Below are 72089 nucleotides of genomic sequence, written 5' to 3'. Positions count from 1 at the left end.
TCCTTGGCATGGTTTTGGCCTAGATCTACTAACAATCTCCCAGACAATTCCTAGGTATGGCTTGTGAGTTAGTGCAGGCCAGGGACCATTGCCAATAGGCAACATGAAGGTGTCTGTCCTGTTCTAGAAGTTAACAGAGTTTAATATTATGGATGCAATCAGATTGTTCCAGATGGCTTGATGGCCCTGACACTGTTTAGTTTACTAATATAGACGTAACCTTTAGGTTTTTATACTCATCCACATGGACCTGTGACTCACATGTGCCAAACAAGCAGCTGTGGTGATTTAAGATGTTATTGCACCTGAGGTCTTTGTTACTGGCTCTTGCTGGAGGTTGCTGACCCCACTGTAGAGCTGCCAAAAGTAATGTGCTTCAAGTGTTTTAGACCAGTGAAAGTCAAGCAATGATGTGAGGTCTGTGCATATACTGAATGTGGGGAAAAGATGGGTGTAAGAAAATTCTTCCTCCTCTCATTACATCCATGCATTTACAAGGCTTTAGCTCAGGTCAGTGCTGTCACTGGAGCTGTCACTGTCTCATTCTTTAGCACAGAATGCTCTTAATCGTGAGTAACCTTTCGGAAAACACCCCTTTCTCAAAGCTGCTATTTGGTTTCCATGGACTGCACTGCAGTTCCTCCACTGCAGTTCCTTCAATCTGGTATTGCCCATGAGTTTTGCACCCTAAAATCTATATAGCAATGATATTTTCACCAGTAATCACACTTGCTTTTAGAGACAGATTAGCTCAAAACAGTTCAGGGTCTGCTCAGTTGTCCCAGGCAGATTTATTGTGAAAGGAGTCTTAAGGCTACATACACAAAACAATTTCATGGCACACACAGTCCTTTAGGTGCTTAAATCCAAAACTTAAATATCACAGAGATTAAAAACATAAAATAAATAAATAAATAAACTTTCCTCCTCTCAGCTGTTGTTTAGTGACAGAAGACATGAAGTCCTAGTGATGTGTCAGGTTCTGCTGATAAACCCCACAACATGCCTAGTTTTAAAATTTTAGTATCATTACCAGAAGATCTTCGGTCACCTAGGACTCTACAGTCTATCAGCTTTTAATAGATTTCTAAGTCAGTCCTGATTGTTCTGAATATTTTAGCTAATTTGGGATATTTATTTTGAATATATATTTTTTTAACTCTTATCTACTTCTGTAAAAGAGGAAAGATCAAAATGTCACAACTGTAGCTCCTCTTTCCTTGTAGTTCAGATGAGAGTTTTTCCCAGCTGACAAAGAAGACCCACTCTCTGTTTCTAGCTCTCTACTCACCATGTAAGCTTGTCCCTCCAATATTTTCCCCTCCCTGTCTCATTGCCATGCCCAGGTAAAGTTTTGGGGCAGGGTTTGCAGTCAGGGTGTGGTTCAGAATGAGCCATTCCTCTCTGAAAGCTGTGTTGCCCATACACTGATTACAGTTGGCCCATCTGGCTGGCAGAAAATCTGACGAGTCTCATGCATATGCTATGAAATAAATATTTTTAACCTGCACTTAATATCCCTTTCCCAGCCCTGATTTGTTCCAATGCACTGTCCTCCTACTATAGTTACAAAGGCTGGTGGTTTGCGGAGGTGGTTCTGTAGCTGGGAGAGACACCGCAGGGACAATGTGTATTCAGACACACTGTGCAAACAACTTGATATCAAAAGCCTTCTCCTCTGTGGGATAGATTCCCACTTTGAGATGCCTGATTTCCTAAGTTGTCTGACTACAACCCCACTGGGAGCAGGGATCCTAGCTGTGGCAAGGTGGATGTAAGACAGAGATCTGAACATTAAGGATATATTAATGTGGTTTAGAAAGGAGAAGAGAGAGGAATGAAGGATACACAGAGTGGGAAAGGACTTCCTGAAAAAGGAGGGATGCAATAAGATCAGCCTATGGAATCAGCTAGCTGTGCCCCCCAAATTGCAGGCCACCCAGGGTCACCTGGCCAAGCAGCAAGATTACACACAGGAAAGAGGGGGCTAGACCTGTGAAAATAAAAATAAATAAAAATCAAAAAGCCCAAACCACAGTATTCATTAGAACAATACTGGAAAAAAAATGTTTAATGAACAGGGGCATTGTCTAAGAGTCACTTACTGCACCTTTTGGCAGCCAGACCAGTGGCTTAACTGAAGCATAAAATATGGAGAAATCCCCCCCAACTTTATACCAGATAATTCCAGGGTCATATCAGAAGGGACATGAAAAGGACATAACCAACTTTGAATACACAGGATTGAAGAGCCAGCTGAAAAAAAAAGTTTCCCAAATTCTGTTCACATTACGGTTGGTGTGTATATTGCAGTGCTATGGGCACTCCTAGAAAGACAAGCACAAATGCATGAATGCCCTTTTTGTGTGCTTTTTTGTTTTGTCCCAGAGGGCACTTTCCCAGGCAAACTAGACTTCACAGCCTGGTCTTAGAAGACAAGCTCAGAGATAAAGTTAATTGAGCATAGGTTGTTTGTCTTGCTCAGTTTCCTTGCTTTCTTATAGCGCTTCTCTGGCTGGAGAAACACAGAGCAGTAAATGTAATTTAAAAGGCATCCTCAACATTTCCGACATCCTTAGCATCATAGCACATGCCATTCTTGTCCTCCAAAGTATGTGGGGAAAGTGTGGTCATCTCACACAGTGCACAAGGACAGCTGCTGTTTAGTGGTTCTGTTAATCACAAGTGCATTCTAATAACAAACAAATTCTACTACTTATTTTAAGCCAAGTTCATGTGTTTATTTTAAGAACAAAGGCCCAATTGCATAAAATATCGGTGTTGCTCTAGCCAAAAAAATTGTAGACATCTCATTCCTCCCTTCCCCAAAAGAAAAAAAGATGCCTTATCTGGTTGACTGCAAGAGCAACATTCTTAGATTAATCTTGAAAAGCCATCTAATGAGTAAGAGGAATGCATTACATCTAAACAAAAGATCACATTTATTGGCCTATCTTTTCCCAAAAACAGATTCTACATGTGCTGAAGATAAACAACAGCAGTAAAGCAGGGAGTCTACGAACATAAAATGTCATCTAGAGCAATTTTCTGTGACTTCCAATGGGAGTGGGGAACATGTGAGCTTCCTCCACTTACATTACTAAACAGTTTTGAGAGCTCAAGAAGCACTGAAGTCAGGCTTAATACATGTTTGTGTTGCATGATTGATCATGAATTCCACTGGAAGACTCTCCTGTGGCAGGGGCATTCATAAATAGACTTTCCTCTGGGGAATCTCTAGCATTAAATGACTATTAACTCACAGCCTTTCACTTTTTTTGGGGTGCTTACATGTCCAGACCTTCCCATGAAATTGAATGATTTGGAGTCAAAGGTACATCTGGAGATCATCTGATCCAACACCCTGCACAAAGTAGATCCAGATTTGAAGCTGAATTCAACTGTGAAGCCAGATGAAGCTGCTCAGGACCGTGTCTATTTGAGTTCTGAACATCTCCAAAGAATTTGATTCTAGAACATCTCTGGGACCCTGTGCTAGTTTTTGAACAGTCACAGGGTGATATTTTTTTCTTCATATAGATATTATCTATTGTTTGTTGTCTTTTCAGTCTGAGAAGAGCTTGACTGTTTCTTCTTTTTAACCACGGAAGAGGTTGCAGAAGACACCAATAATTTTTTCCTCTTAAGACTGAACAGACCCATCTCCGTCATGTTCATATGCTGTGTGCTGACCAGGTTGTTGGCCTCTGCTGGACACTGTGGTATGTTCATGACTCTCCTGCACTGGGGAGCCCTGAACTGGACATAGCAATCTGGATGTGGTCTCACAAATGCCAAATGGAGGAGAAGGATCTCTTCCCTGTCCCACTAGCTGCCACTGCTCAGTGTGCAGTTAGCCTTCTTGGGCAAGAGGCCATGCAGCTGACTCACGTTCAACTTTTTGTCCATTGGGAGAATAGGGGTAGGTAGATATAACATACAAATGTTGTGAGCCGGCAGTGTGCTCAGGTGGCCAAGAATGCCAATGGCATCCTGGCCTGCATCAGAAATAATGTGGCCAGCAGGACTAGGGCAGTGTTTGTCCACTTGTACACGGCACTGGTGAGGCTGCACCTCAAGTATGGTGTTCAGCTTTGGGACCTGCAGTACAAGAAGGACATTGAGTTGCTCAAGCATGTGCAGAGAAGAGCAACAAAGCTGGTGAAGGGACTAGAAAACAAGACAAGACACGTGAGGGAACTGGGGTTGTTCAGTCTGGAGAAGAGGAGGCTGAAGGGAGACCTCATTGCACGCTACAGCTACCTGAAAAGAGGTTGCAGCAAGGAGGGTGTTGGTCTCTTTTCTCATGTGAAAATTGATTGGATGTAAAGAAATCTCAGATTGTGCCAGGGGAAGTTCAGACTGGATGCTAGGAAGAAATTCTTCATGGAGGGAGGGTTCAGGCACTGGAACAGGCTGCCCAGGGAAGTGGCAGAGTCCCCGTCCCTGGAGGTATTTCAGAGATGAGTGGACATAGCACTAAGTGGCATAGTTTAGTGGTGTGACAAGGTAGGTCAGGTTGATGGTTGATGATCTCGAAGGTCTTTTCTGACCTATCTGATTCTATGATTCTGTTATTGTAAATGTATGTATGTATTATTGTACATTGCATATTACATATTTTATCTTATATATCCAAACCTTTATACTACCCACAAGAAAAAAAAATGTTTTTGAAAAAGTTCTGTTGCAGACTTATCCACAGTAGAGCAGATGAGCTATCTGCTAACTACATTATGGTGGACATCAGTAATCACTATGGGAGTACTTGACTTCAGAAATAGAGACTGGCTGCACACCACATATGGAGCAGAAGTGGAGACGGGGTGAAGGAGCAGCTGAGTTTAGCATCAGACTTTCCAGTATGTGCTGACTTTTTGGTATCAATCTTTATAGGCTATGCTTTTCTACTTTAAACAGTTTTTTAGTTGGAATTATTTTTTCTAATGGAAAAAAAAGTAATGTAATTTTATTAAATAAATCATCTTCTCCCTGTAATATCTACGAATTTGCATGCCTTGCTAAACATTAAACCAGATGAAATGGGGCTTGGTTACATACGGTTAAGTGGCACACTTTTTATGAACAGTAAATGAGATAACTATTTGTTATTTTTAAAACAAATGTTCACCCATAAAAAGAAACATCTCTATTAGACAGAAGGTGACTTCACAAAGGTGCATTATGTGGCAGCCAAAAATTGAAACGGGTGGCAGATTATTTCCAAAGTTAAAAGTTTATGGCAAAACCACGATATAAATTAACTGCTAGCAGCCGTTGAGTCCATTCCTTGGATCATTTATCTGTATGAGAGTGTTATATGTTTGATGCCTGGTATGTATGATGGTTTTGGGGTGGATTAGAGTGTTTCAGAGTGATTTAACACATGAAATCAACTCCAAGTTTCTAAAACAATAAACATAATGATGGGAGAGAGAAGTCAATACATGTATCTTGATTTCTTGTTGCCACTACAATGTGCCTATCTATGTCAAGGTCTTCAACACCATTAGAGTTATTAGATTATCTCCAAGTCATGAATTAGTTCTGTTCTGACAAATCTGCTGAAATGTAGAGAAGTATAATTCCCATTTTACTGCTGGGAAATTAACATATGAGAAAGTAAGATGACCAAATCATGCAGTGGATCCAAAGCTGGCCTAAGAATTGAACTTGGATCCAAAGCTGGCCTAAGAATTGAACTTTAATCCAGAACGTGAGCTATTAAAACTAGATCCTGCCTCTGTAATGTGTAATATGTTGTGAGGGTAATCAGTCATGGGGTATTTATTAAGATTTGCAGAAAGCAGAAAGATAGGGACATTCTCTAGAAAGCTTAAGAAGGAGGACCTGAAGGTCTGAATGACATACACATATGCATGGCTACAAAGAAGTCACCTGCTGCTGAGATCATCCCCCACTATTAAAATAAAAATGCTAATTTTTAAAACTAAAGTTTGTTTCTCAAAGGGTCTGAAAATTTCAGTTTGAATGTTTTGGAGAAGGAACTGGCAGATGCTGAATATGATCCAACTGGATCATATCACAAAACTATAAACCAAATTCATCAGGGTGTTTCAGCTAAAAGGAGAAAAAAAAAAGTCAAAATGTTTCACTGTGACATTTTACAAATACAACTTTCCGATTCTTTGTTTAAACAAGAATTGAAGCTTTGGATGATGAACTTTGTGGAACATCATTGGTGATGCTGCTGAACTAATGGGAGCTGAGTGGGAAGAGTTACCTCAGCTAGCTGCTGACAGTCATCTTGGGAAGACTTGGCTAGCTCAATGTGCTGAAATGAAGGGGATGACCTAAGAATTAAGGATTAACTTTAGGCTTAACTTTAGGCTGTTAACTTGACAGTAATGTACATTGTACATGTGCGTGTGTTTGCATGGATGTATGTGCATATAGACAGATGTGTCTGAGAGAGAGACAAGGTGGGGTTTGTACTGCTGTAATGCATTTGACTTCATAGCTTTGCATATGTGGGCTGTGTGTGAGGGATGTGCGTTCTTTTGAGTTTGGCTGGCTTTCTGTTCCGCAACATTCAAATAAACGGTTTTGCATAACTTTCTGTGTTGTAAGTTGTAAGCCAGTCATTACCATAGAGAAAAACAAAAGCTTATTAAAGAAACAAATGTAATAAAGACAGAGAAAGAGCATTATGGAGAGACAAATAGCCTGTTAACAATGTGAAATGCCTATTTGAAGTGTCACAGAAGACAAATGCCGTAGGTGTCTGTGTGACCTTTTTATTAATTAATGACTCTCTGATAGTATTCAAAGGTAGTGACCCAGAAATAATTTAAATTAGAAGCAGGAAAGCACAATTAACACGTACACTGAAACTCAGAGACAGTCATACCACCTCTCCACTTTTCTGCCTTTTTTACAGCAGTGTGTTACAGCCCCAGTGGGAGTGGGAGGTCTGTGGGAGTGCATGTGCACGCAAGAAACGGGGATTTTTCTGGCTAAATGCAGAAGCTTGATTCAGTTAGCATAGGGGTCTAATAGCTTTTTGCTACTGGTTTGGATCTTGACTGTCTTTCAGGTTGGCTACCAATTGAAAACTTAAGAATATTAAAGGCTTTAGAAATAAAATTAAAAAAAAAAAAAGGCATTTCAGGGTCATTTCTGAGTGCCATGGAGGGTGATTAGGACACTGATGACAAAGCTGTACATTAACAGATGGAGTGATTTCTGGAGGTTCCTGCATGAAAAAGCTTTCAAGCCTGCACAAAGAGCTACAGTTATCAGTGCTTTCAGGGCAATGATACACTTGAACAGAAGAGCACCCATATATCACTTTTTACAGAAGGTGGTCCTGAATAAAAACAAAATCAAGCTTTTCAGAAATAATGTCTTAATATCATAGCAAATACTGAAAAAGGTACTACTGCAAAATAATCAGTATGTGTATGCTCACTTTTTTCCTCTGTTTGGCTACAATTTTGGGATACATCTAACTGTGGCAAACGTAGTGCTATCAGGAGAAAAGTGTGGGGAAAAGAAAAATAAGTTATGAAGGCTAACTACTTGCTTTGCATCCTTAGCCAAAGCTGTACACAAAACAGAGCAGAATATAGCCTCTGTATATAACAGAGTAGAGTATAACCTCTGCTTTCAGCAAACACCTGGCAAAAAAAGTTTGGTGTAAGTATCTCATACAGCCTTTGTTATGTCCAGAAGTTGGTGGTGGAACTGCTGCTCTGTGTTTGATCCTCTCCCTCTGCCAATGCCCAGGCTAGCAGATGAGCTATCTCCAACCATTCTGAGAAGATCTATCAGTGCTGTTTATTCTCCTAACAGCTACCAAATCACAGTCAAAATGTGCTTTTGTGGTGTGTTCCTGCTTGCTGGGAAAGCCTTCATGGTTTGGTAAGGCAGGGATACTTCTGTCTAAACCGTCACGAATCACACTGAAGAGAGAATTCAGGATGCTTATAAAATGAATATGGTACTGGCAAAGATTACAGGATACAGCTGTAGGGAATGATAGTGTTGGCCACGAAGAATTTGTCATATGTTACCTATACTACCCACCTGATTTTGCAAACTTATACTCATGTAGGTATATAGCCAGCATTGTAGGAATAACTGACTGGTTATGGACACACATACCCAATATATGGCAAGCTTGCAGAGAAGTACTTTAAGGAGGGTAGGGCAGGCCTTGGCCCATCTAAACTGCAGAGTGATTCACATCAGTAAAAGAACAGCGAGGTCTTGCTTCTTCTGCAAGAGAATGCAAAAGAAAAAGTTTTCAACACTGTAGGTGAAAGCAGGTTTAAAATCCCCTCGCTCAAATATTCTGCTGTGCCTGGAACCCAGAAGTATAAAAGAGAAATTAAGGAGGATCTCTGCAGTAGGTGGTCCAGGTTGATACAAGTCAGTATCACAGGCACTGAAGGTCAAAGGAAATGATGCATTATACTAAAAAATAATATGAAATAGTTGGCAGGTAATACCCTGGAAACTGTGCAGATTCCCAGGGTGTTTGGGTGGTGGTGTATGGTTGAGAATAAACCTATTTTCTGGAGAGAAGACAATTCAAATACAAACATAGTTGAAGAGCTGTTATGATATCTTACTGTCAATCTAAAGACAGAAGTTTGAACCTCCTAGCAAACATGCCCTGACACCTACTTCCCCTTAACTCAGCCATGATAAGGTATCAGGTTGCACAAAGCAGAGATAGCAGATGGATGGACATGACATGATCACCTTGACCATTCTATTTAAATTCCTGTTATTGAAATATGCCTTAATCATACAAGTTCAACAGCATTCAAAATTTCTGTCAGTCTTCCAACAGGATTGATGCCTGCTAGACATAAAGGTTTTATCAGAAATATGCTGCTATCTATGCATATTTTGCTAGAGGCTGGCAAAACAGTGGTAGGCAAGCAATAGAAAGTATTCAGATTATTGGTTGCTTCTGAGCTGGATACTGGGTCCTGTGCCTCATGATTGGAGTCAGAACGATGATGCATTTACACACAGGGATATGGCAGAACTTCTATATTTTTGTATAATGATGCATTGGCATTATGAAGGAGGCTATTTCTCATAGATTATTTACCAAAGAGTAAGTATGGTGTTAAGTACCATAACATAATGCCACACCACTTTAGTCACAGAGAGTGATGAGATAACTCAGCCTGGAAAGGACCTTGTGATGTCTCTAGTGCAACTTCCCACTCAAATCAAGGACAGCCTTAAGCTCAGGGTGGGTTGCTTGTTTGCTTGGTCAGGTCTTGTAAACCTCCAAAATTTGCTTTTGTTCTGCAAGGCTCCAGTTTCCCTCAATGCCTTGGATCGATAATGAAATCAGAGAGAGGGTGGTGAGAGGAATAAGCGTATTTCCGTGTTTAAAGCATGGGACCAGAACCCAGGATTTTTGGCCCCAGCACACTTTCTTTGTGATATTAGGCAAAACTGGCTATCATTAGGTATACAGAGAGACTCTGGTTAGCATTGCACAGGCAACCTTCATTCTGGCCTGTCTTAAATTTGTTAGTGCTTAATTTTCCTGTCTGCATGGTTTTGCAAATATATATATATATATATATATTTGTGTAGATTTTTATAGATAACAATATAGTTTTTTGTCCTACAGGATCATAAAGTGCTTCTCAAATTATACTCATAATTAGCCAAAGCCTACAGCTGCTGAGGCCAATAGACATTTTGCCATTGATTTCATCTGGGCCAGGATTTGGCTGAGTAGCAACAGAATACAAGCAGTTCTGTACGTCCGTATGGCCTTTAATAAATTCTGCTTTCCCGTCTGAGTAATAAATCTGCCAGCAGAAGAGGAGTGCAAAATTTGGTGTCACTTACTGAATAACTCAATTTAAACTTTGTAAGGTATCAGTAGGCCATAATGACAATTGCTCTGCAATTATCAGTAGCATAAAATAGAGATGGAGATGGATAATGCACTATACGGTAAGCTTAGATGTGGGTATGTGTGTAGAATCTGTGTATACACAGCAAATGTATACATGTATTTTTAAATCACTTAATAAAAGACCAGCTCCAGTTAGTTGCATAACCTAAATTCTGGAACATTTTTGCTGTCCTACGTCTGTGAAAGTTTTTCATTTAGGAACACACACGTTTCTTGTCAATGTTATTTCTACAATCACTTAGTTAGAGCAGGGCATATTGTTCTCTGAAATTCTTGTTAAAATGTTTCACTTAATTAAACTTTTACAACCAGTTCTGCTCTATGTCTGATACTTGCTGTAAATTATAAAGAAAAGCCCCTCTGGCATTTATGAGAATTCAGATGAGGAAGACTATAGGAAAAAAGAAACAATGTCAGTGAGCCCCAGATAGTTGCTCATTCCCTGTTATCTCCCACACAATTCAAATTAATGAAATATATTATTTCTTATTAAATAAACGAGGTTGAAAAAGAGCCCAAAATGGAACTAATAATATTTCAAATGATTATATTGCTAAAGTTTCATAAGCGGAGTCAATTGCACCATTATTTGAATATTTGTGGTTTTGTCTACATTTCATGTAACTACATGGCAAAAAAAAAAAAAAAAAAAAAAGTAAAATTTGCTAGAACCTAAAAGAAAAAATTAGGAAAACCAAACAGGAATAGAAATTAAAGTTACATATAGTTGTACATGCTCGTGGGTCATACCTGTGCATGCCAGGCAAACACCCTCCTGCCCCACCCCCCGTCAAAACGTGGCAGCGGTTTCAGAGGGGTGCTTAAGATGACATCTCTGGTGTGGGGATTTTACAGCAGCTAAGTTCCAGCAAGATCTATTTTTTTGAGATCAATGTTCTGCTTCCAGGCCCTCCCCAAACCAACTGTGGAATGACTGCAAGATGGCTGTCACATCGATTACAGGGCTGAGAGCTCTAATCCAATTGGCGGCAATGCTGCTATGAGACTTGGAAGTCTCCTCTAACCCCTAACCACAGTTTAGTGTGCAAACTATTGTGTTTGCTCTTGGGAATCTTCACTCGTGCCAAAGAGAGCCTGTATTTATGCTATTTGACATATTTATTATTCAGTTAACCCATTCTTTATAAGTAAATCCTTCTTCAGAATTTATAATCCTCCCAAGAACTATGGATGATGGACAGAAATAAATAGCCATGAAGGGGAAAACAAAAGAAAACAGAACTTTAAATCTCTCCTCTCCCATAACTTTTCTATATTTTTTTCTATTGTCCTTTGTTTCACAGGGCCATTTGTCATGATGGAGGGAAGCAAGAATCAGACAGGATCTGAGAAATCTGGTTGTGCTTAAACATTTGTGAAATTCAGGGAAATGAGTTGTGTAATCTGACATCGAGTAAAGATCAGATGACCCATAGGCTTCAGTTTCCTTGTGAATGAAGGTGAAAAAGCTCTGCAGTCAACATCTTTATTTATTAATATACTCAAGAGAACACGTAAACAGGGATTTTTATATCTCCGGTTCCCCTGGGCAGGGTGATATACACAGATTAGTTTTATTTAGGATCAGAACTTTTTTTTTTTTTTTTTTTAAACTTGTGATGGCTGAAAGCTAAAGAGAAAACTGAATTACCTTATTTTCTAAGAGATGCTCACTCTGATGAAAGCTAGATAGTTGTGTATATACAACTGTGCTAGATTCATTCTGATTTGGGGGTTAATTTAGCATATGTGAGAACAATCATTAGTTGCAGACTAAGAATCATATTATGGTTTGTGTTGGAAGGGACCTTAAAGATCATCCAATTCCAACTCCTCCTGCCATGAGCAGGGACTTACTCAGGTGATAATATCTGGTAATAGGATGTCAAAGCTACATAGCCCAGCCTGCTCTGAGATCTTGCTAGATCAGCATGGACGTGCTGCAGAGCAGGGAGTGTTATTACTGCATAAACTCAGTGTGGGCACTAGGAACTCCTGTTTCCAGGACTTGAGCTACTAGCTTTGCATGACGCTGCTCTGTGCTGTAAATATGTATCTGCTGCCACAAAACTTACTCAGGTATTTGTAAACTAGTGATCCATTGCTTCCCATATGTAACCCCTTGTACCATGGGTTGAAACCAGGCTCTAAAAGGTCATGACTGCAAATAAATCAATGAGATAATTTCTGTTTTCCCATTAATGAACCAGCAAAAATCATATTCCAGACTGGATTGATTGTATTAAAACAAACATGTACACAGAATTTCTAGTCTTGTTTGTTAAAGAGTTTATTCTCAAAGAGATAACATTATTTCAGCCTAAGTAGGCCTTTTTCAAGGACTATCTATACAGTATTCCAATAGCTGAAAAGAAACCATTACAGTTCCACACATATTCCACCTCAAAGTAGTCCTATTTTGTGAGGAAATTCTTCAACTTTATTAAATTCTTTTTTAAACTTGGAATTCATTTAAATGAGGTCTAGGCTCCTGCCTAGGGGACTGAGGGGAAAACACTTCGATTCCCGTCATATTCAGCGATGTCAGTGGAACTTTGACAGTCACCTAAATACATGATAAGCAAAAGTTAGACAGCTTGATGTCAAAACAGAAGTATCATGGGGAAACAGGTAAGAAACCCATGTATTTCTGAATCATAAATTAGCCAGTAGGAAAAAAAATCTAAATTTCTTTGCAAAGCTTTCTGAAAACTGATATATGTGTAGATTTCTTTTTCTCAATAGAATGTTGTTGTTATCTGCAATTGTCCAGGACTCAGATTTCTATTCAATGATAATCTTTTCTGCTTTTTGATATTTTTTCTGGAATTCATTACTTTTTTTCTTATTTTTGTGTGCTCTCTTGCGCTCCTTTCCTCTTCTTTTTCTCCCAAACTCATCCATGAATGTAGTTCTAAGTTGGGAAATAAATGTGTTTCCAAGTTGTTCTTCACCTGGCTTATAAATGCGACCTTTATTTTAAACCTGTTTATTCTGTGTATTCTGCAGCTTTTGCAACTATTTACAATATGTATTGCACATTACTGGCTTGATCCAACATACAGTGAAATCAATGCAAAGACTTCCCGTTGACCTTGAAAATGGTTGGATTAAGCCCTATGGTCCAAGTGAAACTAGCTGTAATGAATGACACAAAAATGTAATAAAGAACTCATTTATTGGGTTATTAAGCTTATTAAAATAACCTACTGTAGATTATTCAGTTTTCAGTTACAAATTCAGATTCAAACAGTATCTACCTGAAGTTCCAGTATGCTGATTGCTGTTATTTTTAAATACATTGTGGTATAAACTTATCACTTCTCTTCTGCATGTCCATTCAGGTCTTCATGCGCTTCTGTATGTTTTCTACAATCTGCTGAATACTCAGCTGCTCAGTGGCAAGTTGTTCATCAATGAATGTTTGCATTTCTTCCCATTTCCTGGAGCCTTGTTCAATGCCTTGCTGAATTAGTGTGCGTGTTAATTCCACCTTTTTTCTGAGTGCCTCTCTGCTTTTCTGGGGCATTTGGTTAATGGACTCCCAATCAAATGGCACATCTATTCTAAGCTCTCCTTGACGAACAGCTATATATGGTTTTATGCTGTCAGCTGTTACTTGCTCAAGCCAACGAAGAAGCTCAGAGATATACTGCAGTAGTGCAGAGTACTTCTCTATAGTTAGATCAATTAACTTTTTGGCCTCACTGATTAGCTTTTCTTGAGAATCACTAAGCTGCTCATAGATCTCCTGGAGTTTTGCCTTGACTTGCTTGTTATATTCATTGATTTTCCTTTTAGCAGCTGCAGACCAGTATCGGATCTTTTCCTGAGCAGCAGATGAGAGTTCCATGACCTTCTGTTTTCCTTTCCCTTCAACATCAGCTATAAGCTCATAGTATTCCTGGCTGTATTTTTCCACCAGTTCTCTTACTTGGTCTGTCAGGCGTGTAAATGAATCAGCAAGATCTTCAATATACCTGGTGTGCCAATTCACTAGTGTGTCTATTAGATTCTTCAGCCATCCTAATACCTTGTCTTCTACTTCATAGTATTTCACTGACCATCCAAGTGTAGTTGGATCAAAATATTCCTCCCTCAATGCCCTTATATAGAGAAGCAGCTGGTGCAGCTTTTCTGAAAGCTCCTGGAATGTCTTCTGGCTAAAAACTTTCACCTGAGAAATGTATTTTTTAACATCTTCTGCCAAGGATCTAAGTTTCTGTGCATAGACTGAAGCCATTGCATCTTTGTACAGCTGTTGTGTTTGGGCTTTGATGTCCTCAAAATTTTTGGACTGCAAGCTTCTAACTATATCTTCTGCCTTCTGAAAAGTTTGTTGCACTATTTGTTTAAGTTGGTTAAGCTTTCCTGCAAAGTCAGCTTCCTGGAGAGTAGCAAACGTCTGCCTGATTTTTTCCTGCAAATGTTTCAGCATTTCTTTAATTTGATCAAGTACATTACGACCTCTAAGAATTGTTTCAGAAGCAGGAACTCTGACTTCCAGCTCATTAATAGCTGCAATCAAGGCATCAAAGTATTCCTGAAGTTTTGAAAGGCATATATCAGCAGTTTTTGCTGCCTTCTCTGTAGTCATAAGGTATAATTCTTCACCAGTGTACTTTTCAGAAAGCCCCGGAACCTGGAATTTTGTGGTCTTCAGGAACTCAATGACTGAATCAATTAGGTGTTTTATTTTCTTGTGATACTCTTCAATTATGTCAATTGTAGCATCCAAAAGCTTTGCTTTTAGTTTTTGATATTCAATCTGTCCAGCTTGATCTGCTGCTTTTTGATACAGCTGTTTAGCCTTCACCTTCATCTCCTGATATTTGCCAGAGGCCTCACTGGCAGCTGTGCGAAGCTGAGCATCTATTTGGTCTATTTGTTTTGCAGCAAATGCGTATGCTTTGTCAGCATTATTCTGCATTATATTCTTCATCTTCAAGGTGGCAGCACTAATATCCAGTCCCATATGCTCCTTATGGTACCGATTAATATATCTATAGACTGCATTTGTCATTTTAGGTACTTTGTCTTTTAGACCCAACAGCAAGTCTTTGGCAGCATCCTCTTTCCAGTTGAATTTCATTTGAATCAGGTGAGGATTCTTGAAGGATATCTCACTGCTTAATATGTCAATGTCCTTCTGAGGAGCAGACTGAAAATATAAGATGGGATAACCAAAAGATAGATTGTAAATAAAACAAATCCCACGTTATTTATAGTAAGTGTATTTCAATGTTTTCATTTTGCATAACTTTAAATTTAATATATATTAAGATATATACACTACAAATTTTTGTCTATGGTATGTTTGCTCCCATCTTGAAAGGTTATTTTGGAACAAATTATATTGTATCAAGTTACGCTATGCCTCTTTGCACAGGAGTACCACAACATAATTTAGTCTTTTTGTTTGTTTTTAAAATCAGACTGCAAATAAGATTTTTCTTTCCTTTCTATTAAATGCTATGAGGCCTCATAAAACCTGTCAATTACTTAGGAGATGACCCTTCCGCTCATTCTTGAAATTATTTAAAGTGAATTTAAACAACCTTTCCTTAATATGAAAACATTAGAGGATTTCATTTTGCAATCATTTAAATCAATGAAACAATGAGTGAAAGCTACTTAGAGTAATTAAAGATCCTCAAATCTATTTACATAAACACATTTTCCAGTTTTCAGTAATAAATAATGAATTATGAGTTGATGGTGATTCTTAAATTAGTTTATCATCTTGGAAGGTAAAATATTTTGTAATTGTGGTATGCCAATAATAGCATCTTTTGTTAGCAAATCTAAAAAGGTTTTTACTTCTCATAATGTATTGATGGATCCAAAAAGAAGACACATTACGTCTGACCACTTCCAGGGGCTTGATTCCTATAAGGGCAACTTTTGAAATAATTTTAAGTAGTCTGATAAGTATACACCAAGCCTGATCGTCTGGTTATCAAAAACTGTTTCTGTACTTCACTTTCAGCAGGTGTATTTTCTTGATCATGGCAGAGGGAAAAAAGCTGAAACAGTCTCTTCACATAGATGCTACTTTTAGAATTGGCAAGGCCAGTGTAGGAAATAAAAAACATAATTACTGATAATACACTTTTTCTTTGGACAAAGGGTGTTTAACTTATGTCTTAATATCAACATACACAAATTTTAAAAGGGAGCTTTTTCTTTGACCACCGCCAACCTTTTTGCTTGTTATTGGTCATATCAAGCTTACCCGAGTTCGGTAGTAAAATTTCTTCTTCAGAATGTCAGTTTCTACTTCAATGAGATAGCCTAAGGTCCCAGCAGAAGGTGTAGATACTGAAGAGGATATTGTGCTGTCAGTCGTTTGATAACGTACATGAATATCAGTAAATGTTGGGCTGATGACGTCTAGTGATGCAGTGTTGGCCACAACTCTACAACAAAGAATACACAGCTATAATGAACACAAGAAGACAGCACAGGCCCTAAGGAAGTACACAATGCAGTATGCCTAAATATAGCACTACCTATGATATTATATATATGTCCATGTGAACAATACCTTTGTCATCAAAAGAAGGTAGGGCTTTATTATCCAAATTTCTTAGGATTTAGCCTAATATATTCAAAACTTCATGTTACTACAATTTTCCTTTTTTTAGATACTATATTGAGCTCGGTTGAGAATTTTCATTGAATAATGACAACAAATCAAAACCTGTAGCTGCCCTGTTGTAAGCTTTCTAAAGACTTCTATAAGCTGACTTCAATTTTTTCCATCAACGTAAGTTCAGGCAGTATTTTGTATCTGCATTTGTACTTGCCTTCTCAGACTTCTGTCCCTTGGATATATCAGCACAACACTTGGAGATCAAAACAGGCAGTTAGAAGGCCAACTCTGTAATCCCTAGTACAAGTACTTGTGAATAAAAATTACTCTTTAATGACTTGTGCTGACAGAGGGTTCCAGTGAAAAAGCTTTGTTGATGGTCAGATCTAGAACCGCTCTGAATATGAAATGCTGGGTTTATATCTTAGCAATTATATGAAGTAGGGCTGCTCAGAAAATCTATGTTGGAAATACTGAGAGGGAATAGCATTTCAGCTATCTCAAGATAGAAAAAGTTACCACCAATAATGACAGATTAGTTACATAGGTTCTTACTAATTACAGCAAAGCACTCTGGGGCATTTGTGTTCAAAGCAAGAAGTACATCATTGGCACTTTTGTCTATTATAAATTAGATTGTCAGAACAAATCTTTACCCAAATCCCCGAAGACTGACATCTTGCTTGTAGTTTGCACTCAAGTCACGGTGAGAAAGGCTGCCAGTGGTCTTCATAACAAACATGTCTCCTTCATATTTGTAGTTTGAAACAGCTGTGAAACAGGTTTCAAAAGTATGTTTTACCAGAACAATACAAAATACATGTTGAGCTAGTCCACAACTAGGCCAGTTGTGGACTGTTTCCATTGTATGCAAAATTATACCTCAAGAAACTAAATGACTATAATGCCCCAAATAAAAAGATACAAAAATGCTTGTTCAACCAGAATATTTTAAAATTAAATTTTCCTCTATGTTTATAATAACAGGGGTATAAAATTTTGCATTCATGCAGACCAGAAATGGGGATTCTAGATTTTAATCTCTCGAGAGTTTTATAATTTTGTTCTTATGTATGCTTTTACTATTATTCTAAAGTCTAGAATTAAAAACTATATGGGATGCCTGAGCTTTCTGAGTTGAAATATTTTGAAAACCAAATATGTTTAATTCATAATGATTAATTATGAACATTAATGGTTATTTATGAAAATTAATGGTTAATTCTATGATTCTATAAGAAAAAAGGTAGGCATTTATATATCTGAACTGAATTACATAAAAAGTGAGCCCGCTTTCTCTCATTTAAGGGTATTATCTTAAGCAATGGGGAAACGTTATGATGTCCGCAATTTAAAGTAAGAAACCTCTATATGAAAAAAGAGATCTCTTCCATTTCTTTTCAGAGTGTGCCATTAGTTATACATATGACTTGTAATTAGCCTTCAAGGTGTCTGACTAAGACTGATAATAATTTATGAAAAAATGATGATGAAGACAAAAGGAGATGTATAATCTAATGTAATTGCTAAACAGAAAAACAGTATGGAGTGTTTACCCCAGAACTGTGGCACATAGAATTATAATGTCTTACCATTCAAGTCATATTCCAGGAACTGTAATGTTGAGCTGCAGGTAGAGTCGACAGACAGTTCAAAGGAGTCCTTTTTATTTGATAAGTCTGTTCTCCAGGTGACATTGTACAAAGGGGAAACAGCTTTCAAAGATCCAGTCAAGGCACCAAATGATGGAATGTAAATTCCAGCAGGCAAGGACACCTTGAGAGGGGGGACCTCAATTTTCTGTTCAGGAATTGTAATTGTAGGGAAATCAAAATCTGCAATCTTATTAGCTACTTCATCCAGATTTACATGGAAACTGCCAAGAGAAATACTCTTTGGAAGAGTGAATTGAGACACAGTTATTTGGTATTCAGGTACTGTCAGCTCAAAATATGGTATCTTGTATTCTTCTAATGTAATATAATTGGCTCCTACATCCACTTTGGGGAATCTTAGTCTTGGCAGTGTGGGTAAATTGACGTCAAATGGCATCGTGTTTAGTGTCTGTGGAATTTTTATGTTGCGCAAGTCAATGGTGTAGGCTGGGACCTGCAGAGTGGTGAAAGGAACTCTGAACTCTGGAGTGCTGAAGACAGGACTTGGAACCTTTAGATGTAACTCAGGAATATTGAATGTGAAGCCATCGGTTAGCTTATTCACAGGTATGGGGAAGAAGGTACCATCATCACTCTTTGTGTACACGAGGGATGCTGAAGCATTTAAGTATTGTTTTCTGTCAGCACTGGTAGTGACGTCCAGCTTCAGGATATCCCATAAGCTCTTCTCAGCAATGGGACACTTCATTTTTTTGAGGAAGTCCATGTATCCTCCCAAAGATCCAGAAATATCAAACTTTGCCTTTGATTTTTCATTTGATAATTGCATATCATGTCCCAAAGATAGTGACTGAATTTGGCTTTCACCCTTCCAGCCAACTTTCTGGTTCACAGTATTGATTTTCATTAGGACAACCTGATTAATTGAGGCTATGTCCAGGAAGGAATTTGGCTGAGTGGCTTGAATCTGAAGATCTGCTGACATGCTCCAAGGAGCCAGCTCAAAGGTTGCTTTGCATTTCTGAGACCCCGTTGTTGTGAAAAGAGGTGTATATCGTGCATAGTTTTTGCCATTGTGCTCCCAGACTGCATAAACACGTCGAGTAGATGCTTCAATTGCAAGTAGTTCTTTCATTTCACTGTTCCAGAGTCCATCTGCTTGGGAGTTGGCCTCAAGCTTGAGAGATGACCGGGCTCCATTAGCATTCAGATAAGTGTTTGCCTCGTGGACCAGAGTTCCAGAAAATGAATTTCCAGTGTAAATTACTCCATCAATATTCCCCTTTGTTGATGATTCTACTGATAGGTAAGATGTAAGGCTCTCCAAAGCAAATTTGTGAGCAACTCCTCCCTTAGCACTGGTGCCATATTTAGGAGTATTAAAATCATACATTACTTTTAGCCCAGAGGAAAGCGTGGGTTTAGACTTAGTATTTCCAGAAAGCTCTTGGCTGAAATTCACTTTTAATACTGGTGTGTTAATTTGTGCATTTGTTGTCAATGATGCTTCCATGTTCCTCCTTGTGAGACTAATAGTGCTGTCATGACCTCCTCCTAGAAATTTGTTATTACTCAGAGAGAGTGCTGTGGCCAGTTTCAACCCCCTTTTTCTTGTCAAGCTGGTTGAACCATCCAGCTTAAACTGTAGTGCATCAAAAACAGATGAAGATGAGATACTAAGTTGCCCAGCAATATCTGACTGATTAAACAGCCCAGCATTTGCAGTCAAAGTGATCACACTGGATTTAAATGAGAAGTCATAAGTAATATTTCCCATGGCAGGAATTAAGATGTGGTTTGATGGGCTATTGATTCTGAATCTAGGAAGCTTTAGAGTGCGTAGATCCTGTGGAACATGAAGGACTGGAAGTTCCAGAGAAGGTAATACTAATGTGTAAGATGGTACTGAAAAGCCAATAAATGGGACTGTGAATCCTGTTGTACTTATTTCTTTTGGGAGCATGTAACCAAAGGCTGGCATCTCAGCAGTAAAAGGAGAAACCTCAACATTCACAATTGGAATAGTGTATCCTGGAATCCTGAAGGTCCGTGGCAGTTTGTTCAGTGATGTCTGTATTTTGTATTTGTCAAATTTTGTTTTGGCTTCGTTATACGACTTTGTGAGAAAATCTAAAGCTGTGTTTCTTCCTCTTTCAAAATATTTGTTGAAGAAAGTGATGTATTTATTAAGTGCTTCATGCACTGTTGCTAAAGGAAGCGGGATTACATGCATGTCTTTGTTTTTCTCATACTGAGCATTCAAATTTAAATCAAATGATTGTCTTGTAGTCTTCAGTAAGTCCTTCAGGCCTACCCGTTCCCACAGTGAAAAATCTTTTAGCTGAGGAGTCTGGATTCCAGTATAGGGAACATTAAGCTGAGGAATGGTTAGAGGAATATTTAGGAAGTCTAGGTTGGCATCTCCACTCATTTCAACATGAGCTTCAATTCTGTCATCATTGTTGCCAGCGGACATATTATGGGAATACCTGTACTGATTGAACCTGCCAGTAGCTTGCCAGCTGACCTGCTGAACAGAAGAACTGAGTGAAAGACCATAGTTATTCAGGAAGTCAATTTTGCCAGTCAATTTCATTGGGAAGCTGATTTTCACATTTCCATCATTGTTTGTTAATACTCGAATTTCAAAAGGCTGAGCCAAGAAGAAAACCTCATTATTCACAGTCCCAGTAATCCGTCCATTGAGACGAGCATTGTGAGAGCCTGTTAATTCTACTTTCATTCCTCCAAGCTGTACTGTGCCTTTTACATTCAGAACGCTACGCCCCACACGCTGTGACTCAATTTCAGACTGAATCTGAAGCGTTGCATAGTTTAGGAAACCACATTCGTATCTCACAGCTTGGCTGACTTTCAGGTACTTATCATTTATTCTGTAGTCACCAAAGAATATAATAATGGGACCCTCAACCCTGAAAGTGGCATGTGAATCATGAGTGCCTTCATCAGAGAAATTAGGAGAAGCCCATTTCCAGTTTCCTTTAGCATTGGAGGTAAATGATATATGTCCTGCTTCCACCTCTGTTGTCATATTATTGACAAAATCAGCCTGGCTGGAGAAGGCAGCTTGTGGAATATTCAGTCTGTGGGAATATGCTGTTCCACTCTGTATCCAAATTTTTCTTTGCAGCTTGACCATTAATTTATTCTGAAGTCCTATGGAATTTTTTGTTGTATAGAAGTTTGCTCTGGTTTCAGCTTCACCTTCTACAGAAGTCCCTAAAAATACCACTTCATTGCTGTGATCAACTTTAAGGAACCTGTGGTTGACCTTCATGGAATTTTTAATGTTCAGCTGTTTCATCTCAGGGGCCAAGAGACGTGAATCTGCAATAACACTAAAAACTAGGAAATCTAATTTGGATGTTGTTTGAGCTGAAAGGGAGGTCACAAATTCTGGACTGTTTACAGATGTTGTAGTATTATGAACTTCAGCTTGCGTAGACAGTGTAAAGAATGGAGAGGTAACTCTGAAAGCACCAGACAACTTGCCAAATGTAGGGACAGTCACTGTATGTGGGATACGTGGAAGTTGGAACTCTGGTATCTTCAAGTCAGGAATCTGGAGCTCATTTAGATTTAGCTTTGGAACCAATAATTCCGGTATTTCAAACTGAGGCATTTGTAATTCTGGGAAAGAAATGTCAGAAAAAGGCATATCTCTCATCTTCAGATCTTTAAAATACAAATCAATTGCTGGCAGCTGAAAATCACCAGACATGAGTTGGTCTATTGTTCTCACAATCTGCAATTTAATCTCATTTAGGTCAATTGTATAAGATGGAACTTTAAAGCTATTTAGAACAGTAAACTCTGGAGTAGTAAATTTCATTGGGATTCTCATGTCCTTTAGTCTCTTAATATTTATCTCATAGGAGGGGATATGCAGATCAGTCAGTGGAACAACGAAGTCTGGTGTTCGAAATGTTGCTTCGCGAAGACTTCGGAGACTGAACTCAAAGGCAGGTATAGTGACTATAACAATTCTTATTTCAGGGACTTTAAATCCTGTTTCAACAAACTGGTTTAAATTTTCAGCCCAATTTTTTAGATCATACTCTTCAGCCAAAATAACAATTTTTTTAAAAGCTATGTTCCACTGTTCAGAAATGTATATGACAGCAGAATTGTAGAATTGGCTTATCTTCTGAAGATACCATTCAAATTCTTTGGAGATATCCATGTCAGAAATCCTCTCTCGCAGGTCTTCCAGATGCTCATTTACTTTGGCTTTCAGATTAGCAAATGTTGTTGAGTTTATGAGCTCCTTGAGCCAGTTAATTATGGCAGCAAGCTTGGTGTCCTTTAATTGTTCTATGTATTTTGAAATCACAGCACTAAAATCTTTCATATACTGTTTCAATGCTTCTGCTTTCTGTGGAAGTTCTAGATTTCTGAGTTCCTCATTTATTTTCTGTGTTACTTCTTGGATTTTCTCATTTGTTTCATCAATAAACTGGTTATAGTCAAAAGACTTGAGTTTTTTTATAACCATGTCAAGGAACTTGTTGACTTCCTTTATCATCATTGCATAATCAAAGGTTTGCACTTTCTTGACAGCATCATCAATAAAAGCAAGAATTTTATCAAAGTATGTCTTCACATCAATTTTTTTCAGGTAGACAGTCAGTTTCTGGACAGTTTCTTTTATTCTGTACTGGTTAAGCAGTTCTGTCATTCTGTCCATTAAAAAATACACCTGCTTATCAATTTCATATTTTACAATCAGTTTATGTATATGACCTCGGAAAGCACTGATCTTCTCGGACACTTCATAATCCTCCATCCAATTTAGAATAAAGTCTTTGATTTGTTCAAGAACTTCTTTCATTTTTTTAATTGGCAATAAACGCTTCAATTTTTCTAAAACTTGTTTAACATCAAACATTTTAATCTGCTGTTTCAATTTTTCTGCAATGCGTCTGACATCAATATTCTGAATCTGAATTTTGAGTTGTTCTAGGCTCTCCTGTATTCTAGCAGTGATCCTGTACTCATCATCTACATTTTTAATCCAAGCCATTGTGCTGCTTCCAATTTTGCTGGGATAATATTCTTGAAAAAAAAATTGTAATCTCTGAAGAGTGTCAACTACAGTCATTCTTATGTTATATTTGTTATCTAGAGCTGTTATTTTTTCAACTATTTGGTCAAGAAGCTGTGCAATAAGTGCTTTAATGTCAAACTGTTCAAAATTGTCTTTGATGTATTGCTCAATTTGTATCAGATAGACCTGAAGCTGGAGCAGTATTTCTTGAAGATTTTCCAGGGCTTTTTCCAACATAATTTGGAGATCATCAGATGTTATTCTGTAGTCCTTTGTGAAAGCAATCAGATTAGTTTTCATGGTGCTAACTCTGCCTTTCAGATCTAATTTCTCCACGTAATCATTAAGGTGCTGTGGGAGTTTATCCAAAGTTGCCTTGTATTGTCTCATATATTGATCTATGTCAATGTTTTTCAGGTAACTTTGTACAGCCTGCAGTGTGGTTAGCATGGCACCTCTGATTTGCTCAAAGTAGACTGGTAAGTGTTCCAAGAGTGGTAGGTTAATAACATGCATATCTTTATTTTTATCGTACTTCACAGAGCCAGAGATGCTGAATTCTTGAGGCTCTGACACACTGCCCCTGAGGCCTAATACATCAATGATGTTAACTTCTTCAGATGTGAATGGTAGTGTGATTGATGTATCCATCACAGAGAGATCTGCTAAAGCTCTTCCACTAAGTTCCACACCGGTCTTTTCTGCATCATTGTAAGCATTGAGATCTTGTGAATATACATTATTGTTCAGCTGACTTTTCAATTTCCAAGCACTGGACTGTTCTGATGGAGTAAAAAGCATATGAACTTTGTTATCAAGCTGAGTAGTGTATCTTCCTCTAGACTTGAAGCTGTGACTGGTAGATCCTCTGTAATCATGGGAGAAAGTGAAAGCAAGAGGCTCTGCTTTAAACAGGAATTTGCTGTAAAGGTCTCCTGTGTGTTCACCCATGGCAATCAGCTTTCCATTACCATTGGTATGGACATCAGCAGTGACAGTAAATGGGGCCATAGTGGAACGCAGAGCATTGCTGAACCGGAGAGATTTGGAATCACAGTTTGTGTTCATAGTAATTGAGGTAGCCAGTCCTGCTATATTGAGATTAACTCTGTGACTCACTGCTGCACCTTGAACATTTGCAACCATATCTGTTTTAAAGTTTGCAGCTAGATCAGCATATGTAATAGTGTAGGTATGCCTTATTTCATCTGCTCCATAGGCTGCTCTCATATTGCCACCCAAGTTCAGCTTCAGAAGCTCGAGGAGCAGTTCTGCTTTGTTGGAAACTTCGGTTTTGGTGTACTTAATATTATTGCTCAGCTTAGCTGTGAGTGATTTGGGCTGCAACTGCAGATCAAAACCATGCTTGTGGAACTTGTCAACGCTGAAGCTGTTGTCTAACTTTGAAGAAAACATTAGGGATAAACCAGGAATAGTCAAGTCATTTGAGTACTCCAGCTTAATCTCTTTGAATGACCCTTGCAAATTATTTGAGAACTTGAGTCCTTCTCTATTAACTCTGAAGTTTAAAACATGTTTATTGTCCATACCCAGAACTGTACTCTGATATTCACTTCCCAGCGTTACTTCCGTTAAGCTGACTCTTCCACCAAGATTGAATTTTGCATTGTTTTTACCATAGCGCCCAGAAGAGGATAGTGACATAGAGCCTCCAGCAGTATCAAGTTTGGCATTCATTTCACTCTGCATTGTCAATGGACTAAATTGCACATTTGTAGTTGCACTGCTAGCTAGACCATACTGATTAACATTGAGTGATGACTTATGTGCTGCTCGATTCCTTTGATCGGTCAGAGAGATATCAGTGTTGAAAACAAGATCCTGGGAATTGAGAGAACCTGCAAACAAGGCATAATACTGGGCTTGCTTGTAAGTGGCTTGGTACTCAGAGCGAAGTGCTGCCATCTTCTTTGACAAAATTAATTCAAGCTTATTAACAGCTGCAAGTTGTCGATACCTCCCATTTGTTTCAGATGTCATTTTCAGCTGGCTATTCTCATACTTCAGTGAAGCTGTGTTCTTTAATAGTCCACTTTGTACATCAGAAACCGAAGTAATGGAAAATACATCATCACTGTATCTACCAGATAGTTGATTCATAGCTTGCAGGTAAGGAGAATCCAACTTCAGATTTGATTTCCCTTCCAAAACCTGTCTCTTTTCATTGTATGAGCTTGACATAGTATAAATGCTTCTTGCAAAGACAGAAGCCACTTCCAGTTGCCCTTCCATCTTGACATTATTGATGTTCATGTTATTTGTTTTTTCAGAAACAATATCACCGGAAAATGAAAGCTGAGGACCCAGAGTACTCGATGCCATAAGTGATACAGTGCAGTTTGAAACTAGACTAGGTTCATAACTCTTTGTCCTAGACAATTTAAAAACTGAAGTTAAGAGTCTGTGCTTCAGGTGATTTTCATATGCACAGGTGAATCCATTTCTATTATAAGATGCTTCGCCAGAACCTGAAATAGGAAAAAGAAGACAAAAGATGACAAAGTGATGTAATCTATACCGTTTTGTCTTTAAGATTTTGTCTGATGTCACTAAGCTTTTATGTTACTACTTGAACTGCACTTACTGTTACTATACTATTTTGCTTAAAAGAAAAAATATTTTGGTTGATCCTGAATATTTCTAAAAAAAAAAAAAATAAAAAAATAATATTTTTATATTTGGGGCTAAATTTTCAGTGAATAAATCAAATCTTTATATTGTTGTATGAAATATAATTATGAGATGATGCAAAGTTATGTCATGATTTAAAATTTAATTAACAAGATGGACTCCCAAGAATAGCTGAAACTACAACATAGCTAACATTTCCTTTTCTAAAAATGTCATTTTTATCATACTTCATATGAGGTGGGAAGTTGATAAGAGACTAAAGTTAGCCTGACCTTTTCCAGTATAAGAACTATCTTAAAAGAACACCACTTTTAACAACTGCCTAGTCTGAATCTGGGCTAACTGCCATATAGTTACGGCAGTATATGGACACATATAAGTAATAAAAAATATATATTTGTGTACCTATATAGAGAGAGGGAGAGAGAAAAACAAACTGGAGGCATACCTACACACATGCCTGATTTTGAAAACACTTGACTTGTGAAATACACAAATGTTTATATGATCATGCCTTCAGTTCTGAAGAACTGTGCCTTTGGTATGGAATATATTTGAAAATATATACCTTAAGTCTTTAACAAATTATCTGACTTCTCCTTTAGTGCCTAAATAAATGGATTCACATTGTGTCTTCAAAAACACAGAGAAAGTGATTTGAGATTACACAACCTCTTTCTTTAAATAAGCAATGTAAAAATAAATGGGCTGTACCTGATATGTATAAAATAAAGTCATTTAAATAGTTTTGCCAGCATTACAATATTAGCACACATTCTTACCTTTCACATTGTAGGAAAGTAGCTCAAAAACTGAATCAGCATTCGTGGTGTAAGTAGTTCTTATGCTGGATGCTTTCTCTGTGCTGCTATTAGCCAAAGTGTATGCTCCTGTCCAGTTGTAATAGTTGCTGTACACATTAGTAGAGACCTCTAAAGTACCCAGTAGAGGCACAAGAAGAGGATAGGATTCTGGAACATTAAATGCTGGGATTCTGTATTCCTGAGATGGTACATTTATTCCTATTGACTCCATTACCAGAGGAGGTGTTTTAACAGTTTGTGGCACCCTTATGTCGTAGGATGATCTTCCACCAAATGGTAATGGAATATTAATTAGAAAACTGTTCTTATTGAAGATGTATTTGATCCGGCCTTCACTAGAAAATAAAAGTGATTCTGTTAAAAGCTGTGCAAGTCCATGACATATACACAGAAATGATTCCTACTATTCCCAGGATACTGGGCTTACATGGTTATATCAATGTCCTGACTTTAGGTTTAGAGAGAAATGTAATGATCATCTCAGCATTTTTGAAGCACTCATCTATCAGAATCTCCTGAAAGCATTTTTGATATCTGAATTCTGTCAATGTTTTTTCCCCTTATTTCATAATCAGGAAGACTGAGAGATCAAGTAGTCATAGAATCATAGAATGGTTTGAGTTGGAAAGGCCTTTAAAGAACATCTAATTCCAGCCCCCTTGCCATAGGCAGGGACAGCTTCCACTAGACCAGGCTGTGAAACCTGTAGTCCAGAAACACAATATTTCCATAAGGCCTTGGATTAGAATTCAGACATTCCTGAGTCTTTGTTCAGAGCTTAAATAACCTTAGCTCACAGGTAGAGAGTGTCATTCAAGGGGCCACACATGCAATTGTTATGAATCTTGCATTTGATTTTCTAATCTAAGAATCCAAATCTAAATCTGCCTTATGCATATTCATGAAAAGATGTATTGGCATGAAAATGAAGGAATTTGAAAGAAAATTGTTGGTATACAGGAAAAGATAATTCCTCCAAAAGTCATGCTGCACTTCAGCAAGGTGTCATGCTGAGTACCAGAAAAAAGTGATTATATTCTTTTTTTTTTTTAATGATATATTCTTACAGATAGGTATGAAAAGTCTCACTAGCATTAGATGTTGTAAGAACCTAAATTGGCAAGAATTTTTCTCTGATCATAAGCATTTCAAAAGTTTAATCCAAATATTCAGGATATTTTTTTATTTATTTTAATCTGAACAAAAATATATAAAAATGTAAGCATTCCACCAGGATTTAGGACTGGAAAAATGGATTGTTAGCTGAAAAGTTTGTGGGGAATATGTGTTATGAAAAGGCAAAACAGGAGGAAACTTTGCTCATTTGTTCATGAACAATAAGCTGGCAAAGATACTTTTCTTGTTTGTCTAACTGGTCTTTTATATTACAAAATGTTCTTTTTTACACTTAGAGCTATTTCCTAAGATGAAAATTAAGCAAACATTTAAAAAATTTGTTCCTTACATGAAATGGTTAAAAAAGCAACATCACAGAGAAGTAGAAATTCCTATTATTCCAATGTGCACTATTGGTAAGAATGTAGGGGAAAAAACATTTTCCTTGCTTATACTTAGCTTAGGAATGCAATGAAAGAAATAGGGATGTAACATTTTATACTACCTCTGTGAAAGACGATATCCGGAAAAACAGCACTAAGAGATAAAATGCAACGCTTCTCCCCGTCTGTTTATATAATCCAATCTTACACTAGCTTCTTTAGTTCTTTGCATTCATTTTATCAATCAGTATTTCCTTAACTCATGAGCAAACTATACAAACAAGATTTATCAGAGTAGTAGCTGTGGGTGTACCACTGAAGATATTACCAAGCACCACTGCTCCTTGAATCCTTATGCATGAGCAGAGAAGCAATATGGTATGAACACTAGTTGGCAAGAATAATATATGCTAGAAACTGCAATGAGATCAAATTCTGGCAGGCACATGAACATTTTAATGACTAGATCCACTTCAGCTGATTTATTTTTTAATTTCCTAGAGACAGAAGGAATATACTATTTATTTGTTGCTGGTCCCTCTTTTTGTTGGTCAGGCCTTACCTTTCAGAAATTTTTAATATATTGGATGATTTCTATCAAATTTGACAGAAGGATAAAAGCCTCAAGAGTAATTACATTTATACAAACTCTGAGAAATCCAGAGTAGCTGGAGGAGATGGGCTCAAACTAGTGCAAGTATCCAGCCCATATGTGCACAACCATGGCATGTGCTGCCTCTGAGCAAGTGACAGATGGAGTCAGGGTACTTATACATCTACTATACCAGTGAAGGTCAACCAGAGTGTTAGGGGAATAGGAAGAACTGTCCAGTAGGACTGCACAGGAAAAAGTTTAGATGTTAGGGTTATGGCCAAAGAGAAGGTGTCTGTAGGGATGCAGAACACAAATCTATGAGAAATCTGTCTTCATTAGTTCTGTGACTCCAGAGTAAAGGTGTTGAACACTGTATTTTTGCTCAGTTCTCATTACTATACAACACAAGACTTCAGGATGTATTCATTCATATGCTGCAGGAGTGATTAGTGTGGATTCAAATTTGTCTTACTTAATTATATGCATCATTTCCTCTATATAATTTAGTCTCTCTGGTCCTAAAATTCTTTGTTATTATTCTGATGTTATGATGTTTACAACAATTCCACAATGTTTAATAAAATAAAATAAAATAAAATAAAATTGAAATAAAATAAAATAACACAAACATAGGAATAAATATCTGTTTTCAGTTTCCTGTGTGATTATCCTTATTTCTCTATCTACCTTTTCAGGAAAAGTTCTTCAGGAATGGTGATAACAGGCAGGTTAATTTTCTGAATGCTCAGTTCCTGCAGTCCACGTAGTTTGGCGTGTAGAGTCTGGGCATAGGGAACATCTTTTGATGCCTTTTGCAGCCAGGTGTTGGTTGCCTGCAACGAGGAGAAAAGTTTTCCAAAGTAAAACAAAGTTTTAGGACTTTCCAACCCTTTAAGTTATGTAAGTTATCTGAAAGCCAGCATAACTATTAGTATAGCACTAGCCATCTGGTAAAGTGGTTGGCTTGATCAAAGTTGAAAATATAAATCGTACTCAATTTGATGAGTGCTTTTACAAGTAGTACCCATTTTGTCTTCCTTGGGGGAGGCAAAAATTAGTTAGGACTATGCAGTCATGTTGTAATTAATATCTACTGTAGGTTGAAACATACCACAATAAATTGTGATACAATATGTCGCATAGTCATATCCGTATGAGCAACCTTCTGATCCAGCAGTTCATTGGTATACTTCTCTAAAGTCTTTGGGTAGTCTGAAAAGTCCACTGGGAAGCCAGAAGACATTCTTTTCACAGCAGCACTGGCACCTGAATTCCACTCTAGCTCAACTTTTTCAGAATCTGAAAATGATTATTTTAAAAGAAAAGAGTAAAATTAGTATATTTTTGTTCAATTTAGGGGTATAATGTAAACTAAGGTAACAAGTTGTTTAAAAGTATAGGTTGTACACATGGCTTATGTTTTTGCTCCTACCATATCTGAAAAGAACTCTTTCTGAAATTGTGTTCCCATGAGTTGTTGCAGCTGAGCTCATCTGAAGATATCCCTTGGTGGGTGAATAATTAACCAATGCTTCAGATCTAAGTTCAGTTTGCAGGCGAGGAATAGAAATGGTGCCTCCTAACATCGCTTCTTCCATTCCAGCATATCTGTGAAAGCAAAATGTAAATACAAATGTAAAACATTTTATTCTACATTTTCACTATGTCTCAGGAGCAATTTCAGCATTTAAATCTAAAGTAAAAGCATAATAGATGTTACAAAAGATAGAATGCATAAAACTTGTATACTTCTTTATGAGTCAATTAATGTTTTCAGCTCCTATCAGTTACTTTGTGAAATTTAAATTAAATTGTTATAATGCAGCTGTTTGGATATATACAAGAATAATTCCGTATTATATATCATATAAATCCATAATACTGAAATGGATGAAAATATCTACCTGTCTATTAATGTTCTACCTGAACCAAATTCTGAACTCAAGCTGAATTCTCTATTAAGGATACTGAGTTTGACCATGAATCAAGTAGAAGTAAAACACTTGACAAAATATATTATGCCACCGGGCTTCATTTTCCTTTACTCACATTTATTTTATCTCTGTGACTTTGTTGACTTGAGCAAACTTCTAATATTATGTTAGTGCAAATGAAAGGGAATTGAGGTCCCTGACATCTGTCCAAAGCTCCCACTGATATCAGAGGCAATTCTGCATGAACAGCAAAGACAAAGACTCCCTGGGGCACCATCAAGATCACAGAATTCCATGGAAGATTGAGGTTTATTAAAGAATGTGATCAGCTCATTTCACCACGGGCTTGTGAGGCAGACAATTTTAGAAACCCTGGCAGGCTGAACATTTTTGTTAGGTCCCCTGTAGATGTTCCCGGAAATATTCTCATCATGAAGCGTGGGAATTTTTACAGGAAGCTGTCAGTTATTTTTGGTTTTGTTGCTTATTGAGTGCTGTTAGATTCCTTCATGGGGAGATGTAATAACATTTTTTTTTTAGAGCTGAATATATCTAGTAAATGATAATACCTCTCTGAACAAACCTTGCCTTGTTTATATCCTTTGACTATCACACCTGCAATAACACTAGTACAATGTCATTCTTGTAATCATGTTTGCAAACATGGCAGAACTACCTCAAGAATCTTCCAACAGAAATTATACATGTAGTAGGAAGGATCAGTTGGTGTATTAGGCATAGTTATTTTATGTATATGCGATGGGTAACAAATAAAATAATATTTCAAGGGCTTTTAAAGGGGGTTTGAAGAATGAGTTTATATGTCTCTATACACGAATGTGCAGTTTCTCCAAAAATGAGATATTGTTTTCCAAAATTTTCAACGTTCAGTAAAAACTTCAGCTATCTTATCCAAAAGTATCTGAAGAAGTCTAAATGGTTTTCTGAGTTACCTTATTTGGCCAGTAAGAGTAACTTCAGGAATCTTCTTGTTATTAAAGTCCAAGACAAAGGTATATGCTTTCTTCCCCAAAGTGGATTCATCACTAATTCTGAAGTTTGTACCAAAGTCAATATCAACATCTGGAATGTGGACATCACTGGTCAAAATCTTCCTGTCTCTATTGTACTTGAAGGTCAGTGTGGCTTCATGCTGCTTTACACCTAGAAAATATGTACTCTGGTTATTCACAACTATGGAGTCTTGTGGATTTTTCTAAAAAGGAATCAAAAACCAATCAACTGGAAATTATATCATCCTGGGGATCTAAGGCAACCTTTGATGAATTTCAGTTAGAAACTGGGTCATCTTTTTCTCCTCATTTTCTAAACCCATCATGGATTAATCCAGTCACAACTTTGTTACTTAAAGTTGCTGTCTCCCTTTAAAAACTTTATTTTTATGCAGTTTTTCTTAATTTGTATGCATTACTTTCATATTTTATCAGAAATGGTGTTTTTCTCCTATATAGAGCCTGTTAATTTCTCCTTTTCCTTTCTTTCATTCACCAACACCACATTTTCATTTAAAATACATTAAAGCATTTTTTGGGATGCAAAATCTGCCTCTCATCATGAAGATCTTTCACCAGGATTGAAAACATTGAAATGAAATGAAATGAAATGAAATGAAATGAAATGAAATGAAAGTGAAAGTGTTGGCCTATTTTGGTGTGAAAACAGTGTTCTATTTTATACTGTAAACACCTCTATTGTGGTTTATTCATAACAATCTTTTTCCAATTCAATGACATATAGCTCAAAACTAAGCTAAACCATACTAATTTTTCAGACTCTTACCTTCTGCTTGGACAGCAAATTTCAAAGTGTCTATCAAGCCGTTTCCCTCTCTCTGTAGGTCATAGTTTGCACTTGCAGAGTATTCCTTCACTTCTCCTGTGGACACTATTTCAAGTTCATATCTAAAGAAGGAGTAAACAAATGTCTTGTAAATAACTGATTTTGCCATGACCACAAACAGTAGAAAACATACAATTCTCAATAGCTCTCATTCTGATAAGCTCATGTCTGTAATTTGAAGATTTTTAAAGGTAAGATTTATATGAGAGTGTACTGTAGATACTAAGCTCTGAGAAGGAAGGTTATTTAACACAAAATAGACATAGTCAAAGCTTTTCTAACTTACCTGGTTTCTCCAGTCAAGGGATAATATGGAGCTGCATCTGTGGCACTGGCATTAGAGTACAATAATTTGGTGCAGAAATTTAGACCAGCAATGAGAGGCTTGCATGACGTCCAGAACTCTCGGTTCTCAATCAGAGGTGGAATCTCTTCAGTTTTGGTTGGAGACACCAAATGTAATGTGTTGCTGGAACAGGAAAGTGAGCCATTTATTTCCCAGGACAGGTGTTCAGATATTACACATATGTTGTGTGATTAGTAAGGTTACAAAGTTACTTTCTGAATAAAATAACTTACTGAGGAAGGGGCTTAATGAAATAATATTTGGTAGTTAGCAGGCATTGCTATTGCAATAATTTAATGTGAGAGAATAAAAAAATAAAAAAGAGAAGGGAAGGCAAGAACACAGCATTGAAAGTTCTCATTGAGTTCCCATTACCTGACACTGAGGAGCTTTGTTGGGGTCTTTGGAGCAGGAATGCTGAATTTCAGCTGTCCAGCTTTCACACTAACATGTGCTTCAATTCCAGACTCATGGAATATATTGGAATTCATCTCCACGCCACTTCTAGCAAATTCAGGCATGTTTATTCCCAGGTGTGTTACAAACTCAACTGCTACTGAAGGTTTAGCAATGAGTTCTGCTTGCATCTATTTAATAAAACCAAAAAGATGTATTTTTACAATACGCTTCCTACACTTTTTAGAAAACAAACATAATACCCTCATTATTGATAAACTAAAGGTAGGTTTTGTATAATTGATTTTGCTATTCAAAATAATTGATTCCCAAGTCACATCAGCTGAGGGAGCACATAAGTGGTAACTGTCATGTAGCAAATACAGCAAGATAATATCACCAAGAAACCTTATCTACTTTACTGTACAAGTACTCATGCTGCAGAAGGAAAGTATGTTAAGCTACTTGCATGTATTTTTAAATAATGGCTCTGAAAGAAAAACCATTGTAGAAAAAAAATATAGCAATTTTCAAAAGCAATGAGTAAGGTATTTGGAAAAAAAAAATGGATCCAAGATTTGAAATTCTCTAAACAGAAGACAGCTAATTTTCAAGCTTTTGTTTAGCTATTACAGAAAGAAGGGACAGAATGCAATATTCTGGAAAACACTCCACAAGATACTAAAAAGCAGCCAATAATAACTTTGAGGGCATTTTTTTAAAATGTTTACTTAAATACTGTGTATGTTAAGAAATTAAAAGTTTATGTGAACTGCAACTATTGAGAACTTTATATAAAATATTGACTAAAATAGAGTAAAATAGTTACTAAAACTGGAAAAAAGAATATAAATATTTCATTTAAAATTTTCCACTCTAACTGGAGAATTAATTTTGTCACACCCTCTTTAACTTTTAAAATGTTAAAATATGTTTAATTTCATATAAAAAATGTTTCCTTTAGCTCATTTTTTCAATATTTAATTGTAAAGCAAATTTTTCACTTTGATTTGGTTGCATCAAAAATTTTTATTAACTGGTCTGAAAAACTAATTCACTTGCTGTAGCTTTTGCACTACTCTCATTTTGAAAGCATACATAGAGAACTACACAGAGATTAAAAGGATTATTGTAAAAGAGTAATTAAAGTACATTTCATTCATACATTTCATTATATCTCGTATTTAATTTATCATATGTGTTACTTCTCACTTCAATGTAAATATCCACATATTAACTGGTAATGTAAACTACCACATATTAACCTCTAATAAGTTAGGGTTTTTTTTTGTTTTGTTTTTGTTTTTGACTTCAAGAATATTTTGTAGTCTTTAACATTCTTTTGGTGTTACAGTCTAATCCCTAAATAAAATTGCAGATTAATAGGAGAAGACGGAACAAAGAGAGCTGTTGAGACTTACACTTTTTTGATGAAGCTTCACAGCTACTTTGGCACCAGGTGTCGCTATTCCGGACAAGGCAAACTTCAGTTGCAAACCTGCTCCAGTTGGGAGCTCAAACTCATTGTCCATGAACATGTAATGGACAAATAAGTCTCTGTCAACACCTTTTGAGATGGCCTGTGCAATCTGCGAATCAAACAAGGAAATTAACAGATCTATGCTGGATTCTACATTTTATCTCCTGTCTTGACATACACATATGAAAGTGAGTTGGTTTAGATGACATGTAACATACTGGCTTCTCAAAAATCAATGGCAAAACACTTTTTGACTTAATTGAAAGCAGCATTTTACTAAATACTCCTAAACTGTACTACATCTCCTTTTCTTTTTAAGATGATAGACTATTGTTTAATATTAATGTACATTTTTCATAATAAAAAAACTAGTAATAAAACATACTGGCAAGCACTGAGATTTTGGGCATTGTTCCAGTAGATATCTCAGTCATACAATAAGATCTGAACCTGCCTTTTTTTCTGCCCTTCCATTCACCCATCTTCCAGGAGGACTCCACTTGGTTATTAAGGGGTCTTTATAGGTTCCTCAGAGTCCTTCAGACTACATTTTGGTATTTCATTTTAAATAATTTTATTTTTATGTGACCAGCACTGGCATCAAATATCCATTCTTTACATAGAATGGATATAGATCAACACAATCTAAACTTTAAAAAAATTGTAGAAAAAAAAACACAAATGAATAACACATATTAGTACACCAGAAACATACCATTTCAGGAATACTCTGAAGAGTTTTAATGCTCTTTAAAAGCATGCTTCCCAGCAATTTGAAATCATTGAGTTTCAAGTACCCAAGTTCTTCTCCCAGGATTCTCAGATATGCTCTTCCTTCAGGAGCTTCCTTGTTGCTTAATTCTTTTAACAGTTTTTCAAGGTTAAGCATTATTCCTTTCATGACCTCCTGAAAATTCAGTCAGAAAGTAGTAAAGTAGGTTTATGAGAAATCTGTAAGATCACACATCTAGAACAATTACTCGGTTAATGTCAGGTAATCTGCACGTGCAGTTCTTGCCATTTTGTCTGCTTCCAGACAAAGGCCTCTCCCACATGCAATTACAAAAGAGCATTGCTAAATAGCATTAAGGATTTCCATTTTATCGTACCAGAAAAGGAGAAAGCTCAGATACAATAAGCATGTAAATGCTGCAATTACTGAGTAAATATAGGAATGCTGTACTGCACAGATAATGTTTTCAAACTGTACCTGATCCTGCTTGCCATCCTGGGAGTAACCAAAGTAGTCAAAGAGAGCTTTGGAAACCTGCTCTGGCACTCTGCCGTCAACCCAGTACAGGGCCTTGCTTGCAGTGTCTGGGAAAAATCCTTTCTCTCCAAACAAAGCTTCCAGTGTTGGTTCAAAACCCTTTCCATCCAAGCCAAGCTGAAATGAACAGAACAATGCCATAACTGAGAGAGCTTCCCCACTTCTTTGGAGCTTTACAACAAACAGACTCTCTAGGGAACAAAAAATGCATTTAAAGTGTATCCTACAAGTCTCTGATTCTTAAGGGAAGATATACAACAGAAGAGAATACTAGGTCTTACGATTCATTTTCTTTCTTTGTCGAGGTCCAACATAAAACCTACACATAGGCTGTATCTCACTTAGAATCTACTATGAGTACTTCAGTGTGCCAGTAATGACTCATTAGCATGAAGTCAATTTGTTACAGATGGGTTCATTTTACCCTAGCTGAGGCCTTCAATAACTCCAACAGGGTCGTCCATCCAGTCAGTGGCAAGTGACATCACATAATGGATGGCTTGCTGTAAAGCCCATTGAGATCAAATGAAAGTCTCCTTGTAAGCATAGTGATCTTTAGATTTCTCCCAAAGCTTGTAAAAACAATACATTATTCACGAAAAGTTGTTATAAGCAAACAGAAGTGAGAAAGAAAACAGCTGAATACTAGCAAAAGCTTTCAGTAATTGTTGTACCTCAAAGATATCGCTTGGGCCAAATCCATATATATCCAGGGTGGTTTTTAGCATAGTCTCTTTAGGAACATAACTGTTTGGATCAAATATCACATTTCCTTCTACTTTGGCAGAGATGGGATCGACTCCAGGTACCGAAACTCTTTTGGAAACCTGATAATTTTGTGAGAATTTTCTGAAATCTTTGGCTGTTGGAACCTCATTTCCTTTCAGAGCTTCTTCAAGCCGGCTTTTAAGACTAGGAAAGAGGATAGCAATGCAAAAATGATTAGTATGAATTCCAGAAATGCATTTAGCTTTAGGTATAAGATTTCTTGTGTCCCTTGTAGACATTCATACAACTAAGGTGACTGTAAATGGCTAGCTCTCTGTACATACTAATAATAAAAATAAGACTAAGGGCAAGAGTGCAAGTTGGCAATGCTCTAACAAAAAGATAGATTTACCCAGCTGATGTTCTTCTTCAAACAAACCAAACCAAACCAAACAAACAAACAAACAAAAATGCAAAAACTGCATTTCTAATATAACAACCACTGCAGTTATGGAAAAACTGTTCTTCTTAGGAGAGCAGTATATAACAAAATTTTACTTACTCTTCAATGCCTACTTCTTCAGAGTCTAGGATGTTGGCAATGTGTGAGGCTACAAAGCTTTTCACTTGCTCATTCTTCTCCTTTGTTAGGACTCTCAAAATCTTTGTAAGATCACTTGGGGAAGGATTTTTCATCAGTATGAGATAGGCTGCTAGACGTTTGTCTGCAAGTGCATCCCCTTGGAACACTTTCAAAAGTGCTGACCGGTCCTATGTAAACAGAGAAGGATATGTTTTGCACTGATGAGCTGGCTAGTAGACATAGTGTCAAGCTCCTTTGGGAACATATAGGGTGAAAGAATTTCTAGGATGTATTTTTTTAGGACTGTGTAAATACAGAGCACCTTGTTTCTAAAACTGACCAAATGTGTTTCATAGGTATTATTCTGATAAAGCTTCTTTTCATGGATTTTTTTAATAGAAATTACTGTTTTGGTTAAAACAGATTTTCTTATCCTGTATCTGGCAGGTTAATTTTATTTTATTTTTTTGTAGAATAATGATTTTTTGTTGTTGGGAATCTGAAGTGTTCTGGTCTGTGGAAAAACCTTCAAATTTGGGAAAAAAGAGTATCATTCAGTTTAAGAAAAGAAGGTCATCAAGATATTCTGCTGCAGGAAAATTAAAAACATAGTTTGAAAATAATGAATAACAATAATAAAAAGTCAAAAGTTTTAAATGATACTAAATCTGAGGATGTAAGCTCCAGGTGCTTCCAGGTCCCAGACTCCTTAAACCTTGTCTGGAAACAAGATCTCATCTTTTAGAGTAGGAAATTGTTGATGTTGAAACTGTTTTTCACTATACTTAGCTGAAGTGCACTGTATAATGTCACCCATTCTGTAGGAGGTGCTTTCATATAACTGTGATATAAACATAAATCTCACTATTACTGCTAATAACAATGACAACAAAGTGACAGTATAGAATAGGAACATGATTTTTCTTAGTTAAATCCATTTAAATCTGGATTAATTCCTTAGTTAAACCTAGCTTCAAATAAGAACTTCATTTAAGCTACTCTGACAGGAACAGATCCAAACTTCCCATTTGAATTGAAACTGTCTATATAAAGCAGCTTCATCTCAAAGGAGCAACACCCACCAAATCTGAAGTCTGCAGAACTTCTCAGATGTGTGAACAAAAACTAAACTAACTAAAGGAGTTCCAAAAAAGCTGCAGACAGCTAAAAGGGAGATAGAAAAAATATGAATTAATAGGAATGTCCTAGTTTATTCAATTATTTATGTGAACAGTCAGGGTGAACTGAAAGCAGTTTATGCTGGTTCTTGTGACCCAGTTTACCTCTTCAGTAATAGTCATTTTCCTGAATGCCTGGATGGCTGCTTTCTGAACTGAAAGTGATGCAGCTTCATTTCTAATACATGTCTTAAGAGAAGATTTCAGGCTGGGTTTAGCTTTCTCCATTACTGCACCCATGTTTCCAATAGCCTGTCAGTGATAAAAACATAGAAAAATGATAAACTTTTTTTCTCCACCAATAGAAGTAAAATAATACACGTGCTACAATAAGGAAAAAATAAAAATACCCTAAGTGTGAGGTATGTGAGTTCAGCATCCCCAGAACAATCAGTGCCAAGCAGTGACATCATGAAGTCTGCAACATTCATTATTTCCTCTGTCACAATCGTCTTCTCATTATAGAACCTAAAGCAATAGAGATATTAGAAACAAAAGGAGAAAATAGGAAATGCCTATTTATTTTTGTAATATTTTCTTGAGGTTATTTTGTAAAATTACATGCTACCATTACTTACTTAGTAACAGAATGACTCAAGCCATAAAAAGAAGCTCTACTTGGCTGATACTGGGCCATGTTAAGAATTTCCCGTGTTCTTTCTGGAGTTGGAGAAGGCAATAGTGCCAGTGTGTATGTAACCAAGTCTACCACAAGTGGATTCACGTTTCCAGTTCTCAGTATTTGAAGAATGGCACTATAGCACTCTGGAGTCCCACACTGAGTCAGGGCCTGAACTGTGAAGGAACTGAAAAGAAAAGGGGTGGCCTTGGTTAATTAATTCCTTGTTTGCTGTTATCCTTGCATGCTTCATGTCTGAAAGAAACATTTGACGTGTTTATTAAGGTGTGTTAATATAAAACATGTATGCTAATGTGTGACTGGAAGCAAGTCATGCAATTGCTTATCAGAAACAAGTTTCTTAGTTTTACAAGCTACAATGTAATGACTAGATATGAACAAGAATAAAGTATTAACAATACTGTCATTACACAGGCATATCTTTTTTTTCTCCACAACCTCAGACTTTCCCATACCTTTCTGTATTAAAATATATTGAACTAGACTGAGGCTCTGATCCTTCTACAGACTGAAGACATGAAGTATGTGTAAGTCCAGCCAGGACAGGAATAGTCTGGGTGGGGAGTGGAGGACAGACCAAAGATTTGTGCCCTCATGTCTCAAAAAATCTCACTTTCAATACTGTGTTCTTGGAAATTGGTATTACATTGTCCTTGAGAAAAATTAGATAAAAGATATTTGGCTGTAATAACATATTCACTGGATTGCATCAGGCATACACACTTGGGATGGTGGTTGGGAGAAAAACTCTGTGCTGTGCTTCAACTCTAATTTATAGTTCAGCTTTTCCAGTAAGATTGGCAGATTTGAGCATATAATGATCAAGCAATATTAGTACTTCACAGAAACCTAGAACTTTCAGACCTATTTAAATTCTTATACTGTTTTCATATATTTAATGTTCAAGTTGTCATTACCATCCAAGAATTTCTGATGGAAAAATATTAAATTCAAAGTTCTTACTTACTCTCATTTCTCTCTCTAGATAATTAGTATGATACTTATCTTTATGAAAGACAATCTTTACATCCATTAAACTACAATTTAAAGGAGTGTGAAGCAAATCAACTTTGAAATTATTTTGCTATGTATTTGATACATGTTGTATTTGTATAATGAACTGTTGGAACATACCTTGAAGTTTCCATCATCTTTGGTACAAGAGAGCCAAGAGTGGTGTTGTGTAAACTTCTAAGTCCAGAAACAAATTTGTAAAAGAGTCTTGCTCTCTGCTGGTTTTGCTGGGAGGCTGCAAGTTTCTGCAGTTCTTGAAGAATTTTCAAAACAGCATCACCCTGGCGAGAAAATTTGGCATCTGCAACTTCCAGGGCAAGTCCTTTCTCTTCCAGTTCATCTAGCAATGAAAAAATAGCATTCTTTATATCTTTATCAAGGACCTGTGTTCATTTTTACCTTTTGCTATATGCAATATAATTAATATCAACACTGTAAATTGTTTTATACCACAACTGATGAAATTTAACAGCTGAAGAGTTTGTAAAAATAATGGAATAGAGTTTAAATACAATTCTCTCCAAAGCAGAATCATGATACTTATTTGCATAAAATTTCTTAAAATTTCGTGAAAACATTTCCTTGACACCTTTCATATTAGCAGAGTTTGCTTTTCTAACTTTTAATGAACGTATCTTAGGAGAAATATACTCTGACTAGGAATAAGAATTGCATTTTAAAGAAGGGTTTTTCAGAACCTAATTATAGAAATCATGAACTGTTTAGATTTGGCAGCTGAAGTTAAAAGCTGCAAAAGGAATTATGGTTAACTAAGAAAGTATTATTAAGCTCATTTCCAAAAAGATTAAATTATTTTCCAGACTATTTATAACTTTTTAACTATAAAGATTAATTTCAAAATTAAAATAAAAAGACAAAGATCATTTAGAATTTCAAAGTGTTTTTAAATTTTTCAATTTTCCCCCGCTTCTACCCAAATCTTTTTTATGTCTAAATCAATGAAGATTCATTAAAATTTGTTTTAATTTTTTGGTGCCCTCAAACACATCTTTAATGAATTCACTGTTACAAAAGAAATTTCCCGTATTTGACATTTATTGAGAATCGCAGTTGTACCTCCATCAAAATTTCTGTTATTGATCTTTGGAGTATCTTCAAGCTTCAGTGTCTGGTTGACCTCTGTCATCATACCATAACGATTTCTAGCAAACAAAGAAATATTCAGAGCTTTAGATGAGTCTAAATACCTTTGAGGGATCTTGCTATGCTTTTTGCCTCCTTGAGAACAAAATGCATATTTAGGGAAGAAGTCATGGCAGAATTTAATACATCATCATTCTAAATAAATATTAATTTTAGAAGTGTTATATTTAGTAGTGAGCAACCTACTTGTATGAGGAAGGCAGAAACAGGTGTTTTTCACTGCAGACAACATCTCTTATATGCCTTTTCTTTGCATCAATATTGTAATGACAGAATTGAGTACTACTCAAAAGGGTAGATAATGGGATGTTCTGTAAAATAAACAATATGGCAGTCATTTTATTGAATAATATAGGAACAAATGTAGTTTTACAGGCTGCCACACTTCTTCTGTAATGTTAACAGTTACAGTATATTGAAAATGATGGTGCATAACTGTAATCATTCTCACACAAAGAGGAAATTGTGCTAGTAGTAATCTTTATTCTTAAGTCTCTTCACAGACAAAAATCCCACTGAAATTTTTCCTCTGGCCTCACTGTGATGTTTGGCTTAGTAGTTACTTCATGATCGATCCCCTGTTGCTTACGATAAAGGACTCATTCATATGAACTAGTTTTTAATTTTTAAAGTAGTTCAGGCCCCGCATAAAAGCTGATGTTCTTTGTAATTTCACTCTTATTATACACATTTTAAAGATTTCTACAACAAGCTGTAGAAGTGGCAGAAATCAATAAATGTATTTTTTCAGAACTATATGAAGTCCTGTGTTTTTCCTTTTTTTTTAGGAAAAACACTCAAAGGCACAGATGCCATGTTATCAGGAAGAAGTCTGCAAATATTCATGGAAGCAACTGCATTTGATCATTGTGTATTCCTAATAGCCTGAACAGTACGTCAAAACTTTTACTTTAGGGCAGAGAGCCCTGTCCTGCACATCACAAAAATATCAGGGTGTTGGTGGACTGTATGTTTTACGTGAAATGGAAATATTGAAAATTTTGACCCACTAAACAAACAATTTGTACATGATCTGATAGGTTATTGTGTAATCAATAGTACCAACTCCCCTATAGAAGACAAACTATGAGATGGTCTCCTCTAAAAAATCATGAGAAGAACATGGAAGATGGTACTTATATTATTTTTGTCTGCATCTGTTCTTCTCTATTGACAGCCAGCAAAATCACAGTCTGTTCTTACGCAAGGGTACAGAAAACCTATTGAAGCTTTTATAAGATAAATACAAAATTAGTAGTTGTTTATCATTTTAAGTGATGCAGTGAAGAATGTTATATTACAGAATTTTAGTGGTATACTTACTAATCCCTTCACAACGGCAATGGGACTGACATAATCTCTGATTGGGCTGAAATTGTCACAGACTTTCAGGTTCCTGTTAATTGATATATCTTCTGCAACGTTTCCTTTCCTGGATTTGAATTCAACCTCAGTGTTGCACTTTCCATATATAGTATCCTGGAGAGAAGAAAGAAATTGGTACCTTTATTCATGCTGTCAGACATTTTCTGATCTAGCAGAAACGCACCCTCTCTCATTTGAATTTCCAGGTCTTCTGAAAATTATATTTAGGAGTAATTCTACTAGGTGAGATTTCTTCCATTTGTTAAGGAAATAATGTGAATGGTTTTCAAAACACTTACCATAGAAATTGTTTTTACATTTTCCACTGTTTCTGTTGGCACGAGCAGAGCTGAGATAATCCCTCTCTTGAGATTCAGGACATTCAAAGGTTCATCCTTCTCTGGATACAGCTTGACTTTTGTTCCATCCTGAATGCTGAATTTTAGCTCATGTCTGTCCAAAAAATCCCCAACATTAGTATGAAAACATGTCAAAACCACATGGTGAAGAACATGCTATCAATAAAATGATGGGCTACACCTAAAGCATCACATTTATTTTGGTCTATGATTATTTACTATTCATTGTTACTACTATTACAAAGTCTTACTATTAAAGTAGGTATTTCCCAGCAAAATTCTAACCAAGGACATTCTGATATCACCAGACTACGTCATCTAAGGACAAGTAAATATCAGGAGCAATGGCTGGAAGTTGGAATTGCACAAATTCAGAGAGGAGATAAGCAAATTTTTAGAATGAGGTAATTATTAACTACTGCAATAGGCTACAAAAAGATGGGAAAGATTCTCTGCTAGTTGCGGTTTTTAAATAAAACCGTGATTGTTTTCTGAAAAAAATATTTTAACACTTCCTCAAGTTGTTTTAAAATCTATGGCTTAAAATGGCTTGGGAAACAAGAGGAAGTGGATAGTGAAGCATGCATAAAGGGGCATGAATACAACACACTAAAGAGCACTGAGGTCTAGCTGGGTGGAGGAAATAATAGCAGTAAGCTACGAAAGCAGATAAGTAAGGAAAAGATAAGTCCCATAGGTCATTAAAGATCATGATAGGAAAACTGGACTTCAGTCTCAAATGCCTTTCTGTTGCACAGTCTTTGTACCATATCAGCAATGGAAAATGATCTCAAAATGGCTGCAGACAGCCATTTGAGAATTTCCTTATAAGAAGGAACCTTCCACTTGCAGTAATCTATTGGGAGACTAACCAACAGTTTCATTATGTAAATGACACAAATTACAAAGACATTCTACGTGAAAATTCTGGATAGAAAAAAAAAAACAACACTTCCCTAGTCACAACCGAGAACTGTATCAAGTTAGCCCTAAATATAATAGAGAGAGTATTGCTGTGGAAATAGCGTATAAACCTGCCACCTTATCATCAGTGTGTTCTAAGCCTGGAAGAGCATAGTCAGGGCTGTAACATTACCAGCTGTTCAGTATTAAGGCTACAGGTATTGATGTATTGATATCGATGTATTGTACTGATAATTGATATTGCTTACTTGGACATGGCATTTGCAAAGTCTTCAGAGTTCTTTGACTTTTTCAGCATGGATCTTCCCTCAGCGTCAACGCCAAACGTCTCCCTTAGGGAGCAATGCATTGTCCTCAGGATGAAGTGGCACAGCTGTGGTACCTCCAGTTCAACCTGAAAACACGAACAGGATGTGTTTATCTGTTTTTTCATTACCATGTTTCCAGATCCAGTTTTGAGAACATAGTCTTCCTTGGCTTGGTAAATTGTCAGAATCGTGCTGATAGCAGCTCTTGGGAAAGATTCCAAACTGCTCTAAACAGCTTAAGGTAGCTTGAGGTAGAAGACTTGAAAGCAGGTATTGGCTTGGCTAATGGCATGGAGTATACACACGGTAAACAAGCAACCTAGGTTCTGAAAATTTATAGTACTAGAAAAATTGTATGAAAACTTGAGTCATTATAATGATTGATGTTTAGCCTGTCAAATTGTGTGAGCTAAATACAGAATACTTTCCCCAACTACTCAACTTCTGAAAAAACATTTAAAAAGGAATATTTTTGGCAAGCTGGTGCAGGATCAGGATGGACATTAGTTTAATGCCCTGTGGAGCCTTTTACCCCTACTGCACTGATCCTGGCCTGACTATTACCACCAACAGGTGACCAAGTGGTCTTCATGGCATCAGCGAGCTGTCTTAGTTTAACCTCTAGAATTGTTTGATATACATTCAGCCTGGTAGCGAAGCAAAGTTCAACTACCAGGTCTTCTTCCTCTCTCCCCTAAAAGTACAGCCAAATCAAGACAGAACACTAATATAGTAGTATGAAGGTATGAAGTGCCTTCTGTCTAGAATAGGGAGGGTTAGTCTTCAGGGCTCTCAACATGTACTTTCAAAAGAATAATCCTGTTTGGAAAAACACTGAAGGATGTTTCTCAGTTGCCAGCTCCTATGTTACTCAGTATACAGTCCCAAAGAGTTGTATTTACTCTCTTTTCCTTACCTTGCAGGTGATCTTTGAACCGCTTCGAGAATCTGCTGTTCCCGTGATTCCATTTGATGTTTCTGCTTCATATAAGTAAACATATTTCCTGAGGTGTTTAAATCTGGTTGCATCTTCTGCAATTAGGAAAGCAAGAGAGCTTTTATCACTTAGTAGGATTATGCATATTGAGATCCTTACAATACATACTTAATGTCGTGTAACTAAAATGAATGCCCCTCGTAAAGGAAGCATAAGTGCCCCACTACTCTCTTTTGTACTTGCTATAGGGGAGTTTTTAGACAGAGAAGTAATGCCTTCATGTCAGCTGGATATTTTCTAAAGTAGCTATAGCTCAGACAAAAATTTTTGGAGGAAGCATAAGTTTTTGGGTCCAATGCTGTATAGAATGCGAACTGACAATATGACCCCACCTGGCCTCAAAATCACACCTAATTGAGTTAATGACAGAACCAGCAGAAAAGTTAAGATGTGGAACCGTTTTAAGAATGACCCCATTACTTTAAAAATAAACTAATCAAATGGCAGTTTTTAAATTCTTAATAAAATGAATAAAATTGCCTAAGACTTTTGCCTAATAATTCAAAGATGCAAGAAACTCTTTACCTAAATCACATGGGAAAGACTGAAAACAAATAAACACAGAAAGGGATAGAACGTCAAAAGTAGCTTTCTCCATTACCATTTTACTATTTCATCTGAATCTACAGAACATCTTCCTGAAATGTGATATACTGTAATGAATTCTCTTAGTAGATCAATGATTTTCACTAGAGTAGACTTTTTAATGGTGTTAACTTTTTGCTATATAAAATTTGCTATATAAAGACCATCCACTGCAAGACAAAAACACTCAGTTTTTGAGCGAGGATGAGGCAGGAGGAAGGATTAGTGGAGGTGTTTCTCTTTTATATCAAAGGAAGCCATAAAACATCATGGGATTCCTCAAAAAGATGAATTTCACCATTATTTAATGTGTTGCTGTTGTTTTCAGAGGCAATTTGTCTGTAATTTTAAATCCTACAAGCAAAAATGAACATCATAACAGAGACATAAAGAAAGAATATTTTGGCTCAGTGTCAAATACAGAGCTATAAGATATTCTTTTTGTGTCTGGAGTGTATAATGAAGGCCATATAATATCCTCGGGTACAATTCACTCCCATTATATTTACAGGCATCATTTTAAACTAAACATATGATCAGGTATTTTCAGTGACTGTGTTAAAGCATTTTAGCTGTATCTGAACCTGAAATAACTGTTCCTTCTGTTCGGACTGAGCAGCTCACTGCTACTGTGACATTACAGTGATGCTGAGTGAAACTCATTTTCCTAAATATCTACTATGTGGTTATTTGTGACTGTCTCAACATATCTGATCTACTTTTGCAGAAGAAAAAGGTACAGTCATCTTGCTATAAACCCAAATGCCCACCATCAAATCTGTATGATTTTGCTTGCCTACACCTGCCATCAATGTAGGTGTACTCTTCCTCTTTTATAAAATATTTATCATGTCACAGGGCAAATGAAATGGTATCTTGTCATATATACCACAGAATTGCATACTTAGGGAGGAGAATGGAACATTACTATGGATATTGTATTTCCTCACTGGACTATAATTTTTATAAGCTTTAACTATTTTAATAGTGTTTTAACTAGATTACTTTCAGGAAAGTGCTCGACAGAATTAATATAATATAATTAATACTTGCTACCATATAGTAACCAGCATTACTGACAAACATTTGACAAATGATTTAAGTCATCTAATTAACCTTAAATTTAACTGCAGTAAAAAAAATCACCACTATCCCCGTTACTTTTTACTGTCCTGGACTTTATCACTGCTTAGCCGGACATTCTCAGAAATGTTTGCAATACCAATATCTGCTAGGCTAAAGCCAAAAGGCTAATTATTGCTTCATTTTCTGCTTTTGCACAGGAATAGATGGAAAAGGAATACGGAAATGATAAGATTAGAAATGCAAATACCAACGAATTTATTATATCAAAAATACACAAGAAATTGGCAGTGAAGCCCAGAAAAGAATTTGAATTTCTTTCAGGCAGCTGAAATAGCCTCAGTTGCCTGGCGGTGGTGCTAAAGTATCCAACAACTGAAAAAAAAGCCTGAAGATCAAAAGGGACAACGGACAAAACAACTTATTTGGTACTTTGACCCTATGGTGGAACATTATGTGTCTAACCAATCAGTCAGGGCCAGTCAGAGTTCATTATGGAGACAGGGCATAAAGTCAGCATTTCCTGAGTCTTGACTTGTTTTAAGGAATTGCTGTCCTTGCTGACAGAGTTGATGATTTATTTTGCAGTTATTTAGTTAGATATCCAGCTGCAATTCTGTGGGTTTAGCAGCCACTGTGAAGAGTACATCAGAAGTGAGGTTCAGCTCATGGTAAAGTGTAATGTGCATAACCTCACTAGTAAAGCTTCACATCTGATAAACAGGGATTTCCAGATTTAGGAATTCACACCTGAGAATTAAGAAATTAACAAAACAATAAAAAAAAAAAAGCTTCTTAAAGGGAGCTTTTTAAAAAGTTTAGAAACGCTATCTCATCTCTTCTGATTTTACTAAAACTTTTGATATTCTTATGGTTAAGCCTTATGGATAATTAAATACTTAAAATAAATGACAGTTAAGACTTCAGAATATTGTCATCACTTTTGTTACACTTATTTCTGAGGCAGAAATGTGTGGAATAGGAAAAAGCTTTGAATATTGTATTTAGTTAATATAGCAACATGAGACAACAGAAGCAGATGCAAGAAATCAGTTACTTGAACATCCGGGATTTCCATTTTCAGGTGTTTCTTCTTCTGTAAAGAATAAAAACAAGAATTAAAAGTTGCACAGGCAGTTTATAGTCATAAAGCAAGGACTATGTATATATAAAAGGAAATACTACATTTTCACTGTAAGGCCTGTCTAATTAATACCAACTTTTGATGTACTTTTCACTGAATTAAATTACTTTGATTTACAAGGAGATGGATCAGCTTCTAGGTTGGCAAGTATTTTTAATGGTTCTGTATTACATGAAAAAGTTTAAACAATAGGCACAAAATTCAGAGGTAGACAGATGAAATACACCTTGTAACATAGTTTGCTTGCTTTAAACATTTTGTCTATTTGGAACACAGAAATACTGCATAATGAATGAATGGCTTATTTCGCGTTTTGTACATTTGAAAAATGACAACTTTGATAAGTAATACTACAATTCTCTGCTATTAAACCTTTTTATTCCAAGAATCTTTTTTTGGTAAACAATGTAGGGCAATAAATAGGATTGAATTATATCGATCAAGATAAATATACTTGTTGATTATTTTGTTTAAACAATCAATATGCTTTCTCTGGCAACCAGTGTGAATATTCAGAGTTCACACTTTGGAGAAAAAGAACATGAATTGAAGGCCTATTTAATTTAAGAATTGTTTGCTCCATTATGTCTTAGACACATCCCATATGACTATTGTAAATATAATAAAATATATCCTAGTAAGTTTGCTGCACTCATGTGGTGCTATGTCATTCCTTGGACATCACACATGAATGCCAACACTTTTCAGAATATTTCCTGCAGACTTTCCAGGCTTCCATAATGGGAATTCCAAGGCTGACCACTCTATTGTAATATAGTAGCAACAGTAATAACACTAATATTAAGCATTAGAAACAAGTGCATCGTTCAAAATTTTGTAACATCAGTCAGGAACAGAATGGTAGTCCTGCAAAGGTGTATTTATGCTGACTTGGATCTGCATATAAACCCTGACAGTGGTTCAGAACTGCATAATTGGCCCCAGACTCTTTTCCCTCCTTGAGGTTCCGGCAGTCATAACACTACAGTGTCATATTTTGAAAAGTCACTTCTTGGGAAGCAAAGAGATAGCTCACAATACACTGCACCATATTGATCCAGACTGTCTTTTCTGATTTTAGAAAGAAACCTCTGCTGGTCTACTGCTTTTATTACTACTACTGATGGCTGTGTCTCCTTAACACAAAATTGTGTTTCAAACCTAAGTGCTACCTGCCAAATACATTTTGCTTTATTGCTCCCTTTTTTTTTTTTTCACACACCCCAGACATGGTTCAGCAAAACCTGGCATAAGCCTGAACTGTAAGCTGCAGTAGTTCCATGGATGTGAACAAGGACCGCATTACAGAAAAACAATCAGGCCCAAATAAACTACGTGAATTCCTTATAAGTTGTAAAATACATTAAATCTGATCAAAAGGCACCAGAAAACATTTGTGGTTTTTCCTATGTTGGGATCCTCCTATAGTTGCCTAGTCCTCCGAAGGGAAGAGATGGCCTCTTTAACCACACTTACCCTCTCTAATTCTATAAACCACTGTCTTGCTGATTTTTGCATTATCATTGTTTTAACGAGTTCATAAATAAAGCAGCAAAAAGCGCTGCCATAAAAGGCGGTACTTACGTGTGAGAACACCACTGCTGAGCAGCAGCAAGAGCAGCAAGAGCTGCACAGGGCCCATGGCGAGCCCCGAACCCTCTTGCTGCTCTCTCTTTTCCTCTGCTTTTCTTTTCCTCCCCTCTTCACCTCTTCCCTACTGCCTCAGAGGGAGAGTGAGCCTTCTGACTTGGACCTTCACTTATATAGTCTGTAGCAAGCAGCTGAGGCAAACGGTTTAGAAAGCTCGGAGCAAATTGCCAAAGGTCCAAAGGTGAGAGATCTAGATCCTCACTGCGCTCCAAACACTGCACTGCTTTGGTTGCTGGGAGTCCCCACAGGCAGAAGACTGAGCATATACTAGATATATGTTACTCTTCCACTGTTTTTTTTTTTTTTTCTTTAACAGAGTTTTGAAAACAAAAGCCCGCAGCTACAGCATCTCCCAATGTATTCAAATACATTTCCCACATTTACATAGGAAAGCTTACAATGCATAAATTATAGCTGGAAGAAATGATCACTGCAGCATGCTTTCACCATAGATGTTGAAAGGCTTGAAGGTATGAGTATTTGAGAAGATGAGAATATTGTGCAATTTAGACATCTTCCTTTTACAGGCAGAAGAATGAAAGGTTAAGAATTTTTACTTTGTTCTGCTAAAATTTGTCATATGCCTTTCTAAGAATAAAAAATAAAAATTAATTTACTTGTAATATTCTGGCAAATCAGGTCATATTCATGTTGAAAGTGAGCTCTGTACGATTCCTTTGTCTCCTTAATTTAAATTCCATTTCATTTGTTAATTGTAGCAGAACTATGAAATTCAGACAACAAATACATCTGAATGAAGAAGAAAAGCCTACAAATATAAACTAAATTCAAATACAAACAAATAAAAAGCTGTTTAGGAATATTTACATTGGTAAGACTGGTTTTATGCCATGAGAAATCCCAGTAGTTTGAATGCTCTCTCTACTCATAATCTATTGAAACTAATATAGGTGAGGGGGTTGCAATTAGTTGATCTTTAAGGTACCTTCCAACCCAAACCATTCTGTGATTCTAATTTCATTTAAAAAAAATAAAATAAAATAAATATGGAAATAGTTGAGAACATTTTGTTCAGTAAATTTAATTTTCATATATCTGATCAAAATGAAATGTTTTGACTTTCCCAAATCAAAATATTTCCTTCTAGCTTGTTGAATCAAAAATTAAATTTTGGCTTAGCTAACTGGTAATTCCTTTTCCCTTAAAATGTTACTACGCATCATAGCAGTTATCTTTAAAGTCTCTTATTTCTCTGTATCTTTTCGCTCTTGGACTTCACGGTTAAGTTACCTTACCATTCCAGCATACGCTACAACCACGTATCTCCTAGCGTCAGTTCAACCAAACAGTAAGCATGGGGCATACTTTTCAATAAAGGAGATATCTTAATTAGGATTCTGTCTGGTCATATTAATTGGAACATGCCATTTCTGAGAGATTTCTTGCAGAAATCTATTTTCTTTGCTGAACTCATCAGCATTGGAAACATCATGAAAAGAAAGCATTTCTCAGGCTTTTCCATTTCTGTTTCTGTCCTTGGTTCACACCAATCAGATACAATACAACAACCAACAGATTATTATTTTTACTTCCAAAAAGCAACATAGCTTTTTGTTTACTTTTTTGTCCACAGCTGCCTCAGTATGTGTTGTAATAAAAGTGATTTTACTTTGTAACATGATTCTACCAAAGAGACTGTACAATAATATCGTATTTTTGTTCCTAGCATGTGATCCCTTTCTGCATTCAAATATCAAGAGATTTTCACTATTATTTAAAATCTATTTATTTGTTCACTTTAGCACTGCAGATTAACAGAGCTTTGGATTGGCCAGTGTTCAGGATTCAGAGATTTGTTAGCTACTTCCATATTTTGCCTTTGTCTCCTCGCCACCTTCAGGTGTTTCTCTGGGCCCAGGCAGAGGCAGGCTGATCGAATTAACATGACATTGCATGGACGTAACTAGATTACAGAAGTCATGACTCAGCCCACAAGCATGATAAGCATGTAGGTAATGTGGGTGCACCATTCTGCCGGGACAGGTTTATATTGCTGTATTACTTAGTCAAGGGACAGCAGGTGTTTCTCATTGCTGGTACCAGAAAATGTCACACACTACTTTTATCTGTTCCGTCACCAAGGAATCACCATTGGAAGATTCAATATACACATGGAGCTAGACAACATAAAGTTCTTATTTAACCATTTCTGTGAACCCGTGAGCTTTGACCTCAGAACAGTTTATCTTCTGGATCAAACTGTTTCAAATGGTATTATCTCATTTTATTTTGCATGTTCTCAATTACTTTTGGCCAAGTCACACTCTCTCCACTGAATTTCACTCTTGCAAACGAAACAAAGGCTTTGGAGATGGAAACATTCTGAAGTCTGGTGATGGCATTGCAGCTCTCACGTCTTTGCATCTTTTGCATTCCATTTGACAAAGAGAGGCAGAGGGTATCAGTGCGGATTTGAAAGGATGACAGAAAATTGAACTTCATTCCCCAGTGTTCTACACTGGGAGTAGCTCCAAACTTTGGTTTATGTTGTATACCTCTAATCTATACAGATTTGGTCCTGATCTAAAAACCAATTACCTCAATTGTATTTCTCCATCCGTCTTTGGACAAAGCTGTCTGCAGTGAGTGCTGTGTTCACTGGTTCTTTTCTCTTAAGGATTTTTTTTTGGCTGTGTTACATAGAATGAGGGAGTTTCAGCATTGGGGCTCACCATGGTAAACTCCAGGCATTGCTGAAGCACAATGTAATACCAGAGACCAGTAACTCTGTTCACCTCTCCTTTCAAAAAGATTAAATACTAATATAAAAAATTATTAAAAAATAACAAATTATATTTAGAAAGGAACTGGTCCTGCACATTTCAGGTTTTTTGCCTTAGGAGAGCCTAGCAAAATTCCTTAAATGGGGTAAAAAAGTCATCAACGTATGCTAATTAACCATTAATTAAATGAAGTTCTATGGTTTGTTTAGGAAAATGTACAGCATTTATTAATGCTGATGAAATAAGAAAAAAAAATCAAATCACTATATAGACTGAATCAATGGCCCTATGAATTGTAGGAAGTATGACAATGCTTATTATATGCTGAAATAATTTCATTCAGACATAATATGTGCATTGTTATAATGGATATGGATGATCTCTGACATGATGTGGAAGACTTCATAATAATAGAATCAGAGAATAAATTTAGTTTGTAGGGTAACCCCTAAAAGTCATCTAATGCAATGCTACATTCAAAACAGATCTTACTAGATCAGGATGCTCAGGGCCTTACAGTATCTTAGAGGGCCTTATGGTACCATAGAGTCCAAACACGTGCTGAAGGCAGGATCATTTGATGTTCTGTCCTTCATGGACTTCAATCCAGCTGTGGTATTAGCAGGCTAATTCTAATTCCTCCTCACCTATACATGAACAAAATAAGTGTTTGAGTCCATTCCTTTACTTTAAAGACTGGAACAGCCGCACTTACATTGGAACTACAGAACTTGCTGTGCCGTGGTCAGAGAGGGGAGCAGCCTTCCTGATCTACCTGGGACTACTGTGCTACCAATATATTAAGTTTCCAGGCCCAGAAATAAGGCAAGTGAATAATGAAACAACCCCTGTGCAGTAGTTAGGACATATATCTGAGAGTGAGAAGTTCTAGCTTCAGCTATGTATTCACTGCACATGTGGATTAAATGAAAGCGTAATACGATGTTGCGGTTTTACTGGGCAGGCAGCTCAGCACCACGCAGACGTTCGCTCTCTCCACGTCTCCAGTGGGATGAGGGAGAGAATTGGAAAAAAAGGTAAAACTCCTGCGTTGGGATAAAGGCAATTTAATAGGACAGAAAAGGAAGGGAAAATAATAATGATACAAAAATACATAAAACAAGTGATGCACATTGCAATTGCTTACCACCCGCTGACTGATGCCCATCCCATCCCCAAGCAGCAGCAGCTCCCCTGGCCAACTCCCCCAGCTTTATTGCTGAGCAGGATATTGCTGAGCAGGGACTTGGAGCTCAGGACTAAGTACGTTTATTGCCTACTTTCAAACTGCCTGAACTCTTGCACATAAGCAATGGCACATCATACACATCAGTATATCACTTATAATGAAAATGGACTTGATGGTCACAGTCGCGTGTGGAATCTAGAAAAAACATCTAAGGAAGCTCAGCACAATAATCTACTGCCAGCATATAACTGGGAGTCAGCAGGAGAAAGTATTTTTAGTATGTCCTATTCCATAACACTGGCTGTGGAGGCTTGTATTTATGGCACATATGGCAAGCCCTGATAGCCTCCACAGCACTAATACTCACTGATCCTTTCTTTTCAGAGAAGTGTGAGCATCGTTGTAACATTCTTCCTATTGTATTTAGGGATGGTCATATGAGTACCAATAAAGAGAAAACAGAGCTAATACTCTAACTGAACCTCTTAAAACTGATAAAGAATTTTGGCTTGGAATTTGTTTCTTAGCCATACTGTGTGTTAACACAGCGTTTTTTGTAAGGCCTTAGTCTTAAAGAGCTCTCCTGACATTCACAGTCCGGATTTGTTTCTAGAAAGAACAATTTATCAAAATTTGTCTTTATACTTTTGTCCACAGCTGTATAGAAGAAGTCTGTAACCTTAAATCACTCACCTGAAAGTGAACTGCCTCCTTCTTATACATGTCCTTTCCAGAGAGGAACTGTTTTTCTCAGTTCTGTTTTGGTAATACCAACAATATCTTTTCTAATAGTGATACATATACAAAATCCATCAATCTTTCTTTAATTATATATTAATACCATGGCCTTTTATTCTTCTTGATGATACTTTTCTTTTACATTTCCTTTTTTGGTCACTGGATATTAGTCAAATCCTTCGACAGAGGTGGTCTATCAGCCACCATCTGAGTTGACTGGATACACCCACCACCAGTTTCAACTTATGCTTACTCAAAGGGCAAAGGCCTCTTCACTTAACTCATGCAGATTTTTTATTAAGTTTTGCATCTCATTTCACTCAATGACTTTAGCAAAGCAGCAATACAAACAGTTGATGGAAGAAATCACACAAGATACTAAATTTCCTATGTTGCAAAGAATCCTTGTGCATCTTCCTTTCCCTTCCTCTCCCTTCTCATCTCTTTTCTTGCATCTTTTCCCATTTTTCTTCTTTTTTTTTTATTTTTTTATTTTTTCTTTTAATTTTCTGAGAAATATACATACTAGAACGGTGTTCACATTTCTTTATTATTTGTTGAGGTCAAGGCCAGCACTTCAGGTTCTTTGGGAGCTCCTTGGAAACATTGGTCTTACTCTTCTACTGTGTTTCCCAGATCAGTGTCATCTGTTTAGGTCTTAGCATGTCCCTCATCAGACAAAAATGGTTGTATTTTCTGGCGAAACACCTATGGTGCTAACCACAACCCAATGGCAATTGGAGGAAACTGTGTCTCCCAAAGGAGGTGTTGGAGGTGCATAAACATACACTCTGTTTGTCTAAGAACAGCTGCCAGAAGCCTGCTGAGGCATCAAGAGTAGAAAAATATTTGGCATAAGCCATCTCCTCCAGAATTTCTCTCCTTGTAGGTAGTGGAAAATGTTTCCTTTTTACATATTTATTTAGTTCTTTTGAGTATATTCCTGGGCAAATGGTCTGCCTTTTTTCTACACTAACATGAAAATGTTGCAATTCTATTGAAGCTTTTATTCATACTTTCCTTTCAAAGTATTAAGCCTCCCAGTTCCTTCATTTTGTGTTGTCCCTAGGCAAAGAAATTTATTTTTGAATTGTGGTAGGTTGGGCTCTCTAAATTCAGTTTTGTATTCTGCCAAGAGATTCTTACAAAGAATCCTGCAAACCTTGACTTTATTCTCTCTCTCCTACAAGGTGACATGTTGAAGTGCTTAATGTCTTTCTAAAATAGCAGTTTTTCCATCCCCCCCCCTTTTTTTTTTTCCAGTTTCCACTATCTATACTTTCCATTCACTATTTCCTTCTAAGCTCACCACTGGAAGCTTGATCATCTACTGTCTCTTTTAGCACAAACAAAAGTGTTACTGGTACAACTTGTTCAGTGCATCTGCAAAAAAGTTAAGACACATTTACTTTCTTAATGACAATTCAGGGATTTCCTGCAGCAAAATTATAATGTTGTTCCAGTAACTGCTCTTGAACCAGTGGCAGTTTTTCTTCATCATTTTTGTCCAGGTTCTAATGTTCCGTTATGGCCAGCCCCTCTGAGATATCATGTCGTACCAGAGCATCGTGACATGAGTGGTTCAGTGAACCATCTTTTTTTGAGAACTCCAGCTCAAAGTTCTGTAAACTTTTTTGCTTCAGCTCTCTCATTGTTTCAACCCTCCAACATATTCATACTGTTAGAGCACATGCTGTCTCCACAGACATTCACATACACAGGATGCCACCTCTGCTTACAAAATCCTAATTGCTTTCCCCAAAATGATTCTCTCCACCACTGTGTTTTCTGTGAAGCTTTTCCTCATCTCCACATCTGGCCACTTCTCAGAGACTCAATTTGTTTTCCAGATTTACACGCTGAGTTCATTAACATAGAAACAACTTCTTTCTTTTTTTTTTTTTTAATTTAATTTTTATTCTTTCTTTTCAAATATTTAGCTGTCACATATGCTAATTTTCTACAGAATAGCACGTTCCTCAAATGTGCACACTATGGTTTAACACAGCCTTCTGCATTTCAATTAAATAAAGCTTTGGATATGAGAGTTATCAGTTACAGAACTACTGTCTCACTTTTTTTCTTTTTTCTTTTTCTTTTTGTTTTTCTTTTTGCTGTTTTTCTTTTTGTTTTTCTTTTTGGTTGTTTCTGTTGCTCACAAATACGCCAAGGAATAATGTTTAAATCTTTTCCAGTTGTTTTGGGAGTTCATTTTTCCACCATTCTGAACAATTTGTTTTTTCTTTTTGCTCTTTGAGCTGTTCAATAATCACTCAAAGTCAAGGAGTCTGACAGGTTGGCTTCACTCAGCATCAGAGCTGATCCATCAATTCAAGAATTTTAACTGATTGGTACTGTACAACACAAATTTCTACAAAATATCACATGCATTTCTACGAGATCATTCCAGAGCATTTTCAAGGCACAGCTCTGCTCAGGAAGAGAAAAAAAATCTGTCTTCACATAATCTATAGGGAATAGAAGCACAAAGGGACTGACTAACTTGCCTTATATAGCATAAGAAGCACTCACTACTAGCTTTCTTCTAACATTAGATAACCAACACTCCAGAAGATGCACCCCTTGAGGTACTAGCTGCATGAAGGCCACAAGGAAGGTTCCGTGAATTAAGCTTGCACATGATAGTTAAAGAAATAATCAGGTTTACCTATGTCTCATCTGAGGAGGAGTTGTTTTTTTTTTTTTCCATTTTATGAAAGTGCTGATGCTGCAAGGAAGAAAAAAAAAGTCAGTACCTTTTGTATGATATGACTACAAATGATAATGAAATATATGAAGCCACGAAAGTGATAGCAGATATGGCTGTCAGGTCGGGACTGAACTTTAATCTATATGCGGACCAAGTTATAAATTTCATTATTGAATGATGAACAGCACCTGCTAGGCTTGAGGCTCTGAAAAGTTAAAAAGGAAGGGGACATGTCACTCAGGTTATTGGTACTGACATCAAAGGCTTTTCACTTTCTGATCACCTTTATAAATACAGCCTTAATGAGCAGTGGGCTTTGTTTCCTTCACAGGGTAAATTTTTTTTCAAAATTAGAAACATCATTGTAGTAGTTGTGATTTTAAATTCTAGGACAGGCCAAGGGTCACACAGATTTCAGAAAAAAATGCCTTTTAAGGTTGAAGAGGCTTTGCATATGTGCAGCAGATTATTGCAGTGGTTTAGGATTACCTGTGCACCTGAGTATTTTGCTGATTAAACCGCACAATTCTACTGTTGACAAATAAAATTCTTGGTTAAAATCTATTTCCAATATAATTACATTTTATTTAGTAAAATCATGTTGTTTTTTCATTATCTCCACCATATAGCAAGAAAGCATGAGAATGGAAATAAGCATGTTACTCCTTGTTGTCTTTGCTTACACATTTGGTGATGTCCCAGGGGCTACAGTGATACCACATCTTAATTCCATTTTTAAGCATCAAATAATGTGGTCAGATTCTTACACTGGGCATACAATATGTTCTCTACCCATCTTCTGTTGTGGGGGCTGATGGTCTGAAAATCAGTCCACCACATCTTCGAAAAAAATGCCTCTTTCTGGATAATAAGTGGTTGCAATTGATTGTCAAGTAAGTTAAAACTCATTTACATTAAGGGTTCAGTGAAGATGCAGCATTTTGTTTTATGTTTGTGTATGATGTTATCCGATTCTCTACCAACAATGTCGTTATTCATTATGCTGATCACTCAAATGAAACCAACCCTCATTTAACACTAAGATGAGATATAAACTGCAAAAATCTGTTAAAGTTCATCTTTCAATAGAAGCTGGATCTCAGAAAAGAGAACATCCTGTTGTTCTGATGTTATTTAGTTCAGATGTTATTTAGTAACAGAAGGAAAACTTCCAGAAGTTAACTTTTTAAGCTCCTTGAAAACAAGTTTAATCAAGTTAAACAAAAAATCTAAATATTTATTTAGTTGGCAAGAATGAGTTTCGGAATTATATTTTTTGGTATTAAGAAAATCATCATCTCAACATACCAATTACTACATAATTTAATGAGAATGGACAGGTTTCTTAGAGAAATACAACACTAAGTGTTACTGTATGTGTAGGAATTAATTGGTTGACAATGATGGAGTTATGTTACTCTGTGTGAGGATTTGGCTCCATTTTGAAGCTGCTTCTTTGGCTGTTCTTGTTTGATGGTCTCAGCAGCCACTTCTCTGCTGAGTGCCCCACCATTTGCCTTTCTGTTCCCTCACCTTTCATCATCTTTCCTCCTCTACGTGGCATCTGTTTTGATTTTTCATTACTACAATGGTGCTTAAATTAAAGAAATTTTCCAGTGTTTACCTCTTCTTGTCTTTACTTTTATCCCTTTATCTGTTATTATTATCTGTTTCACACTATCCCAGTGTTACCTTAATTTCTTCTTCCTCATAGCTAGCATTTTGCTAAGCCTTGCTTTGGTGCTATATTGCTGAAATTCTCTTTACCTTCCTGTTCACTAAGCCCTTGTAATCCTCTATCCTATCCAGAATTCCTCTGTAATAACAACCAAGCAGATTCTCATCACACACACTTCAGCTCCTTAAAATGGCCTCTTCTGTTGCATTAAAACATGCATAACCTCAGAGTGCTTTATTGTGTGGCTTCCTGCAATAACATGCTTTCCATTTCCTAAGCTCATGATGCAATGCTTATACAATGGCATTATATCCTCCAGATATACAGTTTCCTATTCTAGAACCATTTTGAGTTGCAGTGTAGACTTCAGGCCTACAATGTTCAGATGTTAAGTTTAAATGAGATGTGCTTCGTTGTAATGGTAAGAATTTGGGGGCAGACAGGAATATGCACATAGTTGTGAGCATTTCAGAACTGTAGTCAATGTGTAGAGGAGAGCAATAAAGCAAAGCAGTAATGTATTGAAGGAAGAGAATGGAGAACAGTGTCCAAATGTATTATAATAATACAAACAATGGTATCTTCTCAACAGGAACAAAAATAATAGAAGCAAACAGCTATTATTCAGTTCCTGTGGTAAAGTTCAAAGAGCATATAGTGGAAACCGAGAAGAATCAGATAGACAGGTCAGAGCCACGGAAAATATTCCAATCTGATAGAGAGTGAAGAGACTGCCATTGTTTGCTTTGAAGAGGAGATAAGAAGAGATAAGATAAAGGCACAGAAAATAATTACAAATATAGAGAAAGAGAAAAAATAGTGAGTCTCCTTTTCCTGTAGTACAAGAAGACATCCGAGAAGTACATGTATGTGGAATCAGTTGTTGAAATACAGCCGTCCAATTCTATTTTCAACTCTTTAGGATATCAAGAATATCTGCATGGAGGTTAGAGATATGACATAGATCTTACAAGAGATTTTCACGCTTCAGTTAGCAACTGAAGATCAGAAAAGACAATCCATTGAATAACAAATGATACCAGATGCCCAAGTCTATTTAATCTCATCAAAAAACTAAAATAAATAAATACAAATCCACGGGTAGCTTTGGGGACTTCTGTTTGAGTCTCTTCATTTATGTATCTCTTAGTTTAGCAAATATCCTGGATGTTCTCTTCTAGCTGGACTGGGACCATATCACAGTCATGTTGTACAAATAGAAACGAGAATACTTGTGTATGCTGATCTAAATACAGACAAGAGAGACTTAAACTTGAAGATAAAACAGTATGAGGATACAGAAAGGATTTAATTTATGAATTGGACATCTTAACTCATCTGATATCTTGGAGTATTGTGTTTGGTCTTCACCTCCCTCTCCAAGATGGCAAGAACCTTTTATAGGTTCTTATATAGATCATGTATCATAGATATCACTACCTCAGTAACAAAAGAAATCTCAAAACCATGTACTAAATGCCTGTGACTAAACATCTGATTAAACACATAGATCTCCACTGACTGTAATGGGTACTCAGACATTTAGATTATCTGCAGACCCCTACATCACAGAAAATAGCTTCTAGCATTTCACTGTGAATCATTTTGCATTGCTTGGGAGAGTACAGATGTTTCTGTGTGCCTACTTTATATTCTATAAAAATCTATCTTCTTGTCTGAATACTAGTTGATAAGGCATGATTATAGTGGTGTTAGAAAACAAACTTAAAAGATTAAATTATGTTCTCAAAGTAAAATTTACTCACCAAACTTGTACTGATACTCCCAGTATCTTAAGTGAAATAATTTCTGATGCACCCAAGTCAGAGTGTAGAACATAGAGTGAGAAAGAATATAGAATGTGGAATCATGCTCCTTGTTGATGGATGGTAGAGTTTGAAACAGTTATAGCTGAGAATGTAAAACTTCTCCAATTCTTCGAAATGACAGTTGTGCTTAGAAGGTCAGATGTAAGAATTTTTATTATGCAGTTTCATGGGATTAATATCAAACTTAATGTAGAATTTCAGTTATCTGAGATTTATGTTGGGAAAGTGAAAATTTCCCATGACTTTAAATTTTGGTAAAAAATACTCTGAAATGAAATTACATATGGGTTTAACATTTCCATCTCAGCTCTTAGCTAAGCCTGTGCTGGAACCTTTCTGTCTTTAATCACTACTGATGTACAATTAATTCACCCATAGCACAGAAGTAGAGTTAGATAAAATGGTCAGCAGTGACCATTGATCAGTGACCAAATGGTCAGCAGTGAAATAGACCACAAACAAGCTATTTGGGATGGCAGTTTTCCCGCTTATAATTAGTGTCCAGAAAGAGAAGACAATAATGGTTAGGAAAGTGTCAAGTCCAGACAACTAGAATGCATTTTGTCTTTGAATGGGGCCCTGAATGAAAGAATGAATATTAAAAAATAGAATATAAGGGGAAAAAATCTAAGGATGGAATCAAGAAGTTGGCTAAGTGATTGGGCTGCTCAAGTATGCACAAGATGCCCCAAAATGTAGACAGTAATTATCATGAAGAGAAAACAAAAGAGACCTGTTCGTACAGAAAGACTTATTTGACAAACAGATTTGCTGTAGTGAAGAACGAGATGAAGGCAGAAAATGCCTGGAAAAGAAGAACAGAAAGGAAACTAGCACCAGGGGAAAAGGGTGATGAGGACAACCAGGTTTGTTTATATTAAAAAATGACATGGACCAAGGATTACTTTCTGACTGAGGCCAAGTGGCATGGTACAGTCCATGCCCATCAAGTTAAATTCTCTCGTATCACCAAACAAGGTGCTCACATGCAATATCCTGACTTCAGGTAAGTTTCAAATGGTGCCCAGGCATTATTTGAGACAGTGCTTCTTAGGTTGGGATAAAAGTAGGTCATGGACTCTGATTATTAGCTGTGAGAAAAAGTAAGGCCCAATTACCATGGTTCTCTTTAGATTACTAGTGTAGCTGTAGTCTCAGAGAGTAGAGTCCAAGGAGACATGAAGATAATATACGAAGAACTGCAAGATTAAATGGAATGCCATGACCTGAGGACAGAAGACAAGCAGGAAGTAAAAACCCTGGTATTCTTATCAAATTCAGGAGAGGTCAGGTCTAAAAACCTGGGAAACATCTTACTAAGAAATATTTAATATGCCATCAAAGCCATTATATTTTGTCATCAAAGTGTATCCAGAGAACGGAAGGATGTAATGTTTGCCAAAAGTAAGGATATGAGATGTGAATGAATGAATCTGAGGAAGCCTGAAGAACTATTCGCTGTAAGCTATGCTGTAAAACAATGATTCTGTTGGTTTCATACTGGAACAGGTCTAGATTGTCAGTTTGGGGAAAACATTCAAGGAAGTGGTATTATTTCCAGTGATTCTTCCAGTGGAATTTCAGAGATTTTTTTTTTTTCCAAGGGAGAAGGATATAAAATTGACAAGGGAAGGAAAATAGGTAGACTGTTGATCAGTATTTCTAAGAAAATGAGGAATGTTCAGCCACTGACAAGCATTTATGAAAAGAAAATTGTTCCTAGGGAACACTGAAAAATCAAATGAAGAGCATGATGTTAAGTATTTGCAGGAAGAATGTAATCTCTTTACTGCAATGCCAGTTTGGAATTTCCATATTAAACAAGGGGAAAAAAACTTGTAAGGGAGAACTGCAAACCTAACTGAATTAATAACCTTGTCATAAAGTACTATTAAAATAAGCAGAGTATTACAGATGAATAAGAAAAAGGAGTAGATCAACAAAGAAGTTAGATCTTGGAAGTGTTAAGGGAGAACTTAAAACTCCAGACGGAAAGTACAACTGCTGTAAAAGAAAGCAAGCAAAGGAAAGATGGGAAGAAAGGAGCTGATAGAAAGACACTGTTAAACTCAGTCTGAAAATTAAATTGACATCAACCTCAATTCTCAGTAACATATCTTGGGACACATGCAGGACCAGAACTGAAGATGTCAATTGAACTTTCTAGTGATGAAGGGAGGTACTTCAGCAGTGACTGTGCCATCAAAGTTAGTGAGTTACTGAGAAAAAAGAGCACAGTTAAAAATCAGAGTAAATCTGAGTATATCTTTCTGTGGATGTAGCCTATAGTCAACAAAGAGATTAGAAGATCACACAGGAAGGGACTAAACAAAATGAAAGGTAAGAACATTTAAGAACAGAAAGGTTGAACTACTGCTTTAAGCTAGAAACATGTATACCAGGAAAAAAAGGAGAAAGGGAAGGATTTACATATATTTATGTGCAGGATAACCATGAATGGTGAGCTGTGGCATAAGTGGAGAGCAGCTGTAATCTTAGGCTCTATCAGTGAAAGCATTTGCATCGTGATAGGGATATACTACTTATTACCTGCTAGAATATAACAGTAATTGCTAATTATTTTCCCTAGTACTGCTGGAATTTCATGCAGAATACTATAAGCATTTGTTGCCCATATTCAGCAAACATGAATTCAAACTAGACAGGCAAGGAGAACTTTCTGAATCAATACAGAAACAAAAAGTGTTGTTTTAAGAGGGGACAGAATCACAGAATCACAGAATCACAGAATCGTCTAGGTTGGAAGAGACCTCCAAGATCATCTAGTCCAACCTCTGCCCTAACACTAACAAGTCCTCCACTAAACCATATCACTAAGGGCTACATCTAAACATCTTTTAAAGACCTCCAGGGATGGCGACTCAACCACCTCCCTGGGCAGCCCATTCCAATGCCTAACAACCCTTTCGGTAAAGAAGTTCTTCCTAATATCCAACCTAAACCTCCCCTGGCGCAACTTTAGCCCATTCCCCCTTGTCCTGTCACCAGGCACATGGGAGAATAGACCAACCCCCACCTCACTACAGCCTCCTTTAAGGTACCTATAGGGAGCGATGAGGTCTCCCCTGAGCCTCCTCTTCTCCAGGCTAAACAACCCCAGCTCCCTCAGCCACTCCTCGTAAGACTTGTTCTCCAGACCCCTCACCAGCTTCATTGCCCTTCTCTGGACTCTCTCGAGCACCTCCATGTCCTTCTTGTAGCGAGGGGCCCAAAACTGAACACAGTACTCAAGGTGCGGCCTCACCAGAGCCGAGTACAGGGGGACAATCACCTCCTTAGACCTGCTGGCCACATTGCTTCTTATGCAAGCCAGGATGCTGTTGGCCTTCTTGGCCACCTGAGCACACTGCTGGCTCATATTCAGCCAACTATCAACCAGTACTCCCAGGTCCTTCTCCGCCAGGCAGCTTTCCAGCCACTCATCTCCCAGCCTGTAGCGCTGCTTGGGGTTGTTGCGTCCCAGGTGCAGGACCCGGCACTTGGCCTTGTTGAACTTCATGCAGTTGGCCTCAGCCCATCGGTCCAGCCTATCCAGATCTTCCTGCAGAGCCTTCTTTCCCTCGAGCAGATTGACACACGCACCTAACTTGGTGTCATCTGCAAACTTACTGAGGGTGCACTCGATACCCTCATCCAGGTCATCGATAAAGATATTAAAGAGGACCGGCCCCAGCACTGAGCCCTGGGGGACTCCACTAGTAACCGGCCTCCAACTGGATTTGGCTCCATTCACCACAACTCTTTGGGCCTGGCCATCCAGCCAGTTTTTAACCCAACAAAGCGTACGCCAGTCCAAGCCACAAGCAGCCAGTTTCTCGAGGAGAATGTTGTGGGAAACGGTGTCAAAAGCCTTACTGAAGTCAAGGTAGACCACATCCACAGCCTTCCCCTCATCCACCAAGCGCGTCACTTGGTCATAGAAGGAGATCAGGTTTGTCAAGCAGGACCTACCTTTCATAAACCCATGCTGACTGGGCCTGATCGCCTGCTTGCCCTGCAAGTGCCGCGTGATGACACTCAAGATAATCTGCTCCATGAGCTTCCCTGGCACCGAGGTCAAACTAACAGGCCTATAGTTCCCCGGGTCTACCCTCCGGCCCTTCTTGTAGATGGGCGTCACGTTTGCTAGCCGCCAGTCAACTGGAACCTCCCCTGATAGCCAGGACTGCCGATAAATAATGGAAAGCGGCTTGGCCAGCTCCTCCGCCAGTTCGCTCAGTACCCTCGGGTGGATCCCATCCGGCCCCATCGACTTGCGTACATCCAAGTGTTGTAGCAGGTCGCCAACCATTTCCTCGTGGATAGTGAGGGCCACATCCTGCTCCCCATCCCCTTCCACCAGCTCAGGGTACCAGGTATCCAGAGAACAACCGGTCTTGCCGCTAAAGACTGAGGCAAAGAAAGCATTGAGCACCTCAGCCTTTTCCTCATCTTTTGTAACTAAGTTTCCCCCCGCATCCAGTAAAGGATGGAGATTCTCCTTAGTCCTCCTTTTTGCGTTGATGTATTTGTAAAAACATTTTTTGTTATCTTTAACGGCAGTAGCCAGATTGAGCTCCAGATGAGCTTTGGCCTTTCTAATTTTGTCCCTGCACAGCCTCGCAACATCCTTATAGTCCTCCTGAGTAGCCCGCCCTCTTTTCCAAAGATTATAAACCCTCCTTTTTCTCCTAAGCTCGAGCCACAACTCTCTGCTCAGACAGGCCGGTCTAGTTCCGCGTCGGCTCGTCTTTGGGCACGTGGGGACAGACCGCTCCTGAGCCGTTAAGATTTCCTTCTTGAGGAGCGCCCAGCCTTCCTGGACTCCTTTGCCCTTCAGAACCTCCTCCCAAGGGACTCTGCCAACCAGTGACCTGAACAGCTTAAAGTCAGCCCTCCAGAAGTCCAAGACAGCGGTTTTACTGGTCCCTTTCCTGACTTCGCCAAGAGTAGAGAACTGAACCATTTCGTGGTCACTCTGCCCAAGACAGCTCCCAACCACCACATCTCCCACCAGACCGTCACTGTTCGTGAACAGAAGGTCTAGCGGGGCACCTCCCCTGGTAGGCTCTCTAACCAGCTGCATCAGGAAGCTATCTTCCATGCTCTCCAGAAACCTCCTAGACTGCTTTCTCTGGGCTGTGTTGTGCTTCCAGGATATGTCTGGGAAGTTGAAGTCCCCCACGGGACAAAGCAGCCTGACACTTCTGTCCTAGAGAAATTTGAAAGGACTACGAATGATCCCTGTAAATCCACTGGAAGAGAGAAAAGCCATATAAGCTTAAGGATGATGATGTCACGGGCCCAAAATAAAGCTGTCAAAGGTACATCTAGGCTGAAGACTGGAAATTATGCATCAGAATATAAGCCTTTGCAGAGGAATGGTGATATCCTAGGGGACAAAACCAAACAGATTTAGAGCCTAGTTTAATACATTTATGACTAGCATAACAAAACACAGTTGCTTGTGATAGCACACAGGACTGTGATCCTAAGGATTTAGATAGTTCTTTCCAGCTTTATGCTCCAGAAATGTGGGCAGCTGTGCAGAAATGAATTAAAAGAATGATGAAAATATACAGTGGTTACTTCTTTGATGAGATCAGTAGCTTAAATCTGCAGTGTTCTTACAGAAAGACCTTTCTGTTTGTGGACATTTGCACCTAAAGTTAAACATTACCCTGAAAGGTGAAGCCCCTCATTGCAACATCAGAGAGTATTTTTCCTCAAACACTGACAGGTTTCTAAAAAGCACAAAGACAAAAAATCCCTCTGAAAACATACCCTAAAATTTCAGGAATGTTGTATCTAAAATAAGAATTGTGTCTACTGTCAAAGGCTGACAACTACGCAGAAAACCATAGATTAAACAATTATGATACTGGAATACTCAGGTCCAGCACTACATTTTGTTTTCTTACTAAATGTGATTATGTCAGAGAATGGAAGACAAAAACAAGATTTTCAAATGCACCGAGAACAGTTTATCAATGGAAATTAGGTGCCTAAGGGGTGTTATGCCTCTGCATATAGATTCCATCATCTATGCAATTAATAATGTTCAAAAGTCCACCACTGTATGTGAATGTGCATGCACAATAAGTGCTGCTTGGTGTTCAGATGGAACCTCCTGTGTTCCAGTTTGTGCCCACTGCCTCTTGTCCTGGCACAGGGCACCACTGAAAAGATGGCTCCATCTTCTTTCAGGTATTGATATACCTGAGATCCCCCTCCTCTTCTCTAGGCTAAAAGGTCCCAGCTCTCTCAGCCTTTTCTCATAGGAGAGATGCTTCAGTCCCTTCATCATCTTCACAGCCCTATGTTGGACCCTGTCCAGGTCTCTTTTGTACCGGGGAGCCCAGAACTGGACACAGGACTCCAGGTGTGGTCTCACCAATGCGGAGTAGAGGGGAAAGATCACATTTCTTAACCTGCTGGTAATGCTTTGCCTACTGCAGCCAAGAATACTGTTAGCTTTCTTAGTGGCAAGGGCACATTGCTGACACATGCCCTCCTCCCCCGAGCGATTCTTTCCCTTATAATCTTAATAGGTCAAATACTCCCTTATAATCTACAATAGGTCAAATTTTGGCTTGACTAAAGAAATTTGCCTCATTACACTTCAGATAAAAATTCATATACAAAAAATCCACATAATGCAAAAAACATTAAATCAGACCTATTTTTCCACAATGACTGGAACTGGTAGGAGACATTGGCTTTCAATGAGGCATCTAGTTTACTGTGACAGTTATTCTTCTAACTTATCTGATAAACCCAAGCTACTCAGCCTGCTTCCAAGAAATCTGTCTACATAAAACACTGATTTTATTAAAAAACACATAGTATTAATCGATATAGAGGAATGAAGTTTAAAATAATTTCCTCTAAACTATGCAGTAAGCTCTGGAGTAACATGGACAGGCTTTAAGGACAGCCGTTTCCACAGATGTAGATTTCAAAACCTTACAAAGCCAACTGTGGATCATCTCAACGTTCTTTAGCAGAAAGGATAACCACTTCTTTTAATGGTCACACCCTCCTGACAGATACCATTTCACCCTTCATTGGCTTTTCTCCTAGAATGCTTAATTTTTCCTACAATGGGGATATTTATTGAAAAAAAAAATAGATCACAGTTTATTAGAGTATATACCATTCTGTGGCAAGAAAACAAGTACTAGGAATAGGAGGCATTTCAATAAACTGCTGACTGACAGCAGAACTCATCAAACATTCTCTAAACTTTAATTTACTTTCTGTTGTAATTCAGGCAATGTGATGGTCATACAAAGCACTTCATAAAGCAGTTAATGTTGTAAATTAATATTGACACTTCATTAGTAGAACGTAGCAACCATTATCTGTGGGGTTAATCTATTAAAATGCACTTATGCTGTCATTAGCCATGACAATTCTTATGAGTAATTTAAAGATTTCTTTTCATTGGCTTACAGTTACCTACTTACACCAGTCGAGGAATGATTTCCAAGTGATTGTTGGGGGTACACCATGTGCATTGTGTTTCTTTACTACAGTCACAAATTCAACAGTGAAAAACTCATGATGTCATGAACATAGTTAAAAGAGGGCGGTTCTTGGTTACATATTTATTGTTGTTTGATACAGATAGAGTAATAAAAGTTAATGATGGAAAAGATCTGAGCCAAGCTTTAGAAATATGGTAATAATTAAAATGAAGCTGCTAACTATGCTAAATATGACTGCATATTTAACCAACTAAAATGAACACCAGGTAATTTTTTCAGAATCTAGTAGCCTTGATTGTTAAAAAGTTGATTAAAAAGTTAGCTGCTATAAACTCAAGCTTCTTGTTTCAAAGACTAAATACAAACTTGAGAGCTTAATTTTTTTAAAGCATTTGGCCTCGTTAGATTAACAAATTATTGTGGAATTACAAACGCAGTGCTACCTTTCATTCTTTTTTTGTGGTGGATTAAAGAGGTGCTTTGTGTTCACTATTGTATTTGTAAAACTGCAGTGTAAATTAGTTCTCAGAGTTCTTGGCCACAATGCTGACACTTCCACAAGTATCTGAAATTGCTTAAAGGTAATAATTCTTGACCTATCATTACACTGCAGACTTCAGTATGACCTGTGTTTGACTGGGAATTCGTGTGAAACCCTGGACAGAGCACAGGCTCAGAACAATTGCTTCTGGGACAGAGTAGTAGCTGCTTCACTGGAATATCTCCAACAAAGTACGCAGTGCCATCATAAATGCTTTGTCTTCGAATATGCATATTTCAGTACACATTAAGAAAATGTACAGCATCAATTATTTCTGCATCAGTAAAGCTCCTAAAATAATAATTTTGTAGTGCCTTGTTACAATTGCAGTACCAATTTTGTTTTTTAATGGTAAATAAAGGGAAAGGCAATTTTAGCTTTGTTATGAGACAGACAATTCACATTCAAAGTTATACACATAGACTGAATATACTACAATAAATACAAAGTGAAACTGGCTAACTTTTCATGTCTGCAGTTGTGAAAACAACAAAGCTGACAGAAAGCAGCAAAACCCACCTGAAAAGCTGGGTGAATTCTTGAGCAGTGAGGCTTCACAAAGCTCTGCCCTGCTCTGTTTCTGCTTGAGAGCAGAATGCCTCCCTATTACCAAATTCAGGATTGCACTGCAGTCCTTTCTATAAAGATATATGCCAAGCTGAGCTCAGGGCAACTGAGGAAGGGGTCAAGGAGCAAAGTACATGGGATAAAAAGAAGAAAGATCAAAGTAAAGAAACTTAGCATAAACCTGTTAACCTAACAGATAACGAAGGCATTAAAAAAGAAGGAACTAAATAAGTGATACTTTGATATGAGGGAGTTTGCCGGGATGCGGTGATTGACAGAATCTATTTTCCTAGATAAAAAAAGAGACAGACCTGATGGAAAGAACTTCAAGGGTTATCACAACAGGCTCCATTACAAGTACCACGGTCTTAATCACCTGCTGCATTTTATGGCAGGAGCAACATGTTCCATGGAAGCAGAAAAGGATGTTTTGTGTCCTAGAAACACTGGATAACTAAATGTCTTATTATGGTTCTTTCTCTACATATTTCTGTCACTGTGCAAATGCATTGCAAGCATTATTGAAGTCTTTGGACACCACTGTCTTTCTGAACTACAGGGCTGTAATTTGACAAAAGCATAACTTGAGGACATGAACAAATCAAAGCCAACAAATGTGGCCACTGCTTCCATGGTGATTCTTTGATGGTAGCCCAGCTGAAGACAGCAGATGATCTGTTTCCAGAGCTGAGAAATAAGCAAACAGTAGTTTGAGGAAAAGGATATTCAGCATTTTATAAAACAGGATAGGAAAAAAAAATGAAATCAGTCAAGATTATAGACTATTTTTTAAAAGGAGAGGGAGGACTGCACTAGACATACAGTGAAATAACCTGACATGGAAACAAAGAAGTCTTATTTATTAAATTCAGTAAATCCTATGGAAGATTTTCTTACCAAGCCTCTTCTACTGGGATAAGACTTAAAAGCTATGTTGTATCAAAATTCCATTTTTAAAAATTATTATTATTATTTTTTAAATTCTTCTCTCAATTTTAAAGTATATGTTTTAAGTTTCCTCAGTGCCATATGTCCTTGCAGTCTTCTGGTTAGCGTAAAAATACATCTCCCAGAAGCTCCAAATACATTCAGAGTTCATCCACTGGCAACTAGTTACTGACAGAAGAGTCCCATTATGCACTTCATGGCCTGAGAAAATGTTGAATTTTCAGAAATTCATATGAAAAAAACACAGATTCTCATTTTCAAATGTCTCTCTTCCCCATGATGAACATGCAAAATAGAACAGGTACAAACGAAATGTGTAAATAAAGAATTACTTCTCTTGATTTACCTCCTCAGGCAACATTTTAATGATATTTAGTCACCCACTGTTATAGATTCAAAGTGGGATTAATTTCACCTAACTTTGAATATCTATAATCTTAAATTGGCCTTGCAGATTCACCTGACCAAACACATCTAACACAAATACCTGTATTTTAGTTAGAACCTAGGTTTGTCCCATAGCTAATGGGAGAAAAAGGTACCTCCAGGCACAAATCATCTCCTAAAGTTAAATTCAAACCAGTGGAAGTGAGTTGTGCTAAACATGCCTAGTTCTTTTCACTGAATATAAAGGTAGCTTAGACAGCTCATTCAGATTTGAATGCTAAACACTAAATATATATTAGATGAGCTCTCCCGAATCCCAAAGAATAAAGAGATTTTAGAAAATATCAGAAGGTGCTTATTTTCTCTTTTCGGTGTCTAAGAATGTTTACAGTATATCCTTTAGGAGACTTAGATCTTGCTGAAATTAAACAAGACTTTAAATGCCTTAAAATTACCTACATGCCTAAATTACCTAAATGCCTTTAAATTACCTACAAATCATTTCATCTACCTTTGTGCATCTATAGTAGTCTAACTTTGATGAGTTACTTAAAAATGATGCATAACGATTATGTGATTATGTTTACAAAAACTCAGCTCAATTTCACCCTCTGGGTGTTCTTGAATGTTCTAAACTTTTATTATTCCTCCTCTTTATGAGAAAGGCTATGGAAGATGAGATCAAACTACAGTTCTGCAGATATCTAAATTGTTTTTGTATATGCTTTCTATGTTTATATCACAATTCACAGTTCTTTCTAAACCAATAATAAAGCATTTACTACTTGGGAGCCTGAACAAACCACAAATATAACTTGTCTTTTATAGTCTGAAATAGGTCCTTTATCCGTGCCTTAAGGAAAGCAATGTAAAGGAAATTGCATTGCTTGTAACAACAATAAGGAATTCACTGTAAACAACTATTCTGTTCTTGTGTAAAGTTTCCAGCTCTTAACATAAGTTATAATGGAGAGGATGTCAGCACTTGCATGTATTTTATACATTCACTATAGAAATGAGCACTGCTCCAAGCTTAGTGTCATGAGTAGACATGAATTTCAATTTGCAGTCTTCTGCAGAGGTAGTCTTACATGTATGATATGGCTTCTTAGGATTGTACTAACTGCAAAAAACCGTTTCCTTAAACTAAAATTAATGTATTCATGGATTCAAATAAATGTTTTTACCAGGTACTTCCCTCCTCAACTTGCAAATAATTTCAGTGTAAGACACGTCATTGGAAATGATTAGACAAAAGGTGATTACTTCAAAGGCTTATCAGATCTCTGTTATAAGGTTGTTGCTGCAACCCCTGGTTAGGGTCACCAGTCCTTCAAAGATAGGATTAAAACAAACAAACACAAAAACAACAACAACAACAACAACAAAAAACACAGAAAGAGACAACTTACATAAAAGACCTTTCTCTCTTTTCCAAATCTGTCTATTTTAAGACATAAAGAATCTTTTCTGTTTCCCTTACAGGCATGAAGAATGATTTCCAGACTCCTC

The 72089-nt window shown here is 37.2% G+C and overlaps 1 protein-coding gene across 1 annotated transcript; it reads right to left on the bottom strand.

Annotated features, from left to right (window-relative positions):
* Positions 1-13259: 13259 nt before the first annotated feature.
* Positions 13260-49748, bottom strand: APOB (apolipoprotein B). The gene is made up of 29 exons (XM_035560179.1): positions 49691-49748; positions 48020-48058; positions 45214-45329; positions 44238-44383; positions 43006-43159; positions 42665-42820; positions 41528-41652; positions 41255-41340; positions 40298-40517; positions 39102-39329; positions 38874-38991; positions 38629-38775; positions 37325-37533; positions 36729-36966; positions 35995-36171; positions 35500-35691; positions 34726-34893; positions 33284-33495; positions 32849-33031; positions 32503-32624; positions 31656-31866; positions 30201-30376; positions 29880-30067; positions 29456-29601; positions 26633-27009; positions 18107-25687; positions 17171-17285; positions 16155-16338; positions 13260-15080 (listed from the first exon to the last, which is right to left on the bottom strand). The coding sequence occupies exons 1-29, from the start codon at positions 49746-49748 to the stop codon at positions 13260-13262; spliced, it is 13893 nt and encodes a 4630-aa protein (XP_035416072.1).
* Between the last annotated feature and the right edge of the window lie 22341 nt (positions 49749-72089).

The sequence above is a fragment of the Cygnus atratus genome, chromosome 3, assembly GCF_013377495.2.
Source record: "Cygnus atratus isolate AKBS03 ecotype Queensland, Australia chromosome 3, CAtr_DNAZoo_HiC_assembly, whole genome shotgun sequence".
Classification (NCBI taxonomy): domain Eukaryota; kingdom Metazoa; phylum Chordata; class Aves; order Anseriformes; family Anatidae; genus Cygnus; species Cygnus atratus.
The sequence above is the reverse complement of the archived record's forward strand: the minus strand, read 5'-3'. Positions and strand labels throughout refer to the sequence as shown.

Coding starts and splice junctions, on each gene's coding strand:
- APOB (XM_035560179.1), bottom strand. CDS start 49,748: ATGGGCCCTGTGCAGCTCTTGCTGCTCTTGCTGCTGCTCAGCAGTGGT. Junction 48,059..49,690: donor CAGCAGTGGTGTTCTCACAC/GTAAGTACCGCC, acceptor TATTCTTTACAG/AAGAAGAAACACCTGAAAAT. Junction 39,330..40,297: donor AAGATGATGGAAACTTCAAG/GTATGTTCCAAC, acceptor TTTTCTTTTCAG/TTCCTTCACAGTTCAGGCCC.